General features: G+C 33.3%; 6 protein-coding genes across 8 annotated transcripts; 3 read left to right on the forward strand and 3 right to left on the reverse strand.

Moving 5' to 3' along the window:
- Positions 1-1,013: 1,013 nt before the first annotated feature.
- On the reverse strand, positions 1,014-2,062 carry LOC114192467 (calmodulin-like). The gene is made up of 4 exons (XM_028082199.1): positions 1,853-2,062; positions 1,527-1,687; positions 1,332-1,412; positions 1,014-1,254 (listed from the first exon to the last, which is right to left on the reverse strand). The coding sequence occupies exons 1-4, from the start codon at positions 1,926-1,928 to the stop codon at positions 1,123-1,125; spliced, it is 450 nt and encodes a 149-aa protein (XP_027938000.1). The 5' UTR covers positions 1,929-2,062; the 3' UTR covers positions 1,014-1,122.
- A 3,219-nt stretch (positions 2,063-5,281) lies between these two features.
- Positions 5,282-8,638, reverse strand: LOC114191903 (GDP-mannose 3,5-epimerase 2). Its single transcript, XM_028081353.1, has 7 exons — positions 8,405-8,638; positions 7,357-7,767; positions 7,147-7,240; positions 6,922-7,051; positions 6,651-6,783; positions 5,892-6,099; positions 5,282-5,683 (listed from the first exon to the last, which is right to left on the reverse strand). The coding sequence occupies exons 2-7, from the start codon at positions 7,764-7,766 to the stop codon at positions 5,528-5,530; spliced, it is 1,131 nt and encodes a 376-aa protein (XP_027937154.1). The 5' UTR covers position 7,767; positions 8,405-8,638; the 3' UTR covers positions 5,282-5,527.
- Positions 8,639-21,198: 12,560 nt separating this feature from the next.
- LOC114191534 (light-inducible protein CPRF2-like) lies at positions 21,199-28,661 on the forward strand. The gene is made up of 6 exons (XM_028080755.1): positions 21,199-21,824; positions 23,647-23,743; positions 24,039-24,255; positions 27,406-27,481; positions 27,598-27,723; positions 27,940-28,661. Exons 1-6 carry the CDS (start codon positions 21,453-21,455, stop codon positions 28,321-28,323), a joined length of 1,272 nt encoding a protein of 423 aa, XP_027936556.1. The 5' UTR covers positions 21,199-21,452; the 3' UTR covers positions 28,324-28,661.
- A 3,381-nt stretch (positions 28,662-32,042) lies between these two features.
- On the forward strand, positions 32,043-36,746 carry LOC114189791 (transcription factor UNE12-like). Of its 3 annotated transcripts, XM_028078478.1 has the most exons (9): positions 32,043-32,797; positions 32,929-33,075; positions 33,917-34,012; positions 34,531-34,656; positions 34,846-34,911; positions 35,212-35,277; positions 35,687-35,764; positions 36,019-36,264; positions 36,382-36,746. In XM_028078478.1, the coding sequence occupies exons 1-8, from the start codon at positions 32,444-32,446 to the stop codon at positions 36,247-36,249; spliced, it is 1,164 nt and encodes a 387-aa protein (XP_027934279.1). In that variant the 5' UTR covers positions 32,043-32,443; the 3' UTR covers positions 36,250-36,264; positions 36,382-36,746. The 3 variants fall into 3 exon arrangements, with proteins under 3 accessions (XP_027934279.1, XP_027934278.1, XP_027934280.1); XM_028078477.1 differs by having other exon boundaries at positions 36,019-36,746; XM_028078479.1 differs by lacking the exon at positions 33,917-34,012 and having other exon boundaries at positions 36,019-36,746.
- Positions 36,747-40,729: 3,983 nt separating this feature from the next.
- LOC114189793 (auxin-responsive protein IAA16-like) lies at positions 40,730-43,062 on the forward strand. The gene is made up of 4 exons (XM_028078480.1): positions 40,730-41,217; positions 42,117-42,464; positions 42,560-42,621; positions 42,716-43,062. Exons 1-4 carry the CDS (start codon positions 40,745-40,747, stop codon positions 42,751-42,753), a joined length of 921 nt encoding a protein of 306 aa, XP_027934281.1. The 5' UTR covers positions 40,730-40,744; the 3' UTR covers positions 42,754-43,062.
- Positions 43,063-45,221: 2,159 nt separating this feature from the next.
- Positions 45,222-47,649, reverse strand: LOC114189790 (pentatricopeptide repeat-containing protein PNM1, mitochondrial). The gene has a single exon (XM_028078476.1). The coding sequence runs from the start codon at positions 47,590-47,592 to the stop codon at positions 46,078-46,080; it is 1,515 nt and encodes a 504-aa protein (XP_027934277.1). The 5' UTR covers positions 47,593-47,649; the 3' UTR covers positions 45,222-46,077.
- Between the last annotated feature and the right edge of the window lie 8,909 nt (positions 47,650-56,558).

The following is a 56,558-nucleotide window of genomic DNA, read 5'->3' on the forward strand; positions in this document are numbered from 1 at the left end:
CTTCTAAATATAATAAAATTATACCAATAATTATTAAAATTAAAATTTATTTAAAATCATCATTAAATATTAATTTTTATAAAATTTATTATTTATTAATTATTCTTTTCGTCCAGAACACTTTACACATATTTTAGATGAAAAGATAAATGTTCACCACCTTAGACAATATACAAGCATGTATTTAGATTAGGTTGTGTACCAAAATCATAAAAATCCCAATAGTTCCGCAACCGAATAAGAATACGAGAAAGTATAATAATATGTTAACTACTAAATTTTGACAATTTTTTTTTATAATTTAAAATGTTATTTTATAAGTGATTTAAAAATATAAAAAAAAACAAAAAATACAGAATAAAAAATCACTTAAATAATAACACCTCATATTATAAAAAAAATTATTAAAATTTAGTTGTAAAAAACATGCCAAAATTCTATGAATAAAAAATCGACTTTTGCATCAAATTTGTACACACGATTTGAAAAAGCCCTAATGTCCGATACATGAGTTTAAAATATTTATAAAAATATCATTATTATGTGCTTATGTCCAACACAAATGAGTTTAAAATATTTATAAAAATATCATTATGCGTATTTATGATAGTATATGACATTAAATTAATGTGGTGAAGTAATTGACCAATACGCGTATTAAAACTTTTTTACAATCGTATGTGATTTTTTTTAAAATTAAAATGAATAACTTTTATTAAAGTTTGAGTTGTAGTATACGTATGCTATTTATACGTTAGGACACATATTGCTAAAACAGTTTGATCAATATAATGATTCCATAACATTTCTTTTTCACTCTAACTGTAGAGTTAATTCGTACATAACAAAAAATATAAGTAAATGCATGTCTTAATTGAACCATATATATCCTCAAACAGTAACACGTTGATAAAAAAATTCATCTATAAATGATTTTGAAGATGTAACTTTAATACTATCTAAGACAACAAAATGAGTTGCATGCCAATAACTTACGACTTTAATTATTGAACATAGTCAACATTTTGTATTATATAAGGATTGATAATACATAAAAAGATGAAGAAAAACAAGTTTAAAAGTGTTTCATTCATTGATCATTTGTTCTATAGTAACAAATAACTAAAAAGCCATCATCCTCACGAATTCTTCATAATTAAGTCGACCATCACCATCCAAATCAGCCACTCTCATCATCTCCTCCAGCTCTTTTTCTGTGATCTTCTCTCCAATATTTCTCATTACAGATAACAACTGCACATAAATATTAATCATATGTTATTAATTACTAACAAATTAATTAATTTAGATGCTTAAGGAGTTAAGTAAACCTCTGTGGCTGATATGTAACCATCTTGATCCTGGTCAAAGAGTCTGAAAGCTTCTTTCAATTCCTCTTCTGCTTCACTTTGCTTCTCGATTCATCCATCCAACACATGCATGCATACCACATTATTAGCGTCCCTTTTCACCATTACTCTCATTTATCAACAAATTGAAAATTCAAGTTCTTCAACTACACGCACCTTCATTTTTCTGGCCATCACATTCAAGAACTGCTCAAATTCTATCATTCCGTTCCCATCCATGTCCACTTCATTCACCATCATTTCCAGCTCCTCCTTCCTGGGATTACTTTGATTCAGTGCCCTAATTGCACTACCCAATTCTTCCATGGTTATGCACCCTTTTTTTTTTCAATTTATAATTCAGTAGAAAAAAGACGTAAAAAAGAGAGACAAAACATGCAAACACCAGAGAAGAGAAACAATGGCAGAATATTGTAATTGAATTATATATGAAATACCAAACTATAATTGAGTTCAAAGAGAGGTTAAGAAAGGATACACACCATCTCCATCTCTGTCAAAAAGACAGAAGGCTTCTAGAAAATCGCCAATCAGATTTTCACTCAGCACTTCCTTCATGTTGATGAACTGCAGCAGATCCAAACCTAAGCACAAAATTTAGAGAGAGAAAGGAGATGAAGAACAGAAAGATAGAGTATTGGAACACCAAAATAAAAATAAAGTCCTCATTCATATTCATATTTATCAACCGTCCAAATATATAAGCCTAAGTACAAAATTTAAAACTGAACTTTAGATATGCATGCACCAACCGCCCAATAGGAAAAGCCCCACACCAACTAATTCATGAAACGAAAATAAAATTTTATTGTACGAAAGAAGGAAATAGGGTTAGCAGAAGTGGCCCCTTGGAGGACTTACGTGTATTAATTTAAAGAATTTTTTTCTCGACACAGATTATTTTTCAAGTCACACCAAATCTTCTTTTTTTTTCTAAATCACATTAAATCTTTATTTCATCTATTGAGATATTGTCATGTGTATTGTAAAATATTTGTTGATAAAACTTCGTTAAAACATAATTTTCTTAACGTTTGAAAAATAAAGAAAATGTTTTAAGCAGACAGAAAACTCTGTCAGAAGAATGCATATTTTTCAAGGTAATTAAAACTATTCAAGTATTTATGCAGAATTTGCCTCTTTTTTCTTCGGAAAAACTCATAGAAAAAGACCTCCTAATCACCCTTAAGACTGTTTGAAACTGTTGTATATATCAGCACAGTGTGGGAATTGTCTTTGTCCGAAACTCTCCAAAAGTCGTTTTTTATGACTTTTTTTTAGAAGGGGTTGTGTTAATGAAAAATTGTATGGTTTTGGTTTTGGTTGTTCCCACTTCCTATTCTCGCTGTCTAGCGTGTAGGTGCCGGTGCCATCACTCAACACTCTACACTCTGTCTGTTCTTATCAGGCACAGAAATTGCACATAAATGGAAACAGTATGGAAAATTTCAACAGTTCTATTACAATTACGTGAAATATAGAGCATGTTGTTTCTTTAAAGTGAAACATAGAGTTTTAAAAACGAGATATAAAGTAGAACAACTGATTCTATTCAGGAAAGGAAAATAATAAAAAAATTTCGTGTTCTGGGGAAACTAGATTCCTCAAGGTCCAATTATTGACAATGTAGGCTAAAGAAAAACCCAAAACCAAAGCAAATTGCAATACGGAAAGTGGAGTTGCAATAAAGTTTCAAATCAAACAACCTGCTCTACTAAGATAAATTTTATGTTTTAATGAAAATTTGTAAGATGCATAATTTGAAATAAAAAAAATCAATTTAATTCTAACCTGTAAAATAGAATTTAAATATCATTTCTTAAAAAATGGACAGAATTGTTCGAATGATTTTATTTAGTGAATTTTAGCCTGCCAACAAGTTGGTGGTTTTAATTTATGATCTATGTTTAGTTGAAAGTTTATTCAAAGTTTCGTGTTAATAAGGCAATCTGAGATTATATAAGTGGTGCAAATCTCACTTTTAATCTATTTTTGTAGAATTCAGTAAGGTTTAATGCTTCTTAACTTCTTAATAAAGTTAGTGATGTGATCATTCACATTCATCTGAAGCCATGTTTAGATTGTGTGTTTTGTTTTTTTGGTAAATGCACATGTTCATGTTCCGAGTGCATGGTTTGTCTACTTTTTTTGAAAATGGAGAGTATCAAGTTTTGGTTAATGCAACATTTTAAACAAACTTTGGTAGAGAATGGAATATTTTCACCATATTCTTTTTTAATTTTCATGTATTTACTTTAAAAATACTTTGTTATATTGTAATTTTTTAAACTCGTTATTCTACCAAACCACATAATTGAGTAGGACCATTTTCCATATACAATACAATATTTCTCTTACGTTTAACTAGTTTCTATTTCTTCTTTCAAAATAATAAGAAAGCACACAACAGAAGAAACAATAATTCCTGAATTCGTGGCCACTAAACCATGTCCCTAATTTATATAATTCAAACCTTTGCAATTATTAGAAAAAACAATCCCTGAACTTGTTTTGGAAGACAATTATCGCTATATGGTTGGAAAAGAAAACGAAAAACAAAAGGTTAAAATAAACTTTGCCTGATTCATATTTATTCATATTCTTAAATCTAATCATAAATTATATTTAATGAATACAATAAATAATATTATTATATTGTTTACAAAATTATTGCATTAATTGTAAGGACTAAGTTTTTGTATGTGCATGATTAATGTATTCGTAAACTAAATTTTATGTTTATTTTGTTATTTAGTGTATAATGATAGGGTAGACCCTAGAAAGATTTAGGGTGGGGTTTAGTTTGACTTGTGGGTTTAGATGTGACTAAAGTAGATATAATAACATGGTGTGTCATTGAAAAACCATTAGTTTTATCCGTAAAACCGAAATAAAGAGAATGAAGTTCTTTTTTTCTTTTTCTTACACCATCTTCAATTTCTCCATCCTTCTTAGGATTCCGAAGTTTTTAAACAAAGAGCAAAAAGATAACACTTTTGTAAAGTCAAGAAATATGTACGGTGAACTGAAAATAAAGAAAAAGAGATTTTATATTAAAATCAATGTAAAAATCTTTTATATATATATATATATATATATATATATATATATATATATATATATATATATATATATATATATATCAATGTAGTTTTGTTAATTTTGAAGAGTTCTTTGCTTTCTAATTTTCGCATAATTCGCTAAGAGAATTAAAATTTTCTAGTAGCTTAGAGGCAGTGGTGACGAAAGGATTATATGATTGCCAATTTCTCTCAGTAAAAATTTTGTGGTGAGAAATCGAAAAGAAAAAATTGTTAGAAATTGTTCAGTTGATAAAATTTTGTTCAACAGTTTAGGTCGGAATAAAATGGGTAATCCTAATCCTATGCTTTAGACTTTTGTGGCTCTTTTCTTTTTCCGAGTCCCAAGACCATGTTAAGCCTCATAAATTAGCCGGTACTAGCCATGTTCACAATTTGTTTGGACCACTTCAATTCAATCTTCATGGAGGAAGAGAAAAGATAATCGTAAATTTGTTGTAGAATTTCAAAGAAAAAAAGATAATTTTTTCATTTTCCTACGAGGGTGGTTACGAAAAAGTTAGAAATAGTTCCCTTATCCTTCTTGGACAAACATGTATTCAAAATACACACGTGAAATTGCGTAAAGCGGAAACACGCTGTGATGTCTATCATGAACATGACCACAAACAGCGACTTGTTCTATCGTTGTGTCCAAATGACAATTGAAACGATTGTTACGGGCTCCATTCGGATCTTCTTTTGTTTTTTCATGAATGGGCTCCACTCAAATCTGATGCTAGTTTACTACAATAAAACTTAGCAACTTTTTGCTAAAAGAATGCTCCACTCTCAGTAAAATCCCTACATAGAACATTCAGAGACACCATGTTCACAAGGAAGAAAATTTTATTTGCTTATAAATCAATTATTTAGTGTAGTGAACCACCTTAAGCACCAGGAAGTGCCTTAAGAGAACTACATAAAATACACGTAAACAAAATGCAGAGACATAACAAATCCTTAGCCCTAATTAAACAAACAGATACTGCGCTATTTAGTGCCTGCCTATATATATATAATCCAGCTCTTCACTTGAAACATTTAGGTGATCACTACAGCCATGTGTTGAACACTTCATTCTTTGCCATCTGCAGCCCGAAGTGAACCTAGTTGAACTGGGGCCTGAGTCTGCACCACTTTGGAAGACCCATACACTGATATATCAATACCTTCACCCTTCTCCTTCTCAATCTGCTCCTTAATCCAGAAGTATGTGATCCTCAGCCCATCCTACAATATCAGAATTCAGATACTGTAAGTATCATAGAATCATTTGGTTGTTTAAAACTATCAAAAAACTAGGAAAGGATGTTGTAAAATACAAAGGTTTTCATTCAGAAAAGCTAAAACTGTTGCACATACTTAACATGAACATGCGATGAATTATGGAATGGAAATGAGAAGATAAATTCCTATGAGTTAATGATGATATTAATACCTTCAACTTCATAGTTGGAGCCCAGCCAAGCTTTTCTTTTATCAGTGTGTTGTCTGAATTACGACCTCGAACACCCTCGGGACCGGGAATGTGATGAATAGGAATATTCTTGTTCTCAAAGCCAAGAATAATCTCAGCCATCTCATTCATGCTAACCATCTCATCACTTCCAATATTTACCGGCTCACGGAAGTCAGATTTTGTCAATCTAAACACAACAATAAACCCCAATGTCAAGTTTTATCAAAGATTATGAAGAAAAAGGTGAAACATCTCCATAATTTCTTTATATACTCATGAATACCATATTGACTTTCCCCTATTCAACCAAATAAGACAAATTCTAAATCACGTAAATGCGGAAATCTATATTGTGGCCATATAATCCAATAGTTTTGATTGAGCTGGTGATTATTTTTCTTTCAGAAAGACCCAGTTTAAAATAAATGGATTTTGCAAAGAAAAATACTAATTGTATGTTTGGATCAATGTCTGTGATCCACGTTTCAAATTCATGTCAAAACATGAAAAATTAAGCACTAGCAAGCTCGCATAGTGCTAAGTGGACACACATCACGGAGCACAAAACATGCAGCAACAAATTTACAAGTGCTCAAAATAACTTCACAAAAAGTTACTCTACTGACTCTGTTTTCATATTCAGAAAACAGAAAATTCAGAATTTTAATGTTAAACATACAAACAACAAAAATAACACGATAATTTAGCTATAAGTCAAAAAAATCAGCCAAGACATACCTTAGCACACCTTCAACACACTCATCAATGAAGGTAAATGATCGTGTTTGCAGTCCATCTCCCCACATCTCAAATCTATCAGTGGAAGTGATTACCTTCCGACAAAAAGCAGCAGGAGCCTTCTCCCTTCCACCTATTATATGACAGGAAAAGAACACAACACAAACTTAGTAAATCCAAAAGGATACCAAAATATAAAAACTTTCTACCAAATTACCCATTCGGTAGAGACAAAAACTATAAAAGCTTTAAATTCAGAGAAAAAACATGCCTTTCCAAGTTCCAAAAGGGCCATAGATGTTATGGAACCTCCCAATACGGCACTCAATTCCAAAATCCTTGTTATAGTGCTTGCATAACTCCTCAGTTGCAAGCTTCTCCAGCCCATATGCATCTTGTGGCTAAAACAGTCATAAAATTAAACACATTACTCCCAATCCCAATGTGAAAATCAAGAACCAACATAAATTGAACAACAGCAAAATCATCAACAAACCTCAGCTGGCCATGCATCAGACTCCTTCAAGCTCACATTGGTTTCCAACTGTTTAAACTCTGGGTAGATACAAGCACTAGAGGCATAAAAAAACCTGGAAAATATTTTTTGAATCGCGTAAAGCACATCGTCATATAATTAAAACAAACACCACATCATAAATGTTTGGTCCGAAAACGTATAACTGAAATGATAAGCATGATGACTGACCTCTTAATGCCGTTAATCCTGGCAGCCTCAATCATGTTGAAGCTAATCATCGTGTTGTTGTACATAATGACAGAGTGATTAGACTGAATAAACCCCATCCCACCCATGTCTGCAGCAAGATTGAAAACATGATCAACCCCTTTAGTAACCTTCAAGCAGTTATCCATGACCCTGAGATCAACAAGATGGAATTCATCACAGAACATGTCCTCAGTCATGTGCTCATTTTTCTTCCAGTCAGAAGCAATAATGTAATGCCCCTCCGTCTTGAGGCGCCGAGCTATGTGTGATGCAATAAAACCCCCAGCCCCAGTGATGGAAATCTTAAGCTTCTCTGCTGGCCAGTAAGGCTCTCTCTCAAGACTCTCATAAGTGTACTCACCATAGTCAGTTTTTCCAGCACTTCCCATTCTGCACACAACATGGATTTGGAGGGTAAGATGAAATGGTTAGAAGAATTAAGTCCAAAACATCAACAAGCACTCTATAAACAAAAACAGTTCATGTGAAGCATGGGTAATGTGAGAACCAAGGAAGAAGAAAAGTGCAATTGACGAAATTTCCTCTTTTTAAGGAATAACAAACCAGGCTGAAAAACACAGCGGAGAGTCGGGGGAAAAGAACGACATACAACACATGCTAGCACATGAAGGGTACTAGAATGCGATTAATTAATAGAAGCATAATGAAAACACTTAACTCATTATAGTTGGCACTACTAAAAGATAAAACTTAAGAAAAAAAAAAAAGGAGTATTTAGGTTTAAAAAATATCTGCTACCCAGCTTTCCCAAAAGAAAAGGGGAAAAATTAAATTACAATATATATTTGGTCTTCAGGTGAAGAGTATCAAATTGAGGCAAAGAATAATATAGGTAAAACAAAAAGGAATGATACGAAGAGAATGACAGAACTGGTCCATAGAGAAGACACGGCAAAGGCATCATACGAGAAACCCATTAGAATTGAAAGTTTAAACCCTAAGCGTGGATGGTAAATTTTGAAAGATACAAAAAAAAAAAAAAGGATGAGGGAATTGAGGAACAAACCTGTGTAGAGGGAAAAGAGAGAGCTTGAAGGGATTGAGAAAAGTTTATGGAGAGAATGAGATAGGAAATGGTTTGAGAGTGGAAGAATGCTATATATAGGATGAGAAGGGAAAGACACTCATTAGTTGTGTTATTTGCTTTCCTCACAATAATTGGCTAGGTAGCAGGACTGACCCACCAAACCACACACAGACACAAACAATGTTTCAATTTTCCTTCCTCCACCCACAAACAATTGTACTGTGCTTTTATTGTTTTTTTGTGCTTTAATAAAACCTAGCAAATTAAGCTCTGTTCTAAATTATTTAGTGCTGGGAATCGTTCACCGAAGCTGTCGCGAGAAAAGGAACGTGGTACACCAGACGCATTCAACACGTTGCCTATCTCTGAACTGAGGAAAGTGTTTTAAGATGAATAGATGCAGTAGATACTTCAAAATCCACCGCTTTAACTGATTCCACCGTACGGCCACTAAGTAAAATTAAGGAAGTTCTTTATACTCCTTCGTTTTTTCTGTTGCAGATTCTCATCACATTTTCACTCTTCGGTCCTATTAAATTAACTATTTTCTAATATTACTTTGTATATTTTGCATCAATTAATTTATATATATAATCAAACTGTGAGACATTTTCTAATATTTAATCCATCCCATTGCATCACACATTTTACCTATAACGAATAAAATTGTTAATGAGTGTATAAAGATAATCGACCTTAATTAGACTATAATTTTAATTTGGAAATTACGTGTAAAATTCTAAAGAATGGTATATTTTAGAAGTGATATTTGTTTAAAAATAGTAAGATTAGATTATTTTAATGTTAAAAATTTTTAATATAAATAAAATTGTTATAAACAAGTTTTATTATTTTAAAACACACCATCTTTATAAACTATTTTTTTAGAACTCTTTGACTTCTATCTAACAGAGTATTTTGTTTTTCTGGTCGTCTGATTGAAGAGCCGAAACCGTAGGATTGATCTTCTCGATGAGCTCTTCAATCTGAACCAATCAGTTTCTCCAGTTCGCGTAAGTTAAGTTTACACTCTTTTCTTTTGTCTTTTCTGTTTTCTATTACATGTAAGCCCTATTCCGCTTGCATGCGTCGTTTTATTTATCAGTATGAGTCTTTGTTGATCAGTGGTCATAATGGTATGTCCTGATCGTTCTTGTGATGTTTTTATGTGTATATAAAGCATCCTGTGAAATTAGAAACGTTTGACGTTTATAGAGTTGTTTAAGCAATATACTAGATAAGGGAAGCTCATTTCTCTGTCTTAATTCATAAACATGTTAAGAATGCATATTGTATGTTTAATTTGTGATTGATTGATTGATATATATGATATGCAAGATTGCTTGTGATGTTGAAAACTATAAAGATGTGTGTTTTTCCTGTTAGTTGAGAATAAATGGTGGTTTAAATGTGTTTTGCATTCAATTGGTATGAATAATTAGATAAAAGTGATGTTTAATAATTGAATGATCTCTGCACTGGTTTTGGAGTGGTATGGACTGACTGAAGATGCATAAAACAAGTTAGATCAATTTCTGTATAATTCTACAGAGTTGCACACTCGTTAGGCAAGTGAGCTGATTTGCAGAATTATGCATAACACTGATTTGTAGAATTATTCAGATTCGCAAACTTGTTGGACGAGTAATTCTCGTTGGGTGAATTTTCAAGTCAGGAACTTCCATACCTAGGCCAGTGGCTGAGCGAGTGCTACTCGTTGGGCGAGCATGGGTTGGGTTAGTGTTACTCGCTGGGCGAATTTGCAAGTCGGGAACTTTAGAATTTTTTTTTGTAATTTAATCTTCCAACTTTAGAAATGTATGGATTTAGTCATTTTAACTAAATCTTGTGAAGTTTATTTGAACAAATGTGTTTCATGATAATAAAATTTGGGTTCTTTATACCGTTTGACACATCTCTACTTACTTGAGAAACGCACGTCAAATAGAACTTAAAAAAATTGTAGTTAATAGGACTAAATTTGTGTATTTCTAGAGTCGATGGACTAAATTAGGTCAAAATTTCAAAGATAGACTAATTTAAATTTTCACTCAAAAGTTAAAGGACAAAAACATATTTAACTCAATATTAAAATGTCTAATTGATAGAAATGGAGATATTTGGATTTTAAATTGTATATTGTGGTTTACAATAGCAAATTAGTCATTTTAACCAAATTTTGTGACATTTCAAACGTGTTTCATGATAATATTTGGGTTGGTTACACCATTTAACACATTTATGCTTTAATATTAGATGAAAAACAAACGTCAAATAAACTTAACAAAATTTTGATAGTTAAAATAACTAAATTTACACATTTATAAAATTTAGGAACTAAATTAAGTCATAATTTAAAAAATAGACTAATTCCAATTTTCACTAAAAATTAAAAGGTCAAAAATATATTTAATCCAATATTAAAATCTCTAATTGATAGAAATGGTGAGCTTTGGGTTTTTATTTGTATATTGCGGTTTACAAGAGAAAAATAATTTATCATTGATTAACTATTGTAATTCGTTTATAACTAAAACATTTAAATGCCTTTCACTATTTTTACATAGATAAAACTCGTTAGTAATCAATCATAAATAATATTTTTAATGACCTTATTGGTAGTTATTGAAACCTCATTATTATTTTGAAATTGTATTTAAATGACAAATATATTTACATTGTTAAAGGTATTGTCAATGTATTTAATATTTTTGTTTAAAAATAAAAAGACATGAGTTTAATCGGCATGCACTTTCAAACAATAAACTTTTCTCAACATATATTTTGTCTTATTTATAAGTTATTGAAAGTACAAAAATATATGAGTAATATTATTTGAATAACAGGTGAGTCACAAATATTTATATTATTCAATAAATTATTGCTAGGGATAGGAAAACAAAATCGTACTCGGAGATATTCACATATATAATTGAAATTTTGACAATTTTACAAGGATGAATTTGAATAACTTGTGTGTTGTGAACCCTGATTTGATGGTTAAAATCAGCAAAACTCATGCTACTATTTTCATCTTTACATCTATTTTGAAAAATAGTCATGGTTACTTATTTAATTACTTCTGAGTTATTATTTACTTTTGATATAACTTTTTTTAAATAAGATTAAATATGATTTTAGTTCTATATTATTTTAGTTTAATTTGAACCAACCAATTTGAACCACTTAATTTTAGAAGAAAAAAATGGAACCAGTTAAACTGTTTTTCATTTTAATCCATTATCAATTTTGGACTAGTTATATATTATTTTATTCTACCTATTTGATTTTGAATACCCCATGCGTGTAATTGATGAAAATATATATTTTGTTGTTTGGTTTAGTAAGAGAGAAGTGGAAATGGGAGAAAAGCGACTACTTATCTAACTGACGATGATAATAATAATATAAAAGTGAATATTTAATTGCCCGTGACTTAGGGGTGATTGTATGGAAGCAATGGGACAAAAGAGTAAAGTTGAAGCCATTATTTTGCCACGACAGAGACGGAAGGTACTTGGAACCTGCACTGCAACTACCCACTCTACTTCTCCTAACAGGACGTATCCTCCACTTTTCTCCTTTTCTTCTTATTCTACTTTGAAAAAATTTATTCATAGTAAAAAAATATAAAATAATTATACTTTTCTAAATATCATTTTATATTATTTTTAATATCAAAGATAATTACTTTTTCATCTACTAAATTTTATCTTAATTTGTCACATCAGTCAAATCTCTCATAAACTTTCACAAATTTTATTTTCAAATTCACACCATCATCACCTCCAATTTTTTTAAAAGAAACAACACAACTTCACTCTTAAATTCACCAAAGAAACAAAACAAACTTTACTATTAAATTCACCAAAATTGATTCACTCCATATCCCTCAATTCAATCCTTACAAAAGAATAAACGCTTAAGAGATGTCAAAAAGAACCAATCTCACTCATATAAGTGATCTATTATGAAGTTTAACTTAGATATCTCAAAACGGGTCACTCGGCCTTGCCCAACCCACTACAGGTTGGTCACTTAGTGAGCTAATCCAACCTGACCCACTTATTTGTGAATTCAAAAAAAATCGAAGTAGGACCCCTTTTAGTTGTTCCCTTACTCCCATTATGTTCCCTCACTTGGGAGCAACTCACTTTCCTATCCTCCTGTCTGAAAACAAAAAGTTCTACTAGGACACAACAAGATCCTCCCGAGAGTCAACCAAACCATCTTCCTTTGCGTAAGTAGGACTCAAACCTCAATCCCTTTAAGTTTCTTTTCCGTGTTGGAGTTTTGGTTCCACTGTAATTTTGCTAGAGTCTCATTTTGCCTCCCTTCTTCTGTTGTGCCACCTTCGTAAGCTGAAATCATATTGTGATGCTCTTCTTTGGCTGCCTGTTTTGTTTGGCTAGCATCTATCAAGGTAAGGAAAGTTAGGATTTTCACGTTAAGTATATGGCTTGTATTTGCTTCTGTTTCATGATTAAAATTAGGGGTGGCAATGGGGGCCTACTCAGCCCGTTTAAGCCCGGCCCGCATAAGGCCCGCACAACGCGGGCTGGCCCGCCCCGCCCCGCATACTTTATGCGGGCTGAAAACACTGGCCCACCCTGCATACTCCTTGACCTGCGGGCCCGCGGGCCGGCCTGTTTTTTTTTTAATTTTTTTAATTTTTTTAAATTTTTATGATAAAACTTTCAATGTTTAAAAATTGGAAAACTTTAAGAAGTTCACAAAATTAAGAAAAGACTTTGGGGAATTAGATGATAAATTGATAATTCAACATTTTTATCATATTCATACTATGACATACACAATGTATTCTTTAAATTTTAGCACATTAAAAATTACATAATACTTGTCTTTTCAAGTTATACAAGAATTTGAAATGATAATGCAAGAGTCCATAAAAGAAGTAATTAATATACACAAGTGCAAGTTTTTTTTTTTTTTTAATTTTATGCGGGCTTGCGGGCCGCGGGCCTGCGGGCTCACTATCCTGGCCCGCCCTGCGTTTTTTCTACGGGCCAGCGGGCCGGGCCCTAATTGCCATCCCTAATTAAAATGCCTGATTGACGTGTGTACTTGTATGAGAATGAACTGGATGTTGCTTTGTATTGTTTTTTTGCCTTGCATGCGTAAACAGGTGAAGGACATGCTATTCTCGCCCAAGCAAGTAGCTTTCACGTAAACTAGAGTAGCAAAAACCCACCTCTGCCTTTGCTCGAGTTATCGCTCAGGCGAGAAACTTCATTTTTTAGCGGAAAGCAATATCACTCAGGCAAGAAGGTCCTTCATAGGCGAGAACTCGCAAAAAGTTCATTGTGTCACTGTTGAAGTTCTCGCTCAAAGGCCTAACTTAAGTGAGAATGGTGCATACTTGTTTTTAATTCCTCTGTTTAATATGTGGTTGACGGTATATCTTCAAAATGCATGAAGTGTATGACTATGAGTGTCTTATGGGATTTTATAAACAGAAATTGATGTGGTTGGTGTGAAATAAATCATGAATTGGTTGGTTGGTTGTGCATTGGCATGAGGTTATGATGCTTTGAGATAGCATGTGAAATTGGCGTGAGAAAATGATGTGACGTGACATGAGTTAGACGTAATTTCATGAGTTTTTTGGGAGGTCTCATGGTGGTGTTGTAGTGTATATAATCAGATAAGGATTCAAACATGGTTGCATCCTGAAACTATAAAGAATCGGTCAGTCTCACTTAGAGCAGATTGATTCAAGTGATGAGAGTAGCAGAAGGTCATAGTCTTTGGCAGGATAATGACCTTAGATGATCGTGGACTAACCTTGTGCATGATAGGGTGAAACTCATTGACAATGACTATGCAGAGCAGTAGAGGTCACCACAAGTATAAACATCTAGTGAATCCCATTTCTTTATATGTATCCGGATATTTGAGTTTGAGGGTCTTGCATTATTTGCCTTCACATGTCTTGTGTGCTTACTGAAATGTCTGTTTACAAATCTGCTTGTATACATATATGATGAAAATTATTTTTATCTCTAACTTACCATTTCTTTATGTGTTTGGTTTTTCCTTTTGCATTGATCACCAAATACATTGTGTGAGCAGACGTGGAGATTCCCGATGATAGTTCAGATGATGTTGATGTTGCTTACTTGTTTGGGCGTGGTAGCTAATGCTTTTTTGAACACTTTTTGTCAAACTGTTTTATTTTGCAACTCCTTACTCTGTGAGCACTCTCTAATTAAATTGTTTCATGCTTTGTCTATGTTGAAGGCATTACATTATGCCTTTGGTATCTTTTCATTATATTATAGATAACTTTGAGAAGTTAATTCTGATTGATATATTTTGTGGGTACTTTATTTTTATATTATAAACAATGTGACTTTTTATTTATTAGAATTATTTTATTAAATTGAAGGTTACAGTTTAAAGTTAAAGTGTCAGTATTATTACACCCTACACTATTATTTTAATTGAATTTATAGTTTCAGTTTACATATGAACTCGTATTTGATTTCCATGAACCTTGTCTTATTTTATATTTTTTTCATGATTTATATAAGTTAACTTTTTAAAATATAAATGCACAAAGTTCCTTTATTTCTATTTATTTAAAAAAAAAATACATGAAGATTTTTTTTTTAACTTTAAATTTCCTTGATTATATCTGAACACCTTATATTTCGGGGTGACATCTTACTTCTTCCACCGGCTTCACTTTCCTTTTGGGCATTGTCGGCATTTTCTATTTGGGCCCAGCTACTGGCACCTCAATTAACAATTTAAAACCTCAACATTTCACTCATGTTTTTGTTCGAAAACTAGCACTTTACCCGTGCGCTATTTAAAAAAAAAGTTATGGTATAATTTTAAGTTAATTAAAATATAATAAAAAATAGTATTCATATTTTATTTTGTAAAATTAAATAATAATATTTTATTACTTTTTGTATAAAATATATTTAAATTATATATTTATATATTTTTAATAAAATTTATTTTTTTCACAATAATAGAAATAATTTAAATAAAGAAACTAAATTGAAACTAATTTTATAATTAATACAAATGTATATTATTTTTACAAATAATATCTTATAATTGAATTTTTTTAAAATATTTGATTATAAACTACTTTTTAAACTACTATAGTCGTAAATAGTGAAGAAAAGGTATGATAGTGTCGTAATGCAATCTTGAAAATAATGTTTAAAGAGATGATGATCACAAATCGGTTTGTTATGATAAAAATAAGTATGAGAATGAATTATGTAAATGTGACCACATAATTTGTTGGAGTAGAAACGTAAATTGATTTTGGTGATAAATTTAAAATAAAAAACTGTATTTTATGAATAACTGCTTTTCCTGTGAACTTTACATCAAAACGTGTTGAAACTTCTACAATGATAAAATTGTGTTGAAGATGAAAAAATATCTAGAAGAGTGTAATGATAATTATAAATTTTAAAGTTTCTTTATTAGGCAATTAAAAATTAATAATTTAAATATTCTTATTTGTCTCGGACATGTGTTATTTAGAAGTTAAGAATGCTCCAAAAAGAGCTTCGAGTTGAGATATTTGTGGTCTACTTGTCCTCGCAAAGGTTTATGACTTATCAAATTGACAAGGCATCGCCAATCTCTCTTTGCCTCTGGAGACATGAATGGGACTACTTAATTTGCTTTTCGTGGTCATCATCAACATTATCTATATATATTACGATTAATATTATTTTTATTATTATTATTAAAATAATAATCAAAGTAATAAACCAAACAGCAAACACCACTAGCAAGTGATGACCTGACCCAGGTCAAAATAAAGCACCACGTCCCATTCATAACACTAACCAAGTGCAATTTAAGATTCAGTCAATCATTGAATGTTGCACTAGCGTGATCTTGTTTTTACAATTTAATTCTAATTAAAATTTACTATGTGAAATGAGTGGTGGGTTGAAAGATACCGATAAGATACAAATTTCATTTATGTATACAAAATTGATACCATTTTTGACTTTAAATTTTTAAACAATAAATTCATAAATCTTGATTAACTTTTTTATTTTTCTCAATAAAACTTAGACATTAAAGACAAAATAAAGATGAAAAGGGAGGTCTAAGTTGATCGAGAAAGTTAAGTGTGGAGCCCTCTAAAGTTTTTGTTCGTTCTTTGAAGAGTTGCTTCTAGTTGAGTTTTGATTATCTTATTCTTATTGTAACACACCACTTCACAGTTATGAAGTCCAAATTGCATTGTAGTTATGATTTATGATGTCCTAATTCAAATGTATCTGTCACTGCAAGTGGGTGTGAGCACTCCACTTGTTAATCCCTAAATATTCATGCTTCCTTCTTCTTCTTCTCCAATATAAGAAAAAACAATAAATGGTATTTTGTGTGAGGCCTTTTTCCATACTTAATATTTCCTTTCAACCTCCACAACATGTAATTCAAGTGTACGTAGCATTCATATCAAATATCTTCCTTGCAGACAGATTCTTAAATTCAGAAAACTTCAATTGCTTCAAGAAAGCGATGGTTTGAGGTTGGATGAGTTCGTATACTTGAAGTTTGAATATTTTCTACATTTATTGTTATCAATATATTGATTAATAGCCACTTCGGGATAAGTTATAATAATTAGTTGTTATTTTTTATTTATTATGTTATGATAAAATCATAAAACTTATGTAAATGTATAATTAATCCAAAGATAAAGTTTAGGTTAAATCATTCCAACATCTCCATCCTCATAACGAAATTTCAAGTAAGTTTTTTTCTTTATATTTGACTCAATTGGATCTCTATTTTGAAAAATTGGTTGCAATTAGGTTCTTTATGTTAATAATACACTAATTGTGTTAATTATGTGTCACGTGTCAACACATTATTTTTTTTTTATAATTTTAAAAAAAAAATATATAAAAAAATTGGCATGTAGCAATCTAACATTGTACCACGTGGCACGGTGTGATGTGCCAATGACAGTGTCACATGTCATTGGATGTGAAAAGTCTGAATGTAGTCCATCTATTTGTTATTTTTGTCTCAATTTGATCCCAAATTTTTAAAATTAAATCAATTTTGTTCCTGCAGAAAACAAATAAGATATGTTAGACACAAGTATTACCTTACTCTGGTCCGCCATCTTCTCAATAGGCTTCCTCCCGGTTGATACATGTCGCTTATGGATATCTCGGTGTAATCGGTTTGGACCCGAGGGATTACCTGCAGAAGAGACTCCGAAGCTCAAGTAAGCAAAATTCCTAAGAAAGTCAAATTTGGTGATTAGGGAAGTAATGAATGCATACCTTTAATTCGTGGGGTCCATACATATTTTATAGATTATTAATTATGTCTGACAACGTCATGGGCAGGGCCTCTGTTTGGGCTGTAGGTGGGCCTGAGCCCTAGCCCAAGTCCTTTAGTTTGATTGTTTGTGGGCCTTGTGAGTCTTATAGAAATGCTTTGATTTTGTTAAGTTTTCCAGAGTAGGCAGTCAAGACTGGCTACTCTTTTAGCGGCTTAGGTCGCTATTATTCTTCTATCGGTTTAGGCCAGTTATTTTATTTGCTCAGCATATATATGGTGATTGTTTATTATTATTATTTGGTAAGACCGGCTAGGTGTGGTACACCAGTCCTCCAGCCTTTGTCGATATATATATATATATATATATATATATATATATATATATATATATATATATATATATATATATATATATATATATATATATATATATATATATATATATATATATATATATATGGCGGTGAAAGATGATAAGTATTGGCATGTTAGCGAGGCCGGCTAGGTGTGATACAAATTTCATCCCTATGTCAAATTTAATTTTTATATAAATTTTACAATGATTTTTTTATTATAACTGATATTTTTAACAAAATTAAATATCAATTATAATAAAAAAAACCATTGTAAAATTTATATAAAAATTAAATTTGATATAAGGATGAAATTGATTCCGTTTTAAAATAATTCAAACAAAATTGAGATAAAATAATAAATATAGAAACTTCATTAAGATTTTTCACATTTAATAATGATACATGGCATTGTGGTATCACATTGTCTTTGTCACGTGATACAATGTTAAATTGACATGTGACAATTTTAATTTTTATCTTTTAAAAATTAAATAAAAAAAATTACGTATTAACACGTGACAATAGTTAACGGATATTACTAATAAAAATAATTTGATTATAACAAATTTTTCAAAATAAAGATATAATTTAGTCAAATAAAAATGAGGGAACTACTTTATATTTGGTTAAAAAAATATACACCTCCGAAATTATTTAACATAAAGTTTAATATAAATACTTTAAGCTATGCTCACTTTATTATCTAATTGTTTTGACTGAGTTTAGGACCAGAAACATCATTGAAATGCTTGTTGTTCATCACTGTTGAATTTATTATTCGATATTGTTCACAACTTACTAGTCAATTAAAGATTTCACTAATCTAATTTTTCTAAAATAACATTAAATTTAAATAAACGGATATTCTTGTTGAAAATCGCAAAGGAGGAACCACCAAGTAGACCACGGATAAGAAAAAAAAAATACAAAAAATATTTAGTTTATTTTATTGAAATGATTAATGATGCAATGTTTTCGTGGACATTTTCATATTTTTATCTTATTTTTTCTAAAAGATGAAAAGAATATGTTATTTTTGGTAAAATGGAAAAGGTTTTCTCGATTCCATAAAAGAAAAGGGATTGGATCATCTTTGTAAAGTTCTCATGTGATGCGAGAACGACAGCTTTTTACAGTTCAAGAAATTGTACGAAGAATTGACCATACTCCACCATGAAATGACACAGCTACACAAACCCTCGCTTTCTTTCCTTATGTAGTTAAAAATAATTGAAAATATCGATATCTTTTTAATAGGAGAAAACAAGAAACTATTAAACTTATGATTTATATTTCAAAATATTAAACATTTTTTTTTATTTGTTTCTACTGTAAACAATTGAGAAACAGTAAAATAATGATATAAGATATTGACCTTTTTATAATTATTAATGATAAGAATTAGAATTAAAGATGACGACCACATAAATTCATCTTAATCCATTAAGGTCGTAGCAATATCAGGTCAATATTATTACACTTTTTGAAAAATAGATTCAATTCATAAATCATTGAGCAGATTTATGATATGAAATTGTGTTATAGCATATTATAACATACATTAATTAATTTTTTTTCTGGAACATTTATTTATGGAGTTTTCTATTAAATAAGATTGTAAATATTTTTCTTCATTAAAATTATGAAAAATTAATATAATATAGTATTAGAGTCATGGTTAAAATCTATCATAACAAAATTGTTAGGCATATCGTTTCACTCTTGATCTGATTATTATCGGACCATCCATTAATGTATAGTTTCATACACGATACACACACATATATATGTATGTATGTATATATATATATATATATATATATATATATATATATATATATATATATATATATATATATATATATATATATGTATATCTTCATGGAAAGGGTGTGTTGGAAGTCTCACATTGATTAGATATAAGATCAATTTATATTGTATATGTGAGCGCAAATCTCACCTTACAAGTCGATTTTGTGAAATTAAATTAGGTTTAAAGTTCATTTCTTAACATAACTCATTCTACATAAAAATAATGTGAGAACCTAGAAAATCGCTTAAGTGCAGTGATATTTTCTATAAAAAGAGAACACTATAATATTTTAATAATAAAAGAAGGTTTAAGCTATATAAAGATTTCTAATAGAATAATTTTATTTTATATAAAATCACTGTTTCTCTAAACATTCTCTTTAGGTTTTATCTCTATAATCTCTCTTCAATTATGACATTAATCTTCATTGTTTCAAAATCAGGGACTATATGACCATTTCTAACGAGGAACTCTACACAACAATCAAATCAAAGAGTCGAGCAAAGTAAGTTATCATCTTGTCTTTTTTATAAGTTTTAGGTCTTTAGGTCTTAGGTTGTGTGTAAATTCTATGAGCTCTATGGAAATGCATGACTCAAGATTACTCTCAGTAAATCTTTGTTGTTTATGATTTTGATATCTAATTTTGAAGATTACGAAGATTACATAATCAATCACATTGAAAACACATAATTAATAAGATAAAATTTACACAATTAGTATTTAACATCATGTTATGTTAAAGTCATGCATAATTGATTAAGTGGGTTTCTTATATGAAAAAAAATGAATTATGCATTAGTAATAAAAGATTATGTAGCTTGTAAAAATGCCCAAGCCAAATTGTTGAATTGATGTGAGAAATATAGGATGAAGAAGTAACAACAATTTGGACAATTCATGTATGTTTTCGGACTTTTAATTTTTTACTTAAAATTTTCACAATACGAAGAAGAAACACAATTGTGTCACTTGTTTTCATCTTTTCATGCACATTGAATAAGTTGAATAGTTTATTAAGTTACGCGGACTGCTACTCAAACTTTTCTCAATTAAAAAGATAATAAAAGTGTGTCAGACATCTTCATCCTTTCATGTACATTAATTTGAATTAAAAAAAAAAAATGAGAAAAAAAGTCATATCAATATATTTGAATTTTCCTATCAATAAAATATTAGACGAAAAATTATGATACCAAAACATCTCTTATGAATGAATGAAGTTCATACAGCATCTCTCTTCCTTTATTTTCTTAAACATTTATCAAGCACTAAAGTATATATTTTTTTTTTGTGATGTAAATTTATTCGTAATCCTTTAGTAAAATCTAGCTCCAGTTTGTGTTGGTGGATGGGTTATATAATATCAGTGGCTGATGATAGGAGAGAAAAAAAAAATTGAAAAAAGAAAAGAGAAGATTGAATGTCTTCTCCCAGTGGTGTACGATTTTGACCTAATACCCCGGTGCTCTCGTTTTGTATAGCCGCGAGCCTCCTCCCATCGCATCACATCACACACAATCAAACCAAAGGAGAGGTACGATACGATATGGATAGGGTGTTCTCAGTCGATGAAATCTCCGATCACTTCTGGCCATCGCCGCCGATCCCCGTCTCCGCCGCCGATGAGGCCTCCAAGATGAGCCGCAGCGCCTCCGAGTGGGCCTTCCAACGCTTTCTCCAGGAAGCTTCCGCACCCTCTCCTCCCTCTCCTTCCTCCGCCACCAAGGCTGCTCCTGCCGCCGCCCCTGACGTCGTCTTTGTCGAGATCGACGATCATCCCAAACCTGCCCCTGCTCCTCCCCAGAACGCCGCCGTTTTGCCCAATGCCCCTGTTCCCGTACCCCTTGACTCTGATGAGTACCAGGCCTTCCTCAAGAGCAAGCTCAATCTTGCATGCCAAGCTGTCGCCATGACTAGGGTAATCCTTTTCTTCTTCACCTTTCTTCATCGTTCAATGTATGCTCCGCTTCGCATGTGCGAATCAAACGATTCCGTTGGTTCTGATTTGGATCTGTCTTGCGTTTTAACTGTTGCTCGTCTTCGGTTAATTATCTTGCATGCATTTTTTGTTTATTTATTTGCATACTGGGGTATGCTGCTCATTTATTTAAGAGCGAACGGCGATCATATCGTATTTTAAAATTAAATAGAGAAACTTCGAATCATACCACACTTCAGGGTTGTTCTTAAAGTGAATTTGCCATTTCGATTCTGAATGCACAAATTTGAAGACGATACGTAATATATTCAGGTGCAACTACTCTCTTACAAGGGAGCCGCCAATTTGATTCATGTCTGCAGTTTGCCTTCTCTCATAAATGGTCTTTAAGTAGAACAAATTACTTAATAGTATCTAAAATATTAAAAAACCATCAAATTCTACTTGGCGATTAAACTGGTGATTCAATATAGGGATTTTGATAATGTAAACCCATTTGTATTTTAGACGGACTGCGTTGCCAAATTATAACTATTATGAATCCTGAAATACTTCTTGTTGTAGCTTCCTAACATACTCCTTCTGATGAAACACACTTCTCCTTATGAACCAAATGGGAGAATACTAACAATTGTTCATAGGATTTGCTAACATAGATCCACTAATTATTTAGGAGGATATAAGCAATACGATATATTTTGAAGAACGGTGCATCTTGTTAACGTATTTGTTGAAAGTTCCATATAGATTAGAGATAAGACAAATCCATAATATATAAATGAGTGCAAATTTTTCTTTATAAACCGGTTTTGTAAAGTTGAGTTAGGATTAAGTTAACTTCTTAACAATGCTCTTTCTAAAAGACAAGTGGGTTTATGTTAGTAAATCTCTTCAATAGTTTTAATTTTAGTTATCCGAGTCTTACTATTTACTTTTCTAGTTTTTGTAATTTCTTTTCACTGAGATGAATTGACAATTCATATATATTTGTGTGTGTGTGTATGTTTTTACCTTGTCACACGTTCTTGTGAAAAAAAAAAATTAAAAACTCATTTGGGGTTAAATTTCAATTAAAAGAAACTGAAAGAATACTTGTGAACTTTTCCTATATGATTATTCCACTACTTTATTGAGCACTCATCCATTCAATGCTCTTGCTCTATTTAGCCATGTAATTGCTTCATGTCCATTCTTTTAAAATAAGGGTTTCACCAACTCATAATTAACTAATAGTTTTTGTCTTATATGACTTTCAATTAAGTTGTTTTATCTATTTCTAGCTTAAATTGTTTGCACTGAACACCATGTATTGTCTATATGAGATTTGTTCCACTTCCCTCCCTTGAAAGGCTTCATATTCATCTTGCTTTAGTTGCTCTGTGGAAGCAGTTTTGAAGTAATTTGTCTCTAAATCTTAAGATTCATACAAATTATGATTTACAATTTAAATAATCAATCAGCAATGCAGAATCCAAATCTTGATTGGATAGCCTTCAGGAGACAGAATAATAGTTTGAGTACGAAATTGGAGGTTTATTACCTGTTTATGCAATTCAGAGTGATACTGATATATTACTTGTTTCTGTACTTCCTGGGGTACAAACCAGTAGTAATCAGGCTTTTGAAATTCTCTACAAAAGAATGTGTTTTCAACAAATAGCTATAAAAAATTAAGAGGAAGCATCCGAGTAGAAGGTCTTCAATGCATTCCATGAAGGGCTTTCCATTTGTATCTATTCTCATATTTCCCCACTGAGAATTGAACCAGAATCTAATGTTTTTTCTCTACACTCTGCAATAGGCATCTTTGGCTAAATCTCAAGAGCCAACCCCTTTTTCTGATGGTGGATCACAGCCTATCGATCCTTCTCAAGTTGGATCTCAGACTACATCTAAAGGTTTGAATTGGTAAATATTTATGCATACATGTATTAAAAGGGTTAAATGACGATACATTGTCAGCGAAGTAGAGTTTCTGGAATGCTGAATATATAATGAATTAGTAGCTAGTAGCAGTTGCACGAGTGGGTTAATTGCATAATCTGTATTTACCATTTTCTTTTTATCAGAACACTATTGCCTTCGTTCATTGACCTGTTTAATAATTCTTTTAGCAGCTTTACAGGTTGAATTTTATCTCTCTTTGTTTGGATAACACCTATTGAATTATGTCAAACGTATATGTCTATGTAGGATCTATTCCTTCTGGAAATGATCCATCTAAGTTACAAGATAAAGATACGAAAGTACCAGTTGGGGTGCCTTCCATACCTTCCACGCAAAAGAAACCTGTTGTTGCAGTTAGGCCATCAACAAGTGGATCATCAAGAGAACTGTCAGATGATGATGATGCTGAGGGAGAGACATCTATGAATGACATGGACCCAGCTGATGCAAAAAGAGTAAGGAGGTAACGATATTCTAAAAATTGCCTGTTTTTATTGTGTAAAATGCTGGTACTTCTTTTATATGCAGGAATTAAATGTAATATCATGTCGTTGTGCTCATAGCACGCTCATAAGTGTTGCACGATTTGCAATGCGATAAGTGCGAGTCCATATGATTCAAGCATCTGGTGATAAAATCAGTGACCGAATCATTTTAATGCTTGAATCACACCATGATTCATACCTGAATCGCAATAATTGCGATCTGAAGAAGAGTAACACTAGTCATGCCTAAGTTCTGTGAGGCCTCAGAAGGAGTTGTTACATTCCACTACTTTTCTGAGGCTACTCCTGGCATCAGCGGTGTTTTATGCTGCTAAAATAAATAAATAAAAAAAAAAACAGCAGCCAGAGCGGACGGTGATCTGGGTGGACAAATCATGTTGTGCTGCAGTTCTAACTTCTGTTTCGTTTATGCCGTGCCTGGATTCCCAACCTTAACTTGCCTATAACCCTAAATAATAGTGTATTGCACTTTTTTTTTTTACTTTAGCATTTAGTTGCTTGATATACCGTGTTATAACTGCCCGTGAACCATCAGTTTTATCCTATAACTATTGACATGATATTAAAGTATTTTCTAATATCAAATAAAAAGAAATAAATTAGTATGATAAATATTTCTGTGTCAATTCTAGTTATTATCTTTTATCTTAAAGCCTAGGCTTAATGACTTATTTAGTCCCGCGTTTGTTTTTATAAATTTTGTCCCACAATTGTTGAAAAGCCTCTATTTGGTCTCATTTTTTTACAAAATAGATCAATGTTTGCCCTTCTGTTAATCTGATGGAAACGGTGTTTAAGCAATGCGAACATGATGTTATTATTGTTGTTATTATTGTTGGTCTGTCCGTTAAGAATTAAATGAGGTCTCAAAAAACTGTTGGCATTCATGGGGTTTGGTGGAGGTGCTCTTCTTCATTTGGCTTAGGGTTGCCGGGGTATTTGGTTTATGAGGGCATTTCTTTTGCAGGTTCGTAAGTTTAAAATCTGTCTTATAAGATCTTCTTATTAGAGTATGCTGACATGCTATAAAATTTAAGACTCGTGATTATAAAAATAACAAAATACTTTTCTGCCTTAAAACGTCTCTTTTTGCCAACAACCAAATAAAAAATTATTGAAATGCAAGGCTTTATGAAACCATTGAATCGGAATAAAAGTTGCAAGGAAATTTTAAAAGTGATGTCACATATTGAGATTCATAAAAGTAAATTAAGACTTCATTTATTGACTTTTTCAATGGAGATGCTGACTTGAGAAGAATATTCCTTTCCTTGCTAGGGTGATGGGTTGCTTATCTCTTTTTTTCTTAGTCTCTTTTTCTTTCTTTCTCTTTCTTAATTCACAAAACCCTTTTTCTGCTCTCTATGCCATTTGGGCTTGTTTGATTTATTATTTCCCAATTCAAAGATTTTGTGCTCATTGATATTGTGTGATTTTTATTTTGGGGTTTCCTTCTTTTTTAGGGTGAATTACGGGTGTGGAGAATTTTATGGGATTTTTAATCTGTGTTTTGAGTTCATTGGTGGTTTGTTTGATTTTGGTGTTTTGGATAGATTTTGTGGTTTCCAATGACGGGGTTTTCGTTGAGTTTACTTGAATTGAGTTCATTTATGTGCTGTTTGGAGCACAGGGCGCTGTCAAATTGTAATGGAAACTGCGCCGTTTTCATGTCACCTTCCATTGTTAGAGTCATTACAAGGTTTTAATTTACTTTTTGTGGATCCTATTATGTCACATCGATTTTAAGATCTTACGGTAACTTTTGTTCAAATGCAAGGATTATTAATAACTTTCTTTGAACTTGTTGGAGAAAAGTTGTTTTTAAGATGAAAAATCATTTTATATTCTTATGACCCAGGGTCTTCTTTAAGACCCACAGTCTTAAATTTTGTCATATTAGCTTTCTCCACTAGAAAGGCATTATAAAACCTCAATCCTGAGTATAATTCCAGCAATAGAGATGCTATTAGTTTGAAGTTGCAATGGGCTTTCTTGCACATGCAGACCATGGGCTTTTAAAAATTCTCGATTTCAATATTTAAGTATTAAATTAAATTATTAATTAACTCATTATTTTAACTGGAACACCTTAACAAGATCATAATGTATTCTTCCGTCAGGCATATAGATGGTGTTAATGAAGGAAAAAATTAGCCAATTTCAGGAAAGTGGACCAAATTGAAACTTTTAATAACTATAGGATGAAATTGAAAAAATAAATAAATTGTATGACGCAATATTAAACCCAAAATCTATTATAAAGCCATAGTAAAATACTCGCACCATTGTGATTTATAAGCAGAAAAAGGAACACTTTTTTGTTATTCACTATAAACAAATGTTAACTACTTTTACTTTATCTGATGATACTTCTCCTAATGTTATAGCTTTTTAAAAAAAATGCTAATTATATAATATATGTAATATTTAATATAATATATTTAATGGCAGAATATTTATTGTAAATTTCAATATTCTAATATAACAAATATAATTGAACTCCTGCATCCCATACTCGTTCATAGTTATGTTTTTCAGCTATTGATCATGAATATGTTTTTTGATGTCCTTGTTTGTTTGCATATGCTATCTTTTATTATTATTAATCATGAATCTTTGTATTCATGGGGAAATGGTTTTCACGTCATAATTTGAATTCTGATTCAACTACCTTGGTTCAAAGTGATTTAGGTGTTTTGTTTACTCATTGGATTCTCCAGCTCCTGTCTTGTAAAGTCTAAGAGATTGGCATGCCAGAAAAAGTATTACATTAGAACTTCGAAGCAAGAGTGATGGTGTTTACTCCATTCTTTCCCTACAAATTGTGTATAATCTGTATGAAAAAAAATGCCTGAACATTTTTCCTATGAAACTTAAGATGTGAAGATGTGAGAACCCTTGAGGTTTTAATTGTTCTTAAACGGATTATGTACTTCCTCGTTTATACAGTAGGATTAAACAAATTTCATATTGTTTGCAAGTCTTACTGACCAGCCTTTTTTTTCAAAGATAGGATTCCAGTTTTACTTTATATTGTTAGATATTGATATGTTCAACTGGGGAACAAAGTCTATTTCGGTCAATGTCTAATAAAATTTATATCTCAGGATGCTATCCAATAGGGAGTCTGCACGGCGCTCTAGAAGAAGAAAGCAGGCTCATTTAACTGACCTAGAAACACAGGTTTGTGTATTTTATTTTATAGAATTGAATTGTTTCTCCTCCGCCCTCATGTGTTAGATGATTAGTCCTCGCATGAAAACATTGATGCTTTATGACATTTTATTCTATCATCATAGGTTTCTCAATTAAGAGGTGAAAATTCTACCTTGTTGAAGCGCCTTACTGATGTAAGCCAGAAATACAGTGAATCTGCTGTTGACAACAGAGTTTTAAAAGCTGATGTGGAAACATTAAGAGCAAAGGTAATGGTCCTACTTCATAATTGGCCTAACTTAAATCTATTAGGCGCAAACCTAGATGCTCTTCTTCACAAATTCCATCAGTTGGATGAAGAATGGTGTCCAATCATATTTTTCACAGTGAAGAGAAACTACATTAAAAGTTGCATTGCCAATTGCTTCACCTGGATTGACAAAGATCTCATGTTTTGTCATTGCCTGCCTTGTTTTCATTTTTAGGTGAAGATGGCTGAAGAGACCGTGAAAAGAATTACCGGGTTGAACCCAATGGTTCATGCGATGTCTGGCATGCCATTATTTGATGGAAGAAGCCCTTCAGACACTTCAGCTGATGCAGCTGTTCCTGTGCAAGATGATCATCATCACTTCTATCAACCCACATCTAATACTCCTATTCCCAGTCATGATCCGATAGTGAACGATGGGTTGGGGGGCATGTCTTCAATTGAAAATGTGCAGCAGCAGAACTCTGCAGCAGTGGCAGGTGGGAACAAGATGGGTCAAACTGGTTCCCTGCAGCGGGTAGCTAGCTTGGAACATCTTCAGAAGCGGATTCGTGGTGGTGTGGATTCCTGTGGACCTCCCTCTAATGGGGAGCAGTAAGTACCCAAATCTCTTGGATGCTTCACCAGAAAGTTATTATAAAACACTTATTTCTGCTAGTTATTTATAACTAAACCCATATTCATCTGGAATGCACTGTACATCATCAATTTGATGGATCACATGAGTCTGTATTCAATTAGTGCACACCCCCATCTTGTTCTTTTCCAGCAGCCGCTGAGTTCTAACAGTTCTTAATGCCTACGATTTCCCCCAAGTTCCATTATGATCGGATTATGTCTTACGGAAAGTCCCGGAGTCTGAATAAACTGAGTGTAACAATCAAGGGGACTCTCTAAGTATGTCTTTTCATATTTGAAAATTATGATTCCTGGCAATCATGTTTTCGACAGTTACTGAGTTTTAGAAAGAAAAATAATACTGACACCATTGAAAAGAAATATACGTGTCTTACCACTCACTGTCATAATATAATAATCTGTATTAGAATTATAAATTAAAAAATAAAGTAAATAGAATTAAAATATTGTTATTTTAAGTGGTCAATTTTTATTTGGTGCGTCAAATGATGGTACCATCTTTTTAAAAATCGAAAATATCTGTTTGGTTAATTTTAATTATTTTTTAGAATATTTATTATTCTGTTATCTAGTAAGAGTAAGATGACGTTTATTGTATTTTTTTTTTAACTTCAAAGGAATTGTAATTTTCAATGAACTTATTTTAAGTTTAAATATTTTAAACTATTTTAAAACTTAAATAAAATAGTTTAATAGATATGTTAGAAATTGAAATTGTCTAGGAAAGTAACGATGATAATGCTTGTATCGTATCCATAGATGGAGAAAGGTTGAAAGACTAGAACAAGCAATACACTACTGTTAATTTTTAACTTTACCAAATATATTCAAAATTGAATTCCAATAAGTGTTTATTAACTCATTCAATGTATTGTTTGTCAAAAGATTCAATAAACACTTTCTCGTATGGTATTAGAGTTTTCACTCTCAACCCTATAATGAAGATACAAAAATATGAATTTAGGAACAACCAACTTTTGTGACAACAAAAGACACAGACAGAGTTATCATTAAGTTACAGAGTTAATCTCGTTAATTATAACATGACTCATGCTTATACGTGTTCTAATCAAAACCATTTGAAATAAATAAATTGTGACTTATTCAATGAGACATGAAAGTAGAACACATATTATAAGTAGGACATGAGTACTCTGAAGAGGTAACTACCCTGTTGAGAGATATAAACCATGTAGAGATGCACAATTTTCAAAGGATACTAAAAAAATTATAAATTTGATGTCCAAAAGCTAACAAATTCCAAACTTGATCGATGAAAATGAACAACATAGTCAAATTAAATGGTAGATGGTGTAATTATAGAAAATTTCACGTTTTGTAACTTCTTTGCTCTCATATTGTTATAGTTTGTTCTTCTTACAATTTACAATTGGACACATTCGTTAATATTGCGTAAATTGAAAAACATTTATAAAAAGTTTAGTTTCATCCAATTTGACAAAATTATTAGTCTTTTTATTTAGGTCAAAATTTTGTTTTCAATTCTAATATGCAATTCTAATATGCATGATAACAATAAATAAAATATTACTTAAATTTATAATGACATGAATGAATAAACTCCAAATAAGTAAAAAAAAAAGTTCTTTTTATTCAAATAAAAAATCTTAATTGTGCATACCGACAATACAAGTTATACATTATAGCATTTTACACCTTTTTAATATACAATATTTTTAATTAATAAAATATTATTTTTAACAGTTTTAATTTACATCAAAAGAACGTTATTCAAACTCAACCCAAATAAATAAAAAAATTAATTAAGACAAAAACTAAAGTTTATTAACATCAATTTTAGTTTAAACTGAAAATTATTAAAATTGTGTTTAAATTTCACAAATTTATCTCAGTTTTTTATAAAAAAAATAAACTTTTGTTTCTAACCATACTATCTACTCAAATTCGAAAAAAAATGACATCACGAAACATGATTTAAATAGAAGAATGAAAACTAAAATAAAGTTATGGCTTGAAATATAATATTTTTAAAACTATCATTTACATAAACTTTTTAAAAAATTTATATAGATAAATATTTTTGAACTAAAATTTGGCCAAAGCGTTCTTTTGAGCAATTTCATTAATAACCTATCCTTAAATTAGATGGTAGCAGGTTAAAAAAACAGTGAGAAATTGGACCTGCTTTCTTTTAAAAGTATGATGCGTTGTACACCACTCTCACTTCATTTCTTTTTTATATCACTCTCTATCAACAAACATTCATTTTCATCTAACATCTTTGTATCTACATAATTATACTTCAATTATAGATTTATGTAAACATTTTTATCCTTCTAACATACTCAACTAAATTTCATTTTTTTTTCATTAATTTTGAGTTAAACCTCAAGGTTTTAATCATCAAACGCTATTTCCGTAGCAAAAGATCTCAAAGTGAGTTTGGTTCAAAATCTCTATCCAGTGAAGGAAAAAAAAAAAAAAAACGCCTCCGTGCGCGTGCGCGTGCACGTAACAAGCGCCACTATCGTTTGTGTTTTCTTTCCCCCAAATCTCTATCCAGTGAAGGAAAAAAAAAAAAAAAACGCCTCCGTGCGCGTGCGCGTGCACGTAACAAGCGCCACTATCGTTTGTGTTTTCTTTCCATTTTAAAAATACGCAAGTATAATATATCTATGGGTTAAATATGTTTTTAATTTTTTAATTTTTAGTGAATTTTGGAATTAGTTCATTTTAAAATTTGGAGTAGTTCTTCATCTTTCCAAATATGTGAATTTAGTTATTTTAATTAAATTTTGTTAGGTTTAGTTGATGTTTCGTATGCATTTCAGTACTGTATTTGAGTTGTTTATAATGTTTGATACATTTTTGCTTGTTAAGTCAAATATTATTATGAAACACGCTTGAAATGTCAAATAAACTTAACAAAATTTAATTAAAATGACTAAATACATGTATTTCGAAAGATAAAAGACTAAACTAGTCCAACATCTCAAAATGAACGAATTTTAAAATTCACTGAATGTTAAGGGACCAAAAACGACATAAATATATTATACTTTCATATTTTGCATCACACATTAATTTCTTTATTAAATGATAATATCATGAAAATATACAATTTTATGTATTATATGATAATAACATTTATTATTATTTTTAAATAAATTGCTTATCCTTCTTACATTTTTGTTTTGTGAGTCGGCCCGTCTCTCTATTAGTATGTTTTTTCAAGTACATATTTTCTTTTGTTTTTTTCTTTTCTTTTTAAGAGAAAAAAAAACTTTACTTAAATGATTAAACCCTACAAAACAGTTTAATAAAGAAATAGATAAAAGCGAGAAACATAAAGTCTTAATGAATGATAAAACGAAACAAACTTTATAAAAGCTATTGAAAAAATGCAATAAAAATATATTAGAAACATTTTTTTTATCATCACACGTATATGCATATGTAATATTCTTTTTCTAGTTTTATATATAAATACATTAAAATGATACACAACTATAAATCATGCACCGACTATATATAGTTATTTTATACTATCGTATAATAAAGAAAAGTATGGAGTAACACTTTTAATTAATAGCAATATAAAATGTAGATTATTAGGATGAATTAATATAAAAAATGTTTAGAATGATAATTGATTTGTTAATGTAAATATATATATATGTATGGGTTAGTGTAAATAAAGGCAGAGCGCACTAGGTTTGTCTTCTCTATTCCGTGCGTGGTCAGAAGCACTCACAAGAAGCAAAAGCTGAAAAGCTTCGACTCTCAAATTTAAAGACCCATCCAAAGCAAACCTCTGCCAAATCCAATCCTCTCACTCTTTTTCTCTTGTTTTTTTTCTTTCTTCACTTCTCAAATTCCACAGGAGAAGACACAAACGCAGAACATTCTCGGAAACCGTAACCCATATTCTATTCCCGGGTCATCGGGCTTCGGACCATCCGCCATTTTCACAGACCGCAACAAAACAAGGCAACAACCTTCCTTGTTTTCCGCTCTCGGTGTTTTTCAAACCGCAAATGCCTGAATAAGAAAGGGGTGGCTTAGTAATTCGAGACACTCGCTCGGTGGTTCTAGACATGGCAGGTAATAGTAGCTCGGAGGGGTTGGGAGATGATTTCTTCGAACAGATCTTAGCAGTGCCCGAAGCTCCAGTGGGATATGGCAGAGCCGTAGCCACTGACGTTGGAATGCTGCAATTGGGGTCCACTACTCCAACCGCCGCCGCTCTCAGAGGCGGTGGAATGATGCCTCTGGGCCTGAATTTGGAGCAATCTGCGTTTCTAAGCCACCATGATTCCAGAAACCTAGTTGACGACGTTGTTAATGTTGATCCCAGCGTTCACAATAATCACCACCACCATCATCATCATCATCAACACCTCACGCTCCATAATAACAACTCATCACCCTCTCCTACTCCACCAATCACCGTAAGCACCCATCCTACATCTTCTCATACCAGTATTCCTGGATCATGGTCTAGCGCGCATGCAGATTAGAAAATGGTTTTTGTTTTATTCTGTTGTTTACAATTTTAGTTAATTTTTTGTGTGTGGTGCAGGATCGCGATTCGATGCATGTGAGAGGTTTGTTTTCAGCGTTTGGACAGTTGCATAGTCCTACTCTTGTTCCCTCTGTCCGCCCCACGCTGTCATCGCCTCCACCACCTCCTCAGCCGCAGCTCCACCTCCACCACCATAACCAACAGGTAAATACATCTTATTTTATTATTAATTATTATTATTATACCTTAATAATAATTAAATGTATTCGCCAATTGGGCACTTCCGTCCGTCACCCAATAATTTACCTCTAACCTACATAAAGACAAATTATTATAATACATTAACCTTAAAGTTGGGTCACTTTACAATGCATAAAGAAGAGATGCCTGTGGAAGTTTAGTTAGTGCTTCATCCTTCACCATTCATTCGTTTCTTTATCGCCAATAAAATACTTAATTTAACTAATCCTATATTTTATGAAATGATTGTATATTGTTTATTATATATGCCTTCCCTTTCTTTTCTTTTTACTAAAACCAAATTTCATGGGTTTAGAGACATACTTTACAATTATGTCCTTTCCCTTTCCCTGCGGATGCTAATTTCACTCTCTCTGTGACAGTATTCGCATTCCAAGAATCATTGCTTTTATTGCATTCGTGTTTAAAAAATTCCCAGATTTTGTTTTATGCTCAACTTTTTATTACGTCGTTTTTATATATTTTTTCGGTACGAAGTTTGTTGGATCTGTTATACGATTTTAGGAGCATTTTTTTTTCTTTATTCCATCTTCTGTTTTCAGGTTTTGGTTTAAGCGACCCACGGTACTTTCCGACAACGCGTTTTCTGTGCTTGTTTTCATTCGTAGATTGTATACTTTTTCACCACGCGTTTTTCTTCTACAGTTTAATACGCGTGTCAAATATTTTTGTAAAATAAGCTATGAGCTATTAAATGTTTTTTTAATTTAAAAATAATTTAGATTAAATCCGTTTCTATGACAAATCGCACCGCTTATTGAACAAAAAATATACACATGTGTAGGTATTGATACAAAATGGTCAATACAACTTGACAAAACGCAGAGGCAACAGGCACGCAACAAGTGACTTTGTTTCAATTTCAACGCCCTTGTACTGGGTGGGACCCGTATTGACATGTATTTCTATTTTGTTAGGGCATGAGATTTTGACATTTTTGCAAAGGCTAACTAACAAATGTGCACATTAATATTCATGCCGTGGATCCTCCGTCTTGACTTTAAAACCTAAATTCAAAATTTTAACCAATTTATCTTTATTGAGAAATTGCAAAAAAGAGAGAGAAAAAAATAATAAAAATAGTTTGTAGTCTAGAATGTTGAAGTGTTCTATTCTTGTCGTGTGTACTTTTATTTACATGTCCAAGTAAAGTATAATATACATGTGCCTGCATGCATAAAACAAACATCTTCGGTTTTAGTTTAAGATTGTGGATGCAGTAGAGTATGGATTGGATGAATATACTCTCGCACAAGTTGCAACTTTCTGAAATGATTACTCAATAACTATCAATATTCCTATACATGGTAATGGTGATAATGAAATATATATAGTTGGATTATGTCTATTGAGTTACCCTGTGATGTTATTTAGGTAATGATCTCATGCTAATCGCAGGCATTTCAAGGGCAGGGAGGTGGAGGTCCAGCGTCTATGAGTGGTACTCAACAAGCACCTGGCATTCGCCCTCGTGTGAGAGCAAGAAGAGGGCAAGCCACAGATCCACACAGTATTGCTGAAAGGGTAATTGGTTAAGAACACACTTAGTCTTAAAACTTACATGCTTTAATATTCACATAATAACAACCAAAAGGAACCGGTTCACTGCAGACTAGATTGTTTTATTAGTGATATTAATATATGCTTATTAGATTCCTTTGTCTTATCCGTCTATAACAATTGATCTTTTTTGTTCAATTGTATTGGATGTAGTTGCGTCGCGAAAGAATTGCTGAAAGAATGAAGGCATTGCAGGAGTTAGTTCCCAGTATTAATAAGGTTTGGATTCTCTAACAAATTTGCTATGCAGTTACACCATTATTCACACTCTTGGCTTGTGATTTGTATGCTTGTATTTTCGGATTAACATACTATTTATATTTTCTCTTCATTTAGCAGTCATCATTTCTTTATGTTTTCTAAGAAACTTCCATTTTATAAATAACAATTATGTTAAAACTTTGTAAAAGAGTACACTAGGATGAATGCTTATAAAGCCTTCAAAATAATGGATTACGTTGAGAAAGTAAAATATACGGTTTTGTACTTGATAAACATGCATCCTTTTTGTGGTTGCAGACGGACAGAGCCGCGATGCTTGATGAAATTGTGGATTATGTCAAGTTCCTAAGACTCCAGGTTAAGGTAAGCTCTTAAAGAATGTGTATTCAATAAAACTTTCTTCATTTCCATGAACGGCTTAATCTATATTCAAAATTTCTTCCTGTAGAAAAGTTAAGTTGAACTTAGGCATATGCTAAACCTTTTCTTGATTTTATTTTTGAGAAACTTGTTTCAAATTGCTGAGCCTCCGTACTAGTGCACATGTTAGGCTTAATACTTAATACTGTGAAATATCCATAGTCATCTATATGGAGTGTGTGTGTGCATGGTAGACACATTTTATCGTGTGTGATCTTCCTATGCAACGAAGAGATGTCTACCAGATTTTTTTTAGCTGCACAATTTTTGTGTACCAATTATCTAAACAAAATAGATTAATAAACCTTGTGTCCTTTTCATATCATTTAATTTTATTGATATTTTGAAACAGGTCCTGAGCATGAGTAGACTGGGGGGAGCTGGTGCAGTTGCTCAACTTGTGGCTGATGTTCCCCTTTCTGCAGTGGAGGTGATAACTACTCGAAAGATGTTTTGAAATGCTACTTTTCTTCTTCTTTTTTAGTTTCATACCCTTTTTATCATTTCAATCTACTTTTACTTTATTTTCTTCAAGCACCACTTGCAAATTTTTGTACCACGGTACGTATCTAAACCGGGATATATGAGATAACATCATAGCAATCATAGCACTGCGCACTACACATGTAAATTCATGTTAATTTTGTATTTTTGTTCTTACAATAGTTTTATTGATCCTATCAGCAAGGGGAGGACATAGAAGGTGGAGGCAATGAGCAAGCCTGGGACAAGTGGTCCAATGACGGTACAGAACAACAAGTTGCTAAACTTATGGAAGAAGATGTGGGTGCAGCTATGCAATTTCTTCAGTCCAAGGCACTTTGCATCATGCCCATATCTCTAGCCTCAGCCATTTTTCGTATGCCTCAATCAGAATCATCAACAGTGATCAAGCCTGAATCAAACAGTCACTGATAGAAGCGAACAAAAGTGTGGTGACAGACTTTACATTACATAACTTTGTTTAGCCAAATTTGGTCCCATTCTTCCTCCTTTATGACAAGGGTATTCTACTTTCTTGTATAATTTTGTGATTGGATGGAGAAGGATATCTAGTCGGTGCAGCTGTTCACTCTTCTCAACTTCTGTCAAAGAAGGAGTAATTGCTTTTGCTATTGTGTAAAACCAGAAGGACGCAGCATGTCCTTGTCACAGTGAAGATCAACATTTTCAATGGCCTTATTGATGTTTTTCTTCCAAATATCTGTGGTGGGGTTGGTGCTGGATCACCAAATATTTGTAGTGGAAGCTCTTTTTCTTAGTATTTTTAATTTTGGTGAGTGGGGAGTGGGGCCACTTAAAAGGAAAGGATGGGTAGGCATGATTTATGTGGAGAAAACTTTAATACAACTTGAATTAAAATATGTTACTTACCTTGTAAAGCTGTTTGGAAGCATCTGATTATTGAAAAAGCTAAAGGTGTTTTAAAATAATAAAGACATTTCGAGTTTTGTTTGCTTCTAAAACAAGTGAATTCCACCATAAAATTAGGTGCCACATTACCCAACCGACTGCTTCCTGAGAAAGTGGAAAATGACAACTTTGCTAATTTACTAATCAAAACCTTATCTTCTTACCAATATTATAATATTATCAACAAAAATGCTCAATGCTACTATAGAATTTACTGTGTTTCATTTCACCCTCAACATCTTAGAATCGTATCAAATACCAATAGAATTTACATCTTAGTTTGAAATTTTATACTTGTCACAAAAGGGACGTAGAAAAAAAAATCTGACATTTACAAAATTTTAAATAATTATTTACTTTTCTCATATTTTTAATAAATGAAAGTATAATCTATTATGTTTTTAATAAAGCAATCACTTTACTATTTTATTTATTAAATAATTTTTTTTATAGAAAATCATTGAAGAATTTAGCCAATAAACCATTTTTAAATAAATAAAAGATGGATACATATTTTAACTTAACGATGTGAATATTTATTTGAAAAAAATCGTTTTACCTCATTTGACGTTAATAAAATTTTTAATAAAAGTTAACTTTTATATTATTAAAAAAAAAAATAAATAATTATGAAAGATAATTATCAAATAATAATAAAAAAATGGTGTCAAAATACCAGTTTTCTATTTATTTTACAGGTAGAAAATAAATATTTTAAAATCCGAAAGACTATGAGTGTGATTTGACATCACCTCGAAAAGCTAAATGCAAATTCCTCGTTTCGAAATGGAAACTATCACTATTTTACATAATTTTGTAAAATAAACTAACTTCTAAATGTTAACAATCACTGTTCAATCCTCAACTGAATATAAAGATGAAGTAAACATAAATAAATAAATAGAAAGGTGCATGTTAGTAAAAAATCATATACATTTGAGATAAACATTTGTCAAATGATCGAAAAAGTAGGAAACTATTTCAAACTCAGAAAAATTATAGAAGGGGTCACTGAATAATGAAAAACTATTTGAAACTATTAATAATGCAATTTTTATAGATCTGAAAATTAATAATTTATAGTTATTTTCCCCAAACAAAAAATAAATTTAATTATATTCTATTATGACATATAATCAATTATCAAAATAGTTTAATGTTCACAAATAGTTTAACCACATCACAATTCAACAATATGAAACTCTATGCCTGTGAGCAAATGCACGCTGACTTTGTTGCTACAGTTTTTTGTTGTTAGGCCCAACGGCTCATTTAGTGCACAGACAGCTGATTTCAATAATTGATCAAAATCGAGTTGGTTTGGGTATACTTTAGCCCAATTAGCATAAACATATGAGGTGCTACTTCCTGCACCCTATCCATTTTCTTCCCGCACCCCATCAAATTTCTGAAAAGTGAGCGAGTGTTTTCCGCAAACATCTTTCCGAAAGTGATTTAATATGTTTCAGAAAATAAAATCTAAAATAATAAGGTGCAGGAAAAAATTTGATGGGGGTGCAGGAACTAATAGCGAACTTGGACAATACAACCCACTAAGAACTTGGATTATAGTCTTGAACATGATTGGGTTAATTCAACGTTACACTATACATTGATTCGTTTTCAAATTTACATTAAATTTTTCATTACGTGTTGCAATTCATTTATACTTAACATCATAAACATAAATAGAGTGCAAAAAAACTAAGGTCTATAAATTTCAAGGGACTAAAATAATAACATGACTTTTTAAAGATTAAAATAAAATGTATTCTAAAAACACTGCTAAATGTTTGAATTAATTTATTATAATTTGTCCACTTTTGAGAAAACTTATTAGACAAGTGATTGTTTACCTATCCCCAACAACTTTTTTAAATTAAAAATTATAATTCATCTTTGACGTTTCAAAAAGAGTACAAAAAACTCAAAATTTCATATAACGATCGAATTGTAGATCTCATTCCACAAGATGATTTGTCGTAAAGTCATGAACAATGTTCTAAAGAAATAAAAGAATTGTCAAGGGAAATTGAATTTTTTAAGTGTTGCTGAAATTTTATATTTACAATTCAAGACAATTATGTTATATAATATGAAAAAGTCAACAAACTTCACGTTTTGTCTCCCCACGAACATTTCGAGTTTTTCAGCAAATGCCGCTAGCTATTATCTAAAATTTGTAATTTAACAATTAGATGATTAGTTATAATTACGTTGTTTAAAAAATTATTAAGCTAAGAAATAGTTAATACAGGTTAAGGAATCGTGTTTTGATATCTCTTCGACATTAAATATGTAATTAAGGTTTATCTTTCGTCTCTTTTGTTTCATTATCAAAGGTCAAAAAACTTGACAAGTTCGCAATTTTTTTATTAGTGTTATAATTAGAGGAAAAGGTCATTAGCGCGCTTTAATGAAGCAATTGAAATTTATGTATTAGTAAAGTAAAAATCTTTAACAGTATTATAAAAATTAAAAGAAAAATGTTGGTTAGCACTCTCATAACATTAATGTGATACATGTTGTTCAATAGTGATACCTATGAAATAGTAACAGTGATGGTAGAATGGATGTGGTCAATTTCACACCACACGAGGGTGTAAATAGTGAATTGCCGGGATTGGTTGCTACCGTAGAATGGGCCCAATGGGTCCAATGGGCCCTCTTTGTCAGTTCTTTCTTTATTGAACTCAATGTGGATGGCAACATTTATATTAAAAATTAAAGTGACTTACTTTTAATATATTATTTTAACCATTTTATTTATTTCGGTTTAAGAATATCATTACTATCCATGTTTTTGGTCAAACACCTCATAAAAGGTTCATTGAATGGGGGCTCTACCAAAAGCTTTACATTCTCAATATTTTTCAAGTTATAATTATCCTACTAATGAAACAAGTAAATTATAAAAAATATTGTATTATTATGTGTATAATGCATCACCCACATCACAATTCCCGGAACGACAACTTCGAAGATTCCCTGTGTTTGATTAAAATGGCGATTTGAATGAATTTAATGAAGTTAGGTTATGTGGAGGAAAATGATTGCATTTACTCTGAAATACTTTGGTTTTGCTTTGTTGCTAGTGGTTGGTGAGTCGGTGGACATGGTTAGTTCAATGTCTGAATAAAAGAAGCTCTTATCCTAATCTCATCAAAATGTCGCTTCAACTCTGCCTTTCCCAATCTTTAATCATTCCTACAAACTTTATCACCACCTATGTCTTTACACTTTTCAACAAACCAATCTCACAAGTTACCCATTTCATCACAGTTTTCTCCTTTTCCTTTCTTTCACCACACCCTGTTTCTGTGTTAAGAAAATTCCACACTCTGTTATTGCATTGTTCAGCATGCACCAATATCTAATTTCAAAAACAGAGAGAGAGACAAAACTGTTTAACCTTGTTTGTTTTTCGTACGAACCATTTAACCGATGTTTCTGAAACCGAAGACAATGAAAAATTTAATGTTGTTGGACCCCTCACCCGAGGGTGGCCTTGCATGGGCACCGCGAAAAGTGGACAAAAGATGAAAGCTGGTCACGATAATGAGATACATACACACACATGATCCCTACTTCTAAACCCTGTCATTTTTTTTATGCTGATTGCGGTTTTTGTGAGAATAATTCTAAATCCTCAAAACAAAATAGCATGCTCAAAGGAGAACCACCGCACCTACTCATAAAAAAAAAAAAGGAGTACTACAATAATGAAAAAAAGATTCCCTCATTGATTGTGTTCCTCTACCATTAAATTCATATTAGTTTATTTACGTTAAAAAATTAAATTAGAAGAAATTTTGTATGCTGGAAATAAGGTAAAGGAAGGGCAAAAAGGGAAAGTGGGATGTCCACTAACCATACCACAATCATTCCGGTCACACATCACTTCTGACGTCACTGACCCGACAACCCAGGGATCATCCAACAGCGCCTAACCCCACACGTGTCACGATCTGAACCCTCCCCTTCCCTCACCCAATATATGACCAAAACTACCCTGTTTCCGACACCTCTTCCTTCTTCCATTCCCAAACCCTCTCTTTCTGTTTCGCTTTCAACAGAGACTTCACTTTCCCAACATCACCTGAGAAAAGGATACCCTTCACACGCACGCCCTCTGTTTCTCTCTTTCTCTCTTTCTCTTCCTCTTCTGGTTCGGGACGCAGGACAACCCGACAACAACTACTGCAACTACTACAACATGATTAACTTCGAAGAAACCGAGTTGCGACTCGGCCTCCCTGGTGCCTCTGCAACTGATCATGGCGAGTTAACACTGAAGGGCAGTGGTGGCAAGAGAGGCTTCTCTGAAACTGCTTCTGTTGATTTGAAGCTCAATCTTTCTTCCAATAACGACTCTGCCTCTGTTTCACCGGCTGCAGAGAACCCCAAAGAGAAAACTACCACAGTTGAACCTCCTCCTCGGGCTAACGACCCAGCAAAACCACCTGCAAAGTGAGTCCTTTTTCTCTTAAATATATATGTCGACTTTGCTACATATATGGTTTCCATACCAAACTTGGTTTATTTTATTTTATTTTATTGGTATGAAGTTGTAGTTTGGGAGAAGAATCGACCAATCTATTTTCTGCTTTGCTCTGGTTTTTTATTTTACTTGTTGTTTGATTTGTTCTTTGATCTATATAGCCAGTTTGGATCTTGTGTGAGACATGGAAGGGGAAATATAACAGATTAAACAAAAAATCATCTTTCAGTTGTTTGTAAAATGAAATTAGAAATTAGATTAGTAGATTTCGTTCAATCTGTGAAACTATGATACACAGAAATAACTTAGCAGGATAGGGAACTTATCTCTGCCTTGTTTAGAGAGTTTAGATTTGGGGAGGGAAAAAAAAAGATGGATTAAACTATGAATTGAAAAGATAATAGAACGGTGCAGGTACAAGTAACTTAGAAGATTGATTTTGGTTGAAGGTCGTAGCTGCCGAGTAATTAATTAACTAGTGTATTTCTTAGTTCTGATCTCTGGCTTACTTTACTCTCTCACCTTGTTATTTTAATGGAATATTTTAAACATGGTGTTTGAATTTGATTGTAAGTAAACCAATATTGATGTGTACTTTTTTTAACAAGTTGAGGAGGTATTATTCAAATAAAATTTGTGTAGAATAGGTAAAAGGTGGGGTGTGAAAAAAGAAAGGAGAGGAGGAAGAAAAAGTGTAGTGTGGAAGAGGGATAGCAGAATGAAAAGGGAAGCAAAGTTGAAGTGTAGCGGATGAGATGGTTGGTTGTCGGGTAGACAGAGGAAAAGGACAAGACAGAGGGAATCTTACTTTATTTGAGAATATTAATATTAAAGAAATGGTTGAAATGTTGTATGATTTGCACTGCAGGACACAAGTGGTGGGTTGGCCACCAGTGAGATCTTTTAGGAAGAACATAGTGAATGTTCATAATCAAAGGAACGAAGGAGGAGGAGCAGCAGCTTTTGTGAAGGTGAGTATGGATGGTGCACCGTATCTACGGAAGGTGGACATACGGTTGTACAAGAGCTACCAAGAGCTGTCAGAAGCTCTGGCGAAGATGTTCAGTTCCTTTACCATTCAGAAATGTGGGTCCCAAGGGAGCAAGGACTTTATCAATGAGACCAAATTAATAGACCTTTTGAATGGCTCTGATTATGTACCCACATATGAAGACAAGGACGGAGACTGGATGCTCGTCGGTGATGTTCCCTGGGAGTCAGTCTCATTCATTCATTCACTTTACCTTTCTTTTCTACATTAATTATTACTCCAATTTCACTCACTATTTCTCTCACAAACAAATTTCACAGAATGTTCGTTCAATCATGCAAGCGCCTCCGCATAATGAAGGGTTCTGAGGCAATTGGCCTTGGTGAGTCATCTTATCATTCATAAAAACTACATAAAAACTACAAGAAAAACACTATCTATCTTACATGCATTGTTTAATTATTCCAACTTGACAGCGCCAAGAGCCGTGGAGAAGTGCAAGAGCAGAAGCTGAAGTGGTTTCAGGGATCAGCAACATTGGCCTCAGTCATAACGCACAGGGAACCGAATTGACTCCGACAAGATTGAGTCTAATATAGGGATAATAAGAGTTTTATTGTTGTTATTATTATGTGCTTTGTCAGCTTTTTGAATTATCTTATATGTGTATTATATGCATGAGAAAAATAGTTGGAAATTGGATAGGGAGAAGAAATAATATAGATGTTTATATGATATCCCAATTTTGTTAAAAAAATGTGACTTTAATGGTTGTTGGCAGCTTGCCTATTATGATGATGTGAATGTTTGCAGTTTATGTTAACTGGGTTTGGTTTTTGTCCCCTCCCTCCCTCCTATTCTCAGTTATGCGTTTACCTTCACGCTATGCACAGTTATGCACAATCGTAACATACAAAACTCTGTTCTCAGTCAAATTATAAGGATCTGGTTGGCTGAGAATGTTCGACAGCCTATGATCTATGAACAAAAAAGATAAGGTGGACCCCACCCACGTGATGCCTGTTCTTTCTACCTTTTTATTGTGGGATCCACTAATTTATTTCACATGTTCCCTCTTTATTTATTTTTGTTTTCATGTTTAATTCGCGATGAGGCTGTTAACAGAGAACCTGATTATCTGGTTCAATTACTTGTTTTTTTAAATATATATACTTATTTATGTAATTGGCTGCTCAACTTTTATTTATGAATTTCCCTTGTTATTTAAAACTAGTTATTTTATGTATTTCAAAAAACTTGTTTCAAAAAGATATCTGAAAATTGTGTGATGAAAAAACTTATTCTAAAATTTATTTGATGTATTCTAAAAGAACATGTATTAGAAATTGGATTTTGAAAATCTTATTCTAAAAGTTCTGTTTTGAATATTTTATTTTAAAAGTCATGTTCTATATAATTCTAAAACTTGTTTTAGAAGTTTTTCAAAGCAGATACTTTAGAAGGTCATTTTAAAATGTAAAGGGGTGCAGCAGCTAGAAATTACATGGTGCAGGAAGAAAAAAAAAAAATCAATGACTTGGAAAGTTTTCACGTATGATATGTTTACAATTATGTGCTTTTAGTCGGTTGGGTCGCCGTTGGCTCCTCCTCCTTTCAGAATAATTGATTTTAAGATAAAAATATTAGTAAAACCCAGTTAGATTTGGACATATTAATGGACCTAGAAAAATGAATGGGCTTCCAGAAAACGGTTAAGAAATCTTTATAACCCATTCAGCCTTCTTCATTATATTAGTAAGACAAAAAAGTAAAAATAATTTTCTTTTTGTGATGAAGTTTGGTCAACCAGTATACAGAGAAATTAAGCACAAACAGACATATTTGTTACTGATAATACAGCACAAAAACTATGTACTTCAAATCTTTTTATTGATGTACACATCCTACTACCACAATCACAAGAAAAGTACAATTCAGATTATCTAGAAATAGAAACGAATCAATGAATAACTGAGACAAATAATTGAGTCAGCAGCAATAGCAATTATTAGATCATAATTCAGATATATATATATATATATATATATATATATATATATATATGAAGCTTACACCTCCAACTGTCCAACTGTCAACTGTCAGGCACTCCCAGTGACAATTTTGGAATGACGATTTGATAACCGCTTTCAGTGAAGTTCAAAAGGATTCAACAATGTATCTGACTCAGCCACACTTTTAAATCAAACTTCTAGATCATCCATTTGTCTTGTCGACAGAGCTATATAACTGGCAGCATAAGATGGTTGTTCGCCATGACATTCAAGAAAATAGTTTTCAACATGTTATAGTTTTCCTTCAAAATTGCACAACAAAGGAAAATTACGCATCACTTGCCCAATGCATCTTTGTCAAGACTTCTAACAATATGGTACTTTTAATATTGTCACCCTTGGAACTATTAGCACCAACCCAAAAGAAATAGCTCTTCTATGGTTGAGATGACCTAAGTCAGGAATCACCATTTGATTTACACCTAAATCCAAGCTATAGAGGTAGTCCTCCCCGTAGTCCAACTTATAAAACAATCAATTAATAGGACATAAAAACTACTGAGGAAACCACTGGATAGCATTACCACATCAAATATTTATCATATCAAATATGGATTTCCTAACAATCTTCTACAAATATAACCTCCAGGTGTCTGATATCCCCCTCTTTACGCTGCCTGAGCAAGTTCACACCACGTATCACACTAATCTACACTGCACCGGAACCCTCCGCCAGAGTACCATCATCCATTGTTGCCATCAATTGTCAACGCCGAAAGCCAACTGGTGTTCTAAGTTCGCTATCTACTCATCAACCATTCAACGAGTTTGAGGTTTCAATTTTATTGACACATGCTCCCACAGATATTAAAAATAAAACAAAAACACTAGACCAATATAGATGTCAAAATCCTACACACAAATAATTTAATGGCCGAGAACAACGCAATGGATGATTGGGAAGAAAAAATAACAAAGAAAGCCGATAATTGAAAACTAAAATCTAATAAAATACTACAAATCATACCAACACCACACTAAACAAAAGTCAAATTGTCAGATACTACCAAGCACAGTGAAAATTCCAAGCAGGAAAGAAAGTTTATATCCAAAGCATAAACTGAAAAATATTGCAGCAGCACAATCTAATCGGAAGGACAGCCTTAGCAAGTGAGTTGGATGATAACAACAATGATACCCGCTAGTGGCCTAAGCTCCAGCAACCAATTCTACACCGAGATTCTTCTTTGAACATTTGGTGCAGAATAATTATAGCTATAACCCATCTTCTATTCTTGCTCCATAAACTACAAAGTGAGCTGTTACAATCTGATAGGTGTTCAAACTTTATGCTAGCTATTCCAGTTTCAAAAGCTGAAAATTCGGCAATAAACCTTCAGCAGAACCATTGGATACTGGCCTGTGAATACGATAAAGAATGGAAAGAGACAACAACTAAAACAAAATTAAATTGACACCATCTTATCTTTCAATTGACGTGTTGCCCTTCTGTGAATCTAGGACCTTCTAAAGTTCAGTAGTCACATTATTGTTACATTCATTTCTCATTTAAATTGTACCATTCTCAGACGTCGAATGAATACCTGATTATAAACCCTTAGACTGATTCTGCATTCATCCCCGCAGCTGAACCAACTTAAAGCCAGTACAAAATATTATTTCTAAGCATGTCGTCTATCTCGTAAAAAGGAACCATTTTCATACAAGAACTTATCTCTGAATGGCAACGCTAACCAGGAGACAGAAAACGATGATTAAATAGGCAAAAGTATTCCAAAATCTTTGAAGTACAAAAAATGCGATCATTAACGACCCATCATACGTTTGGGCTTCTTCACAAAGCTCAACCGAATCTGTTTCAGGCGGCTTCTCTTCCTAGCCATTTTCTCAGGCAAGGTTTCCCTCTTCTTCACAACCTTGACAACCCTCTTCTTCTTCAGGTATCTTGGGTCAACAGCATAATCTTTAAGAATCACAGGCAGTCCGCTACTCTTTGCTTCATTGAACAAAGCATTAGCCCTATCAACGCGATTGTGGGCACCCAATTTCCCCATCAATAAGTCATAAGTTTTAACCCCGGGTACACACCCATCAGCCTTCATCATAGCAAACACACTCAAAGCATGATCAATCCTCTCAATGCCACACAAAATCCTGAGGAACTGATAGTAAGCCTTCTTGTCAAGAAACTCACCATACCCAGCAGATCTCATCCTATCAATCATTTCATCCCCCTCCTCCAGCCTAGCAGCCTGATACAAACTCCTAATCAAAACAAGAAAAGTAGACTCATTAGGATAACACCCCCACTCTCCCATACTAAGAAACAACCTCAACGCATCCTCGGTCTTCCTAATCTTACACAGATTCGTTATCAACACATTGAAAGTCTCCACATTCCTCGGAACCCCACGGAACTCCATCTCCACCAGCACCTTCTCCGCCTCCGACTCCAACCGAAAAGGATCCTTCTCGCGACAAAGCTTACACACGCAATCAAGCATGGCATTGTAAGCCCCTACACCAAGCTCAAATCCTCCACGATACATCTCACCGGCGAGCCTCTGAGCTTCCTCGAGCTTCCCATCCACGCACCAGCCGCTGATCAACAAATCACACGTCGCTTCGTCGGGGAAAAACTCCCTTGCCAAATCCTTCACCATCTTCTCCGCGTAACTCGCGAAGCCCTTCGAACACAGCTTCTCAACGACTACCTTCAGCGAAGAGCGATCACGCTTCATCCCGTAGTCTCTCTCCATTCTCTCAAAGAACTGAACCACCTGGCTGGGCCGGCCCGCACGCACGAGGCGGTCGATCGCCGATTCAAGGGTCTTGGGCCCGACAGCGGCTGCGGTGGAGAGGAGGTCATGCGTGGCTTTGAAGTCCTTGCGGCGGCCGAAGTAGTCGACGAAATATGATAGAGTGTGGTCAGTGTGTGTGAATTGGGGATTGGAAGAGAGCCACTGGTGGAAACCTAGAACATTGCGGCCAGCTTCGGGGCAGAGGTCTAGGGTTTGTAGAATCAAATTGGGGGTTGGAGTGATGTGGGAAAAGCTGAGGTGGAGGCGCTTCGAAACTGAGAGAGGGTCAGAGTTCGGTTCTTTCAGAAGCTCAGAGGAGACGTTATGCGCAATTGGGTCGATTTGGGTTTCCGACGAGAAATGTCTAGTTATAAAGAGTGAAGGAGAGAAGAGAGTTCTGAAATGGAAATGGGTTGAGGAATGCCGGGGAAAGAGAGGAGGAGGGGGATGAACCGGAGAAGGAGATGACAATGAAAAGGAACTACAACGGAGTAAGAGCCTCCGAAGTTGCAGAGACATGTTTAGGGTTTTAGAATGTGAAATGCAGAAGAGCAGGATGAGGAAGGAGGAGCAACTACAAGAAACAAGACAAACGTGGAACCACCAAGTTAGCCCAATTGAATTTGGGTTTTCGGTATAAGTTTTTAGCCCAAAACCAAATTAAGTGGCCTAAAGAATTTCTTTCTGTAACTCTATAATTTCAATATATACTTCCAAAAAGTGAAAATTTTAAATTTATCCTTCAATTTAGGAAGTTCTTTTTTAGTTTTAAATTATATAATTTGGGGGAGTTTCAGACAATCTAAAATATAAAACTTGCATTCTAAAAAATATATATTATAAAATATAAAATAAAAACTAAATTTAAAATTGTACATTCTAAACAATAAAATAAAAATTACAATTTTAATCTCATGATTCGAAGTTAATATTTTTTATTCGAGATTAGACGATGGATAAGTTTTCTTTTAGAAATATTGTAATATGAAATATCTTTTACTATCTAGATGATAAAATCAATCAAACTTCTCTTATATTTTTTAATTTACCATATGTATCATATTATAGACAAATTTTTACAAACTTTTATTTTAAATCTACTCAAATCACATTATTTTTCCTTTAATCTAAACAGTACAACAATCATTTCTCTATTCCCTCAAATCTATCTACTTACTCTTCTTCCAATCCTCTCCTCAATCCAAACACACTCTAATGAGGAGACTTATAAAAAAGTTGAGATGTGTTATTACAACTTTAACTTATGAGATAAGTTTGATTTGTTTTACCCGATATAGAATTATAACAGATCTCAAGCAAAGATTTCTCTTCATAGACTTTGTTCACAAAAAGTTGCATTGTTCACAAAAGTTGCAAGTTCGCTGACAAACTTTCAACCAACTTCTTATTTGTACGATTACCAACATGTAAAAGAGAGAATTTAAAAAAAGGAACATTTTACTAGCCAAGCCTATAGATGTTTTTTTCTTGGGAATAATGGTGTTATTTGCTTCCATTCTGATGCTGGAATGGATGTGGATACCCAATTTTGATCTGAAACAGAACAACAAATATAGCAAGAAAGACATAACACACTTTGGTGAGGATAGAAGAAGACAAGGGGTTAAATGAATCAATCTTATCTCAAAGATTTTCTCTTCTTATAAAAAGACTATTCCACAATTCCACTAAATATACAATGTTTCTTTTTAGATTTTCCTGCTCTTCGATTCCTAAGGGTGGAGTATATATAGAAAACACTCTCACTTAAGTCACTATTTTTCTAAATTCATTTTCAAACAAACAATTTAACTGTGTTAAAAACTAATATTTTGTAGTCATTCGTTTCTATTTATAAACATAGTTAATGGACTTTACATTATTTATGGATTAGCTCAGATTCAAGTATACCTTAACCATGTTTTGTATGATGTACTTACTCTTTAATTATCAATGTAATTACATGTCCAATCCTTTGTTGAAATGTTTTCACCTTTCGATTCTTCTGGAATAAGATTGAGGACAAAGCCTTTTTGAAAATTTCAAGATGAGATGTCGTTGGTATGACACCTTGTCTTGTATAGGAGACTAATACGATGTTAACCTAATGTACTTTGGGTATTCGAGCCGAGTCTAGTCGGGAGGTCGAATATATGGTTCCAACGATATCTCTGATTAAGAGACTATGTTCCTAAATAGTTTACCTAGAGAGTGAGTGCTTGGATGGTTCACTGGTCTCATAGGTTAAAAAGGGTACGTAGAGTCATAAAAAAAACTAATTTATTTAGTTTCTCAATGTCGTATAGTCTCCAAATCATTGAGACTCATCATAAACTTCAGCCATTTGGTTGGTAGGGTTCCTTAACACAATAAAAAGGAACTTTTTAAGCATCCTCATCAAAGAAACAGGTTGACCCCTACATCTGAGAGTTTGACTTTGAAAAAATTGTACTTAAATTGGTCGGGCTTAAATGGAATCAACTTGGCCAAGTTGATGAGGTTAAGGCGAGTTAGCTTTAGTCAAGTCCGTTCGACAGAGATTAAGGTGAGTCAGTTGAGGCCAAGGTCAATTTGAACCAAGTCGAGTTAAATTTACATTTAATCGATACATTAAATCTATATTAAATGAAAATCATGTCAAACTAAATAAGGTTGATACACGTTAAGTCTATTATTAAGTTGATCCCATGTTAAATTTAATTCAATTTAAATTGAATTAATCAAATCTAAATTAAGTCAATTTTATTAAAATAAATCTAAATTATTGATCCAATTTATTTTATTACATCTAAATTATATTTAAACTGAATATTTAAAAATTTATGATGACCCCCCAATAGTTGTAGTTCGGGAATAAATGTTGATGCATGTTTCACACTTTGGGAGGGAACATCCAAACTGTTCCAGAAATGAAATGACAATAATTTATATTATTCGTTCCATTTTAAAATTTCTGTGATAAAGGACGAAATAAATATGGTAGATGAAAATTAAATTAGTTTGGTCCACTTCAATATTGATTTCTCTTGAAATGGAACTTCTGTTAACTATACTTTTAGAATTAATGAATGTGATGTAACAAGAGAAACACACGTCTGAATATGTTAAAAGACAAATATTAACATGTATATAGTATATGTATAAGATATTTCTTAAAATTTAAAAATATTAGGCAACACTTAGGAATTTTAAATTGTTATTTACATCTGCCATAATGACATCTTACTTAATTTGATAGAGAGGAGAAGAAAAAAAGAAAAGAAAAGAAATGAAGATAAGTAAAAAAGTTGTTTGATTAAAATGAAACCAGTAGTTACAAATAGTATTAAATGGTTCACAAATATGTTTGTCTTTATTAAGCTGTTGAGGAGATGTTTACACTCCAAACTAAATAAACAAAAGTTGCCCATTCTCTCCTTTGAACACTTTAATGAGTTAAAAAAACAAAGAAAAAATGGTGATATAAATAAATTACACTTAATTAACTACCACTCGTCATAATTAGGGATGACAATATAGATTTGGCCTGTTGGATTGGCCCGCAGGCCTGTGAAAGAAAACGGGAGCGGATCAGAATAGTGAGCTTGCAGGCCCGCATAAGCCCGTAACGGGCTATAAGTTGGCCCGCGGTTCATGCAGGTCGGCCCGCAAGCCCACATAAAAAAATTGCACTTGTGTATATTAATTACCATTTTTTTAATGAACTCTTGCATTAACATTTCAAATTCCTGTCTAACTGGAAAAGACAAGTATTATGTATTTTTTAATGTGCTAAAATTTAAAGAATACATTGTGTATGTCATAGTATGAATATGAATATGATGAAAATGTTGAATTATTAATTTATCATTCAATTTCCCAAAGTCTTTACTTAATTTTGTAAACTTCTTAAAGTTTCCCAATTTTTAAACATTGAAAGTTTTATCATAAAAATTAAAAAAAAATGTGGGCTAGTATGCGGGCCCGCGGGCCAAAGTATGTGTGGGATGGACTGGTGTTTACAGCCTCTATAAAGTGTACGGAGCGAGGCGGATCAGTCCGCGCTGTGCGAGCTTTATGCGGACCGGACCTAAATGGATCGGTCGCCCGTATTACCATCCTAGTCATAAGTTGATTGCATTTGAACTGTTGAACAACTCAATCATAATTTTATTTATTTTTTATTAAAAGTAGTATAATCTCACCGGAGTGAGGAAGATAGATATTTCAAATTACCATGAATTTTAACTTTTAAACAATGTGACTTTTGACATTACCATAATAAGCTGTATTTTGATTATAAAATAACAAGTTTTATTTATACTTAGTCGGTCGGATGATCTCAATTTTTATTCGAATATATTAATTTGGTATTTATATTAAAAGACGTCCTAAAAATAATAGATACATATCTTCGTATAAAAGTCATTCTAAGAATAAAAATATAAACGTGTTATATTGGTACCTGTAATACTTACAAAGTATAAATAATACATGTAAGAATATTGAAATATTTAAATCCAAAAGAAAAAGGCAAAATTTACAATATATTGAATATAGCAATCAAGAGTAATTCAAAAATCTCATATGGTATAAAATAAACAAATTTAAGCACTATATAAGAATAAAAGTTCATAACATCATTACCTTAAGATTTTAGGTTAAAAGTGGTGTTAAATATCTTATATATATAAAATCAATATCATATATATATATATATATATATATATATATATAAAATCACAATCTCTTAATAACTATAAGTCACATATGAAAAAAAGAAACAGGTCTTGCTAACTACTGCCCTAAGGACACTAGTTAAAGATAATTAATATGCATTGAATCTTATAAAAATTCATTTTTAAATGTGATATTAAATAAAATCTGACATGATAATCATTAATGCAATTTTTTTTTATTTAAAAGATAAAAATGACCACAAATATTACAACTGTATTTAATATTTTATTTAATGTTCACGAACAAAATTTAAAAACCAATTAAATAATAAAATATTATATTTTAATATCGTTAAAAATTAAAATATAATTAAACATAAAAAATTTAAATCAATAGAAATACTAACAAAGAACGGTGTTAAATGTCTTAAAAGTAAAAAAAATAATAATTAAAGTATTAATTTAAGACTTCATTAACTTCCTTCTCTAATTTTTTTATAAACTTTTGCAACATTCGGATTAATTTAACCAAATATCAAGAAACAAATAATATTTTAATATATGAAATTATTAATTATAAATACATTAAGTTAGTAATATAAAAAAATTTAATTATTTAAATTTTCAGTAATGACCTTAAAAATTTTAAAGTATTTATTTTTATCAGAATTATTATTTACAAATTTCAAAAAATAATTTTATCTTTATAAAATATTTGATATATATTTATATTATTTTAATTAATGAACTTAATTGTAACGTCCCATTTAATTATTAAACGAAATTAAAGGAAACGTCACGCGATAAAGTATAGCAGCATAGTCTTGGGATCCTTAACGCAACCCCTACAACCTGGCACACCACGATGCCAACATAAAACAAATACAATTCTAACAAGGAGTGTAGAGTAAGAAATCATAAGACGATACAGGGGCCGTAGCCCTAAGAAAATCATGAATAAGATGACTCCAGCCCAGATGGCTAAGCTGCTGAATCACCGTTCCCTTGCTGACCACGAGAACCTTGCCCATCTGCTCCCATCAACCAAGTTGATGATCATCGCAAGGAAGAACAACCACATACAACACAACCATGCAACAAAATGGGTAAGCTAGAGCCAACACATATTCATCATACAGTCAAATATATTTTCATCATCTCATAACCATATAACAACCAAACATGTTATGACTCTTCATTCAATACACTACGACTCGACTCGACTCATCCGGATACGTATAACTTGGTCGAATTCAGCGGATGCTTGCACTTGTGGTGGATACCTCTGCTCGACCCTAAGCTGCTCGATCCTGAGCTATGTAATACAAGTGTTACGATGAATCAAATTTTCCCTCACCACAAGGTTAGCCCTTAATGAGTTTCAGGCCTCCTGCTACCCTCACCACAAGAGTCAGTCCGCTCTAGGTGAGACTAACTGGCTCCTTAGAGTGTCAGGATACAACCTTACCTTGAATCCTTACCTAATTATACAGATGGGGCACCACCATGGACACCCACTAACAGGGGCCATGGAATTACGTCCCGACCACTGAAGCGCAACCCTGAAAGTCCCACCTAGAGACCCCAAGAAATTATGCACTGACACGGAACAACGTACATAAACAACCAATAATTTATACATATGTTGCACACAAGATTTCAACCCAACACCCATAACAAGATTCCATTTCTCATATGTTGAATCGCTACCGTCTCGTTATTCCCAAACATGAGTAAAGTGTTTCTCCTCATAACATAACCATGCCCCTGGTTTACCAACCATCAAGATTTATTGTTACTCATACCAAACTTGCCACTCCAATTTCATGAATCATCTCATACCATTATCATGTTCCCGTCACGTCAAAACTCACAACTCACCACTCGCCCGCCACACCATTTATACAGGCAATCCAGTTCATAAATTTAAAGATAAAACTCATACTAGCATGTTGTTCACTTTTTAAAATCCAAGAAACATCGAGACCAAACCATTTCTTGCCCAGCATCTCGCTCAGGCAGAAAGGTCTCGCCCAGGCGAGGAGGACCCTCGCTCAGGCGAGCTCCCTTCGCCTAGGCGAGAGCTCGACTTCCAGCCTGGGAACCCTGCGCGTGTTCTCGCTTAGGCGAGACTCTCCTCGATTAAGCGAGACGTTCGTTCGCCCAAAACGTGCAGTGGGTCGCCTGGGCGACCCTTCGCGAAGAAACACTTAGGCGAGTCCCTGTAACTCTCGCCTGGGCGAGACAGGTTCGCCTGGGCGAGACAGGTTCGCCTGGGCGAGTCTATCAAACTCTGCCACTGTTCCTCTCTGCCATCAACACAGTTCCATTTCCAGACAACAAATCAATTCACACCATACGTTCACAGTCACATATAAGCACGAAAATCACGAAACAACATCCAAGCAAGCATTTTTATACCGAACAAGAGGGTTCTAGCTTCCCTTACCTGGGAATAGCTAGCAAAAGACCCGACGCGCCCTTTATACCGAACACACGAGCACATCGACTAAATGAGCGAATGTAAGAGCTGAAAAGATGGCTGAACAGAAGCACGATATGGTCACTAGGAACCCTAGCTGGGAAAAGAACGGAATGAGCAAAAGAAACAAGTATGGGCCTGCCACAACACTTACATGGAGTAGGAAACAACCTCGAACTAGCTCGAAGACGGCAGAACCCTAACCCTAGCAGAGCGTCACGTGGGAGCAAGGGGATGACGGCTGGTTCTTTTCTGAAAGTGAATGAAATGTGGAATTAGGGTAACACTAAGGGTTCTTATATCATGGGCCAGCCTTTAGGCCCACTGTTGCAGGGCAGCCCTTAGAATTAAGGACAAAGTTACGTAAACAGATTTTTTTTTTAATGGGCCTTACATTCTCCCCAACAACAAAATTTTCGACCTCGAAAATAAAGACTCACCAGGTAAACAGATGTGGATGTGATTTTCTCATGTCCTCCTCTAACTCTCACGTCGAGTCAGCCGTCATCCGATCCCAGATGACTTTAACAAGTCTAACGGTCTTCCCACAACGTTCCTCAACCTTGCTATCCTCAAGAGCTATGGGTGGTACTTCTACGGTGAGATCCTCTCTGATTTGTATATCTTCGGCTTCTAACACATGAGCTGGGTCAAACACGTACTTCCTCAGCTGTGAGACGTGAAACACTGGGTGAAGATTCGCCAACTGCGGGGGCAAAGCTATCTCATAGGCCACTGGCCCAATCCTCCTCGTGATATGATACGGGCCAAGGAATTTAGGAGAGAGTTTTCTTGAGCGGAGAGCCCTTCCCACGCCCGTGGTTCGGGTCATCCTCAAGAATACATGATCTCCGGCTGCAAACTCCAAGGGTCTCCTCCTACGATCAGCGTAGGCCTTCTGCCTACTCTGAGAAGCCAGCATCCTATCTCTCACCATCCTCACCTTCTCGGTGGTCTGCTCTAACAACTCCGGTCCAACTAATACTGCCTCCCCATCCTGATACCAACAGAGAGGAGTCCTACACCTCCTGCCATAAAGAGCCTCGTATGGCGCCATGCCAATGCTCGCATGAAAACTGTTATTGTAGGTGAACTCAATCAAAGGCAATACTTAATCCCAAGCTCCCAGATGGTCCAATATGCATGTCCTCAACAAGTCTTCTAATGACTGGATTGTCCTCTCAGACTGACCATCGGTCTGAGGGTGATAAGCTGAACTCATGGTGAGCTTGCTACCCATAGCACCCTGCAGTGTCTGCCAAAACCGGGATGTGAACCGTGGGTCTCTGTCGGAAACTATGCTCGAGGGCACCCCATGAAGCCTTAATATCTCTCTAATGTACAACTGGGCCAACTTGGCCATGGACATCCTCAAGTTCATCGCCAAAAAGTGTGCACTCTTGGTCAACCGATCCACTATCACCCAGATGGTGTCATGTCCTTTAAAAGTCCGTGGAAGATGAGTCACGAAGTCCATGGAGATGCTGTCCCATTTCCACACCGGTACCTCCAACGACTATAGAATGCCACTGGGTCTCTGATGCTCCACCTTCGCCTTCTGGCACGTCAGACAGGCGGATACAAACCGAGCCACATCCTTCTTCATCCCCTGCCACCAGAAAGTTTCCTTGAGGTCCTGGTACATCTTAGTCATGCCAGGATGCAAACTAAGACGACTCTTGTGTCATTCCTCAAGAATCAACTTTCTCAACTCAGCATCATCCGGTATACATACCCTGCCTCGAAACCTCAGTATACCATCATCACTCACGGCAAAGTCTCTGGCTTCCTCTGATCCAAGCTGTTCTCTAACTCTGTTCAGACCAGCATCCAACAACTGCATCTTTCTGATCGAGCCCAAGAAGTCACTAGATATAGTAAGGGTACTACACCTAATGGACTCGGACCCCAACTCCACCTGTATCCTCATATCTCTGAACTTCTCTAGTAGTTCTACCTCTTTTATCATGAGATGTGTTGTGTGTACCGTCTTCTTACTCAGAGCATCTGCTACCACATTTGCCTTCCCCGGATAATATAGAAGCTCGAAGTCATAGTCCTTCAGGAATTCCATCCACCTCCTCTGCCTCATGTTCAACTCCTTCTGATCAAACAAGTACTTGAGGCTCTTATGATCGCTGAACACTCGGAACTGAGCACCATAAAGATAGTGCCTCCATCTTCAAGGCAAAAACTATCGCTGCTAACTCAAGGTCATGAGTGGGGTAGTTACGCTCATGTACCTTAAGCTGTCGTGAAGCATACGCCACTGCCTTCTTTTCTTGCATCAAGACGCAACCAAGTCCAAGATGAGACGCGTCGCAGTAGACTTCAAACGGTTTCCC

The sequence above is a fragment of the Vigna unguiculata genome, chromosome 7, assembly GCF_004118075.2.
Source record: "Vigna unguiculata cultivar IT97K-499-35 chromosome 7, ASM411807v1, whole genome shotgun sequence".
NCBI lineage: Eukaryota > Viridiplantae > Streptophyta > Magnoliopsida > Fabales > Fabaceae > Vigna > Vigna unguiculata.

Bases quoted from the DNA above. Each gene is read 5' to 3' on its own strand.
- LOC114192467 (XM_028082199.1), bottom strand. From the start codon at position 1,928: ATGAAGGAAGTGCTGAGTGAAAATCTGATTGGCGATTTTCTAGAAGCC. The intron at 1,688-1,852 runs GTGTGTATCCTT...GAAAAAAAAAAG, and splicing joins TTTTGACAGAGATGGAGATG to GGTGCATAACCATGGAAGAA. The intron at 1,255-1,331 runs GTTTACTTAACT...ATTTATGTGCAG, and splicing joins GTTACATATCAGCCACAGAG to TTGTTATCTGTAATGAGAAA.
- LOC114191903 (XM_028081353.1), bottom strand. From the start codon at position 7,766: ATGGGAAGTGCTGGAAAAACTGACTATGGTGAGTACACTTATGAGAGT. The intron at 7,241-7,356 runs GTCAGTCATCAT...AATATTTTCCAG, and splicing joins AGGATTAACGGCATTAAGAG to GTTTTTTTATGCCTCTAGTG. The intron at 7,052-7,146 runs GTTTGTTGATGA...TGACTGTTTTAG, and splicing joins CTGATGCATGGCCAGCTGAG to CCACAAGATGCATATGGGCT.
- LOC114191534 (XM_028080755.1), top strand. From the start codon at position 21,453: ATGGATAGGGTGTTCTCAGTCGATGAAATCTCCGATCACTTCTGGCCA. The intron at 24,256-27,405 runs GTAACGATATTC...TTTATATCTCAG, and splicing joins GATGCAAAAAGAGTAAGGAG to GATGCTATCCAATAGGGAGT. The intron at 27,724-27,939 runs GTAATGGTCCTA...TTTCATTTTTAG, and splicing joins TGGAAACATTAAGAGCAAAG to GTGAAGATGGCTGAAGAGAC.
- LOC114189791 (XM_028078477.1), top strand. From the start codon at position 32,444: ATGGCAGGTAATAGTAGCTCGGAGGGGTTGGGAGATGATTTCTTCGAA. The intron at 35,278-35,686 runs GTAAGCTCTTAA...ATTTTGAAACAG, and splicing joins TCCTAAGACTCCAGGTTAAG to GTCCTGAGCATGAGTAGACT. The intron at 35,765-36,018 runs GTGATAACTACT...TGATCCTATCAG, and splicing joins TTCCCCTTTCTGCAGTGGAG to CAAGGGGAGGACATAGAAGG.
- LOC114189793 (XM_028078480.1), top strand. From the start codon at position 40,745: ATGACCAAAACTACCCTGTTTCCGACACCTCTTCCTTCTTCCATTCCC. The intron at 41,218-42,116 runs GTGAGTCCTTTT...TTTGCACTGCAG, and splicing joins CCAGCAAAACCACCTGCAAA to GACACAAGTGGTGGGTTGGC. The intron at 42,465-42,559 runs GTCAGTCTCATT...CAAATTTCACAG, and splicing joins GTCGGTGATGTTCCCTGGGA to AATGTTCGTTCAATCATGCA.
- LOC114189790 (XM_028078476.1), bottom strand. From the start codon at position 47,592: ATGTCTCTGCAACTTCGGAGGCTCTTACTCCGTTGTAGTTCCTTTTCA.